The sequence below is a fragment of the Pelophylax lessonae genome (genome assembly GCF_965119305.1).
Source record: "Pelophylax lessonae genome assembly, chromosome: 1".
Classification (NCBI taxonomy): domain Eukaryota; kingdom Metazoa; phylum Chordata; class Amphibia; order Anura; family Ranidae; genus Pelophylax; species Pelophylax lessonae.
Window position 1 is genome coordinate 555,068,881 of NC_138768.1, and position 72,089 is coordinate 555,140,969.

The 72,089-nt window shown below is 45.7% G+C and overlaps 1 protein-coding gene across 1 annotated transcript; it reads left to right on the forward strand.

The window, feature by feature from the left end:
* The first annotated feature begins 14,884 nt into the window (after nucleotides 1-14,884).
* ACSBG2 (acyl-CoA synthetase bubblegum family member 2) lies at nucleotides 14,885-46,520 on the forward strand. The gene is made up of 15 exons (XM_082255791.1): nucleotides 14,885-14,892; nucleotides 16,924-17,053; nucleotides 18,714-18,781; nucleotides 20,473-20,723; nucleotides 20,825-20,913; nucleotides 28,988-29,108; nucleotides 29,435-29,515; nucleotides 32,137-32,286; nucleotides 32,388-32,564; nucleotides 32,673-32,854; nucleotides 33,919-34,152; nucleotides 35,860-36,077; nucleotides 37,730-37,869; nucleotides 38,723-38,969; nucleotides 46,287-46,520. Exons 1-15 carry the CDS (start codon nucleotides 14,886-14,888, stop codon nucleotides 46,397-46,399), a joined length of 2,208 nt encoding a protein of 735 aa, XP_082111917.1. The 5' UTR covers nucleotide 14,885; the 3' UTR covers nucleotides 46,400-46,520.
* The last annotated feature ends 25,569 nt before the right edge of the window (nucleotides 46,521-72,089 follow it).

The window sequence follows — 72,089 nt, forward strand, 5'->3', positions numbered from 1 at the left end:
TAAAACTTCTAGTTGGCACCGGTTGGGCCTTCTAGATTGGATTTTGATTTCCATTTTCCCACCCCTCATTTGTGGCACTGCTTTGGGACGTCCCGAGTTGATATTAATCAAGGACTACGTCTGTCAATGAGCGATAGAGAAAAATGGATTTTTATAAAATCTTACCGTAAAATCCTTTTCTCTTAAGCTCATTGACAGACGTAGTACCCGCCCCTCTTTTTTGAGTTGGGTTGGGTTAAATTCTCTAAACACTGCTTTGTGACATAACTGATTTGCTTTAGCAGGAAGTGAGAGGATATACCCTCTGGGACTGCCCCTAGGGTGTGGCCAGAACGTTTTCTTTCCTGTCTAGTCCTACTCCTGTAGAGGGCAGTATAATCCGAGTTGATATTAATCAAGGAGGACTACGTCTGTCAATGAGCTTAAGAGAAAAGGATTTTCTCTATCGCTCATTGACAGACGTAGTCTTCTTGATTCTCAAGAGCTGGGTTATGTTGTCTCCGCAGGAGTAGGACTAGGCAGAAAGACAAAACGTTCTGGCTCCACCTTAGGGGCAGTCCCTGAGGGTATATCCTCCTTCTCTCTGCTACAGGGAATCAGTTTTTTTCTGTCTAGTCAGGAGTAAGGACCTAAGTTCCTTGCTGGGATCTTTTGGTCCTGGCAAGACTTTTTTCTTTAAGAAAGACATTTTTTAGGTAGTTTTCTCCAGTGTTTTTTCCTGTGAGATCTTCAAGCAAAGATGCCGGACTGGGCGACACTTGTGGTCACCCCAGCCGGCCTACGAGCGCGCGCAGACCATGGCATTGCGCTTGGTCGGCCGCGACACATTCAAGTAAGTATGCGGGGCCGGGCGACGGGCTGGATGTTGAGATCCAGTGGTCACCCCGGTTTCTGCCTACGAGCGCGTGCAGACCAGAGCTCCGCGCTGGGTCGGCCGCGACGGAGTCCCAGTGGAGGGACTGACCTTGCGAGTTAAAAGTCTCGCTTAGGACGCCAGGAACCAGAGAGTCGAGGCGTCCGGAGTAGTCCACAAACCCCCACCCCGGTGGAGAGGGTATTGTGAAGAGGGTGCCTGTCGGTTCGGTATGGTGAGTAAACGTTCCCTTTTTTCCTCGTTATGAGGCAGTATGTATTATGGGCCCCTCCATATATGGTCAGTATATATCTGATACTTACAAGTCCCCCTTGTAATACATCATGTGTTTGTGGGAAGTGGACTTGGTTTAAGAGCTAACACTCTACCCAGCAGACTGTAACATTACAGCGGACATAGGAGGTATAATCCTACCTTATGTGTAGTATATCTTCTGTAGATCCATATATCGCCTCTTAGCAGAGATGCAGGTGGATGTGCTGGGAAAACTAATTCGGCGGTCCGCCGCCATTTTGCCGTAGACCAGATGCATGTATGTCCTCAGGTCACGCCGGCCACCATGTTTTTGGAGTCTTATGTCTCTTCTATGGGGGCGGCCATGTTTTGTGAGCCCAGCTACCTCGTGGAGAGCTGGGAACGCCGGAAGGCGTACACAGGAGGCGGAGCCACGTCCTTCTACCCGGGAAAAAGCAAACAGCTCCTTCCAGTCTGTGTAAGACAGACGCTGACTGCAGTTGGTGGAAACTGCACTGCATCGGTTGGTGAGCCTTGGGGGTTCCTCTCTCTCTCTCTCTGTGGGATCGAGAAGCAGGTACTCTGAGGGGCGCTATTGCGCTAGGGGGAGACACACAAAAAAAAAAAAAAAAAAAGAAAAAGTTTTTTTGTTTTGCTGGCAAAGGTGTCCTGTATTAACATGGACCCTGCCACTCATGTATCTCCTCCGGATCCCCTCGAGGGGTCTGCGGGATCCTCCAGCACCCCATTGACAATTGAATCATTGTCAGCTATTATGGAAACTTTTGTGTCCCGGGTGGAAGTGGCTTGTCAGGGACAGGGCGCAAGAAAGCGACCCCCGCCTAACCCCATGTTATCTGAAACCTTGGATTCAGACTCTGAGCCCATTTCTGCAGTTGCAGGTACTTCATCTGGGATTGGTGTCTCGGGTCCTGTCTCTTCAGACAGTGAGGAGGATGTTTCGGCATCCGCCATAGCCCGAGAGGAAGCGTTGGTAAACGCACTCATTGTATCTGTTCAAGAAACCTTAAGGTTACAGGGTATTCCATCGGAAATAACTGAAACTGAAATCCCTTTTGGGACTAAAAAACGCATCAAAGTGGCGAAGGTTTTTCCATTGCCCAAATGTTTTGGCAATCCTATCGAAGAAGAATGGCGTCTGCCAAAACGCACTTTTACTATTTCTAAACGCATTGACAGGCGTTATCCATTTGAGGAAACCCTTATTAAGAAATGGACAGAACCACCTGTGCTGGATTCACCAATTGCTAGATTGAATAAAGCCACGGTTATTCCTTTAGAAGACGCTCCGTCTTTTAAAGATCCAGTGGATCGCAAGATAGAAGCTATGTCTCGCACCATGTTTTCCTTGATTGGATCAGCTTTCAGACCTATAATAGCTATTGGTCTGGTTTCGCAGGCTGTAACTGAATGGACCAAGTGGTTACGCCGGGACTTAGAAGAGGTCCCTCAGGCGGTATCTGATTTGTTGGAACAAATGATACAGGGGTTACAGTTTGTGTGTGATGCGGCGTTAGACGCCACTCCATTATTGGCGCGAGCATCAGTCTCAGCAGTGGTTCTCAGGCGTACACTGTGGCTAAAAGGTTGGTTAGCCGACCAAGGTTCCAAAAAAGCATTGGCTAATATCCCCTTTTCAGGAGAGCGTCTATTTGGAGCCAACTTAGATGAGATCATTAAAGCTCTCACGGGTGGAAAGAGCACCTTTTTACCGCAAAATTTTAAAGGTAGAGGAACTCGTCAAAGACGAGGGCCTTCTTTTTCTGCTCACAAGAGGTTTTTTCGTCCCGCGGGTGAAAAAACTAAGTCCTCCAAAGCTCCTGCAGGAGGCGTCAGGGGTCGTTGGTCGGGCAAGCAAAAGCCCGCCCCCTCCAGACCTGAAGATAAACCATCCAAAGCCTGAAGGTGCGCCCCCACCCATAACTGGGGTGGGGGGACGTCTTTGCCGGTTCCCGGATCCATGGCTTTCCAGAATCCCGGACAAATGGGTTTGCGAAGTCATAAGGTCAGGGTACAAGATCGAGTTTCGATTTCTCCCACCGGCGCGATTTTTCCCTTCCAATATCCGACTATCCTCAGATCGTTGTAGTAAATCTGTGACTGCTCTCCGCAGATCTTCTAAACAAGGAGTGGTAGTCCATGTTCCTTGGACAGAACGGTTTCAAGGGTTTTATTCAAACCTATTTACAATACCCAGGAAAGAGGGCAAAGTGCGTCCAATTCTGGACTTAAGAGCACTCAATTCTTTTGTCAACATAAGAAGATTCAGAATGGAGTCCATTCGCACGGTAGCAGCCTTCCTGCATCCAGGGGATGTCCTAGCGTCCATAGACATCAAGGACGCCTATCTTCACATTCCCATTTTCGCAGGACATCAGCGGTTTCTACGCTTTTCCGTAGAAGAGAACCACTATCAGTTTGTGGCGTTACCTTTCGGTCTCGCCACGGCTCCGCGGGTCTTCACAAAGGTGTTGGCCCCAATGTTGGCACTTCTGCGCCAAAGAGGCATATCGATCCTTGGTTACCTAGACGATCTTCTGCTTCATGCAGAGTCTCCTCAGACCTTGCTACAAAACATAGAAATTACTGATTTCTTTACAGGAATTCGGGTGGCTGGTGAACCAGCAAAAGTCATTTCTGGTTCCCACCCAGAGGCTCGAATATCTGGGTCTAATTCTAGACACAGTCAGGACAAGAGTTTTTCTTCCGGTAGGGAAACTCCGAAAGATTCAATCAGCAGTCCAGTTGTTACTGTCCAACAGCTGGTCTTCCCTTCGGACCTGCATGAGGGTTCTGAGGTTGATGGTGGCTTCGTTCGAAGCAGTCCCATTTGCCCAGTCCCATACCCGAATTCTTCAGCAAGAGATTCTTCTCAGATGGAATCGGAATCCGGAATCCCTGGACAATCAGATCCGATTGAGCAAACAGACCAGAGAGTCTCTGGTCTGGTGGCTTCGGTCTCCGATGCTCAGCCAGGGAAAGTCATTTCTGCCAATATATTGGACGATAGTGACCACGGATGCCAGTCTATCCGGATGGGGAGGAATTCTCGGTCAGTTACCTGTCCAGGGACTTTGGTCCCCGGAAGAATCCAGGTTACCGATAAATGTATTGGAACTGAGAGCGATCAGACTTTGTCTGATTCACTGGACCGAGCAGCTCCAGGGCAGCCCGGTTCGGATCCAGTCGGACAATGCCACGGCCGTGGCTTATGTCAATCACCAGGGGGGCACCAAGAGTGTCCGAGCGGCCAAAGAAGTGGCTTGCATTCATCGCTGGGCGGAACGATTTGTTCCAGCAATCTCTGCGGTGTTCATTCCGGGGGTGGAGAATTGGCAGGCAGATTATCTCAGCCGTCAGACCCTGGATCAGGGGGAATGGTCCCTCCATCCAGACGTTTTCCACCAGTTGTGCCTACGGTGGGGCACCCCGGATGTGGATCTGTTGGCATCACGATTCAACAGGAAAGTTCAGAGATTCGTGGCTCGCTCCCGCGATCCTCTAGCAGAAACCGCAGAAGCACTGATCGCCCCGTGGGGGCAATACCAGCTAATATATGCCTTCCCTCCTCTCGCGTTACTGCCAAGACTTCTTCGCAGGATAGAGGAGGAAGGAATTCCAGTAATCCTGGTAGCTCCGGACTGGCCTCGTCGAGCTTGGTACGCCGACATGGTCAGACTGGTGGCGGACGTCCCGTGGAGACTTCCTCTCAGGGAGGACCTACTGTCTCAGGGACCGATCTTCCATCCTGCTTTACGATCGCTGGCTTTAACGGCCTGGCTATTGAGACCCAGGTGCTGAAGGACAAAGGTTTGTCAGCTTCAGTTATTCCTACTCTAGTTGAAGCAAGGAAAGCGACTTCCAGAAAGATTTATCATCGCACATGGAAGTCCTACATTGCATGGTGTGAACCTTTGGGGTTCCGTCCTCGGTCTTATTCGATTAGTCGAATATTGGCTTTTCTGCAACAAGGGGTTGAGCAGAAACTGGCCTTGAGTACTATCAAGGGTCAGGTCTCAGCATTAGCTATCTTCTTTCAGAAGCCTTTGGCTACTCATTCCTTGGTGCGGAATTTCATCCAGGGGGTGCGACATCTGGCTCCGCCAGTGCACGCACCTTTACCCCCCCTGGGATCTTAATTTAGTGTTGTCGGTTCTTCAGAAACCTCCCTTTGAAGATATTAGGGAGATTCCTCTACCTACATTGTCCCAGAAGGTGGCCTTCTTGGTGGCTATTACTTCTGCACGCAGTGTGTCAGAACTGGCCGCATTATCTTGTCGTTCCCCATATCTGGTGGTTCATAGAGATAAGGTGGTTCTTCGTCCGAATCCATCCTTCCTACCAAAAGTGGTTTCAGAATTTCATCTGAATGAAGAAATTGTATTACCTTCCCTGTGTCCTAAGCCCAGTCATCCTCGGGAGTTTGCTTTACACTCCTTGGATGTGGTCCGGGCGATCAGGGTATACTTGAAAACGACAGACTCGTTTCGCAAGACGGATTCACTTTTTGTGATCCCAGATGGACCCAAAAAGGGGTTGCCTGCATCTGCCGCGACCATTTCCAGATGGATCAGACAGACGGTAGTACAGGCTTATTCTATTAAGGGTCGGGAGCCCCCGTTCCCTGTTAAGGCGCACTCCACTCGGGCACTTAGTGCGTCATGGGCCTTTCGCCATCAGGCGTCAGTGGTCCAGGTGTGCAAGGCGGCTACCTGGTCGTCGGTGCATACCTTTACTAAACATTATAAAGTTGATGTAATGGCATCGTCTGATGCCTCGTTTGGCCGCAAGGTTTTGCAGGCCGCAATTTGAGGAGACCAGTGGTCTACCTCGAGGGTTTTTCCATTGGAAAATTTTTTCTTTAGTCTCATTCTTTGTTTATAATGAGCCTTTAAAACTTCTAGTTTGGCACCGGTTGGGCCTTCTAGATTGGATTTGATTTGTCAATCCCACCCCTCATTTGTGGCACTGCTTCTGGATGTCCCAGCTCTTGAGAATCAAGAAGACTACGTCTGTCAATGAGCGATAGAGAAAAATGGATTTTTGTAAGATCTTACCGTAAAATCCTTTTCTCTTAAGCTCATTGACAGACGTAGTACCCGCCCCTCTATCATTGAGTTGGGTTGGGTTAAATTCTCTGTACTGCTTTAAAACAGAACTGATTCCCTGTAGCAGAGAGAGGGAGGATATACCCTCAGGGACTGCCCCTAAGGTGGAGCCAGAACGTTTTGTCTTTCTGCCTAGTCCTACTCCTGCGGAGACAACATAACCCAGCTCTTGAGAATCAAGAAGACTACGTCTGTCAATGAGCTTAAGAGAAAAGGATTTTACGGTAAGATCTTACAAAAATCCATTTTTACGGTAAGATTTTACAAAAATCCATTTTTTTTTTTTTTTTTTGCATACGTATGCACATCACTCAGGACACGGCAGTAAAAACAGAGCGTCTCCTCACTCCTGTGCCTGAAGTCTTCTGTAGATATCCACGTGTTTTTATGCCTTCGTTTACAAGAAACTTCATCACCACTCACTGTTCCATGCACGCACTGATACTGTTGTCTGACATCTTGATTAACGGTCTCTGGACTGGCCCACCATGTGTGCCGCATATCAGCAATAGGATACACTTGCTATTTACTACTGCATGTAGTACCACCTGTAAGGCTGGCCTCACACTATTGAGATTCCAGTGTGGGTTCCTGTATCACGTCTCTTGCAGGTAGTTCACATTGCCCTATGCAAACAGCGGTGGGTGCCAATACAAAGTTAATGACACCCCCTCTCATATCGGATCGCAGTGCTAACTGTCAAATGGTGCAGGAATCGGATCTCATTCCTGTGAGGACCAAAAAAAGGTCCTACACACTTTTGCTCCGAATGCGATGTGAATTCAGCCAAACAATCTGTATGGCTGAATTTGCATTGCACAGACATTGCATGTGATCTGCACAGCAATGCAGTGCGACTCTCATGCAAGGTCTGACATTGCTATAGTGTGAACTAGGGCTGGGCAATATGGCTGAAAACTGTATCACGATATCAGTGTTTCATATCGGTCGATATCGATAATTATTGATATTTTTTATTACCCATTTAAAATAAGGACCCTAGGGTGAGAATGCAGGGCGGCGGGCATGGTGCAGGAGAATGCAGGGCGGCGGGCATGGTGCAGGAGAATGCAGGGTACTGGCATGGTGCAGGAGAATGCAGGGTACTGGCATGGTGCAGGAGAATGCAGGGTACTGGCATGGTGCAGGAGAATGCAGGGTACTGGCATGGTGCAGGAGAATGCAGGGCACTGACTGGCATGGTGCAGGAGAATGCAGGGCACTGACTGGCATGGTGCAGGAGAATGCAGGGTGACTGGCATGGTGCAGGAGAATGCAGGGTGACTGGCATGGTGCAGGAGAATGCAGGGTGACTGGCATGGTGCAGGAGAATGCAGGGTGACTGGCATGGTGCAGGAGAATGCAGGGCACTGGCATGGTACAAGAGGATCCGGGGTTGTGGGCATACTACAGGAGATGCAGTGCTGTGGGCATGGTACAGGTAGACCATGCCCGCAGCACTGCATCCCTTGTAGTGTGCCCGCAGCCCTGCATAATGGCAGGTAGTGAAGCTGTTTCACTTACCTGTTCCAGAGGCGCCTTCATTTTAAAAATGGCGCCGCCACGTCATTGCGCACGCGCCGCCACCGCTCGTGTAGTTTCGGCTATTCCCGGCCTCTCCCGAGCGGCGGCGCGTGCGCGGTGACATGTATGCGACGGGCGGCGCCATTTTTAAAGCTTAAACCCGTCGGAGCGGTTATCGTTCGAAGTCTTCTATTGCTATCGAGCACGGGACTATCGCGATACATATCGGTATCGTTTTATCGCCCAGCCCTAGTGTGAACTCAGCCTTAAAGTCCTGGGTTCACTTGAACGCCCCTCGTATTTTGCACTGATTGGCACATTATCTGCTTACATGATAAGCAGGTGATGGCAGCATTGTATTGTACTAGTTAGGCATGTGACGGTATCAGATTTCCATGCTGCAATTAAGGTTTTGCCACGGTATTAAAAAAAAAAAAAAAAAAAAAAAAATGCAGTGGCCTTGAAATCCATCCTGCTTTTGCACCATGCGACTTAACCTGCAGTTCCTGCACTGGCAAGCTTTCTGTGTTTTTATATAAGTGGGCCCAACATTTAAAAACAGTTTGCGTGTGCAGGAACTGCAGGTAAGTCTCGCGGTGCAAAAGCAGGATGGATTTCACGGCCACTGCATTTTTTTTTTTTTTTTAATTCTGCATGCACCGTTTTTCAGCTGAAAACGCACTTGCACAGGCATAGCAGTCCATTGATTCGAATAGGCTGCTATGCCTGTGCAAATGTGGGTCGCCAACCCGCATGCATGTGAACCAGGCCTAAAATAAGCCATCAAGCAGTGTCTGGCCTACCTGGTGATGACTGGTCCTGGCGCTCAGCTCTGATCCAATGGCCATGCCTATGCATAGAGAGATGATATTCCTGTCGCAGGCGGAGTGCATCTGATATCACTCTGCCTGTGAGCTGGACCTATACAGGAAGTAGCGACTCTGTTCTAGTAAAGGACAACTGAGCCAGGAGACTCGGGGGCAGCCCGGCAGTGTATGGAGCGAAAAATGTGGTAGTTTAAAAATGCCCACGGTAACAATACCGTGAGTATGCATTACTGCGATATATCGCGTTATCGAAAGCTGGCACATCTCTAGAACTAAGCCTAGTAGGCTCGGTTCATTATATTTTGATGAAGGCAATGTGTTTTTTTGTTCAGTGCCGTGTTTTTTTTTTTTTTTTTTTTTATGATTTGTATGCCTTTTTTTTTTTTTATCTGTACAGCTGCTTTAGAAGGGTTTCATACATTGAGTACTTTATACTTGCATAGAATTGTTTGGGCTAAAGCTTGACTTCGGATTTAGCAAATATTTCAATTCATCATGTGTATTCTTTTTCTGATTTAACCACCTCCCACCCGGCCACTGTACATATACAGCCAGGTGGGAGCTTCCTCCTGAGTGGATGTTCCGGAACGTCCTTCAGAAGGAGGGCGATCGTGCCGCTGCATGCACGCGCAGCGGCGCGATCCCATGTGTCTGTGTCCCTAGGACACAGAGCATCTCCGCTCGGCAGGAGGGCTCTCTGATTGGCCCTCCTGATCACATGACGGCTGTTTCCAATCACAGCTGTCATGTGATGTCAACAAAGCCGTTCTAACGGTGATCGGCTTTGCTTCTCCTCTGACAGAGGCTGTTAGTGAGGAGGAGAGCAGATCTCAGCTGCCAGCCAGGGATCAGTGAGTATACAGCATTTTTACTGTTTTACTCATCTGGGTAACCAGTGAGTAAAAAAGCAGAAAAAGTGCTGTATACAAACTGATCCCTGGCTGCCAGCTGAGAATTGCTCTCCTCCCCACTGACCGCCTCTGTCAGAGGAGAAGTGGATCGGATTGCTGTCCCCAGTGTCCTGCAGTAAAAACACCTGTCCCACTAAAATATTCTATCCCAGTAAACATCTTCCACATCTGTCTGATCAACTGGCGCACATCATCTGACACATCTGTCCGTGATCCTCTGCCGCACATCAGTCCTTGATCGGGTACACATTTACCACATCTGGCACACATCTGCCACATCTGTCTGCGATCATATGGTGCACATCTGGAACATTTGTCCGTGATCATCTGGCGCACATCTGCCACTTCTGTCTGTGATCATCCGGCGCACATCTGTCCATGATCATCTGACACATTTTTCAGTGATCTGTCACACATCTGGCGCACAGCTGTCTGTAATCTGGTGCACATCTGCCACATCTGTCATCCCAGTGATCAACCTCTGTCACACATCTGTCCCATGAATCATTTGCACACACCTGTCTACGTGGCTAAAAAATGATCCAGGGCCTTCAAAAATGTGATGGGTACTCAGGAAATGTGTAATTTATGCTCCTAGAACGTCTGACAATGCTCCCTGCATGTTGGATCTCTGTATGTGGCCGGGCTACGCAAATGTCTCACACATGTGGTATCACCATACTCGGGAGTAGCAGAATGCATTTTGGGGTGCCATTTTTTCTATGTACATGCTATATGTGATAAATATCTTATAAATTGACAACTTTGTGTGAAAAAAAAAAAAAAGTTTTCATTTTCTTTCAACGTTTTCCATAAACTTGTGGAAAATTACATGTTCAAAAGACTCAATATGCCCTGTAGAATATACGTTGGGGTGTTTTCTTTCCAAAATGGGGTCATTTTTTGGGTAATTCCATTGTCCTGGTGCTCCAGAGCCTTCAAAAATGTGACAGGTACTTAGGAAATTAAATGTGTAATTTATGCCTTTAGAACACCTGACGGTGCTCCCTGCATTTTGGGCCTCTGTATGTGGCCAGGCTGTGGAAAAGTCCCACACGTGGTATCGCCATACTCGGGAGAAGTAGCAGAATATATTTTGGGGTGTAATTTGTTTTATCTATAAAAAAAAAAAAGTTTATCTATGCCATTTGAAAGAAATAACTTTACAATGACAATGACAATTTTGTAGGAAAAAAAAGTTTTCATTACCCAAACTATTGTGGGCAAAAAAAATTGTAACTTCAAAAAACTCACTATGCTAAATACCTTGGACTGTCATCTTTACAAAAAGGGGTCATTTGGGGGGTATTTGTACTGTCCTGACATTTTAGGGCCTCAAGAAATGAGATAGGTAGTACATCAGGAGTGCTTAATTTTCATTGATACATAGCCTAGCTTGTAGGCTCTGTACCTTTCAGACAAACCTATTATACACTTATTGGGATTTTTCTTACCAAAGACATGTAACAGAATACATTCTGGCATAAATTTATGACAAAATTAGATTTTATTGGATTTCTTTTATAACAAAGTAGAAAATATTTTTTTTTTTTTCAAAATGTTTTATTTTTTCGCGTCTATCACAAAAAAAAAAGCCCAGCGGTGAATAAATACCAAAAAGCTCTATTTGTGCAAACAAAATGATCAAAAGTTAATTTGGGTACAGTGTAGCATGACTGAGTAATTGTCATTCAAAGTGCGAGAGTACCGAAAGCTGAAAATTGGTCCCGGGAAGGAAGGGGGTTTAAGTGCCCAGTATTGAGGTGGTTAAAAAAAAAAAGTGTATATTGGAAAGTGTTTGTGTCTTTCTGTTCAAACAGTGCAATAGCTTACATCAAACAATACAGGTCAAGGTCATCCCCATGCCCTGGTAATAGACATATCATGAACCATAAATGCACCCTCCAATATAAAGGGGACAACTTACAGCCAACAATACCCAAACGCAACCTGTTAGATGCTCCCAAGGGTGCCGTGCCTGGTGGGGGCTCCTGCCAGGGCCCCCCTTCCTGCTGGGGTCCCTCCTGGGCCCCCAGGAGCTGCGTGGCTGCCATTTTCTTGGGGCCTTCTGTGCTGCCTCGGTGGCCATTTTATTGTGGTTTTCACAAAAAGCTAGCCAAAAGCATAACCCCCCCCCCCCCCCCGCCTTCACCTGCATCTGTCATCGGATCCTGAATCTGATGCGGATGCGCGTTACACATCTGGGTCTGCATCCGCACACCCTGCATGCTCAGATAGTGAGGATGATGCCTCTTCTCCTCCAGCCATGCATGAAAAGGCCTCAGCTGATTTCCCCATTTGTGGGGGATTGCATGTTTTGGAGCTTCCTTGGATGACAACATTAAGGGCCCGGGGGGGGGGGGGGGGGAGAGATGAGCACTCTTCTTCCGCAGGCTTCCAAGGGAAAGAAGCCCCTGTTGTAGATGGGGGGGGGGGGGGTCTTTTTCTCTCAGCTCAAGGTTTTTTTTTTTTTTGTCCCTTAGGTTCTCAAGACAAGGGATCAAAGCCCTTCAGAACCTCCACTGGTTCCAGGAGGACCTTATCTGGCAAGTCACTAGTGGGCTCTTCCAGACCTTCGGACAAGGCTTCCTCTGCATGAAGGGGTGCCTTCACCCGTATTTGGGGTGGGGAATGTCTTCGAATCTGTGCACCTCCCTGGTAAAAGTCACAAGTGGGACCACAAAGTCATTCTGGTACAAGATCAAGTTTCAGTCTTCTCCTCTGGAAAGGTTCTTTACTTCCAACCCGCACTTGTCCCCAGATCGCTTACAGGGTCTCTTTGGGGTGGTGCAAAACGGTTACTTCAAGGGGTGATTGTTCAGTTCTGACTTCAGAATGTTTTCAGGGGTTTTAGTCAAGCCCGTTTACAGTTCCCAGGAAGGAAGGCAAGGTAAGTCCAATTCTGCTCCTTAAGGCGCAAACTGCTTTGTGCAGGTACAGAAGTTCAGAATGGAGTCCATTCGCATGGTAGCGATGTCCCTAGATCAGGGGAATTTTCTCGCTTATATCAACATCAAGGACGCCTGCCTACCTTCACACTTCTATCTGTTTCCTCCGCCTTGCACCTCCATCCAGAGGTGTTTCATCAATTGTCTCTGGTGGGGTATTCCTGCAGTGGACCTGTTGACCTCACATCTCAACGGGAAGGTAGAGGTTTGTGACACTGTCTCAAGATCCTCTAGCCAACACCAGAGATGCCTTAGTGGCTCTTTTGAGGCAGTGTCGTCTGATTTACACCACCTCCCCACCCCCCTTTCCCAAACATCTGCCAAGACTCCTGCGCAGGATCGAGGCAGAAAGGATTCCGGTCATTCTAGTGGCTCCAGACTGGCCTTGCCGGTCTTGGTACGCCACTTTGGAAAGGCTGCTCGCCGATGCTCCTTGGAGTCTTCCTCTCAAGGAAGATCTGCTGTCCCAAGGGCCAATCTTCCATCCTGCTTTAGTCGCTGGCTTTAACGGCTTGGCTATTGAAAGCAAGGTGCTGAAGGAGAGATTTGTCTGAATCAGTTCCTATGCTTTTAACCACTTGCCGACCGCCGCACGACTATTTACTGCGGCGGTCAGCCCCTCACAGGCAGAGCGACGAAGTACTACGTCGCTAGCCTGTAAGGGTCTAGGGAGCAAGCGCGCGCCCCCGGAGGCGCGCTCCCGCTCGGTCACGGACCGCCCCCCCCCTTGTCACAGACTCCCCCCGGTCACTCGGTGATCGTCGGTGCAGAGGGAGAAAGGCAGGCGGCTGATTTAAACAAGCCGCCTGTCATTCTCCCCTGTGTAGAAACAGTGATCATACGGTTCTACTATGTAGAACCGTTGATCACTGTTCCTACACCTCAAGCCACAGCCAATCACAGTTAGAATCACGCCCCTAGGGGACACACACCACCCATCTCTAAAAAAAGTTAACCCCTTCACTGCCAGTGTAATTTTACAGTAACCGTGCATATGTATAGCACTGATTACTGTAGAAATGTCAGTCAAGGGTCCGATCTGTCTGCCGCAATGTCGCAGTACCGCAAAAAAATCGCAGATCGCCGCCATTACGCGTTAAAAAAAATGACAAAAATCTTTCCCTTTGTTAGTAAACGCGATAACTTTTGTGCAAACCAATCAATACGCTTTTTGCAATTTTTTTTTTATTTTTTTTACCAAACATATGTAGCATAAAACAAATTGGCCGAAAATGTTAAATTTTGATTTTTACTTTTTTTTTTTTTTTTTTTTTTTTTTTTTTTGGGGGGGGGGGGGGAATTTCATATAGAAAAATGTGAAAAAATATTGTTTTTGCAAAATTGACGCTTTTTTTATTATAGCGCATGATCAAAAAGTCGCACAGGTGATCAAATACCACCAAAAGAAAGCTCTTTGTGGGAAAAAAAGGACGTCAAATTTGTTTAGGTACAGCGTCGCACGACCGCGCAATTGTCCGTTAAAGTCACGCAGTGCTGAATCGCAAAATAGGCCCTGGTCAGGAAGGGGGTAAAATCTTCCGGGGCTTAAGTGGTTAAAGGCTAGAAAATCTACCTCTAGAATGATCAAACAACGTACTTCGATGTACATTGCGTGGTGCGAGTCAAAAAATGTGAACAAGCCCCAATATGCATTTTTGAATAAAATGTTACTGTAGTTCTAATAATGAATATTGCTTCACTAAAAGGTAGTGTTCTTGTAGAACACTGACCTTCTCCCTGTCTGCTCTGTACTGTCTGAATTTTATTTGCTTTTTATATGCAATATACCTAGTGTCTTTTGTAATATTTGACTTGTCTGCTACATGTTGTCGGAGTGATAACAGGGTAAAGTCTCTGAAAACGATTGGGCAATAGTTGAGGAATGGTGCTAATGGATGACCACATCTGGTGCAATATACTAGATATGCTATCGTAAATTTATTAAGGATGGCTTTTTTTTTTCTCCTTTTTTTTTTCTACTAGCGGTGTATCAGATGTTTTTGTTTTTTAATGTCCTGTAGCATCATTAATTTATTCCACATCCTCATTCTCAATGGCTTCTCATGAAACACCTGTGTAATTCTTTGGCTTGCTGCCTTGTTTATTTTTGTCTGACCGACAGTAACCCTGCTTTTAGAGCATCATACGTTGTTCTAGTGGGAAGGGAAATGATCTTGACATCCTCTGGGAGGCTAGTGTAGTGATGTACCACCATGTGCAGAGTGGGGGCTGGTTGTCAGGCCACACCGAATAAGGAGTGGGGTTTGTGGGCTGATAGGAGACATCCAATTACAGAAAAGATGGGAGTGACGTGTCACTTTACTAGTCTTCCTGATGGGGGTTGGTTTAACAATCAGCTCTGCTAGTAGGAAGCAGGGACGCTGTGCTGGTGACTAGTTCATGCTGCAATAGGGAGAGGTGTATGTCAGACTGTGAAGATGCTATGTGAGTATAATCATCTCATGCTGCAGTTCTTTTCTACCATACAAATGTGCACATTCATTCAATGCAACCTGTAGGCTGTAGAACGTTACGTTTTAACAATCATATTATATTAAGTGACACATCATATGCATTCTGCAGAAACCCCCTTTTAATACATGGTGTACTTGTGATCTTTATTAATGCTATTCTAAAGCACATGGTTACAGTTAAGACTATAATGTTAATCTATGATGTTTGGCTGTATTTTAAAACGGAAATCTTGAGTATGATTTGTTGTAGCACGCCCTTTCTAGTATGTGTTGTGTTAATGCATACCTATGGGATTATACTGTAGCCAAGCCAACGGCTTCCATTAACACCATGTTTGTCTTCCATTTGGTAGGGTGTACTGGTTAAAGGTTGCCAGTGTTAGTATTTCTGAATGGAGGCTTTCTGGGGTCTAGGCATATGGAATAGTGAATGCCATTCTACGCCCTTGTTATCCATAAATGCAGAATGAATGGATTTCCTCATTTGTACAAGAACTGTTCCCTGCAAGCTTGCCTCTGTAGAAATATATATCCGGTGTTGTGGATGCAGGATGTGAGCAGTGTTTTCAAACCATTCTGATCTGATTGCATTTCCTTGACGTGGAAGAGCTAGTGTTTGGAACATCTGTTACTTGATATGTGTAACTATCATCATGAAGGGTTTGATAAACAAACATTTGACTTTGGATTTTTGGCTTGCCTTTTTAAAAGCATGTTGGCTCTTTTATCTAGTTTTTGCTTAAGCTGGCCATACACTATACAATCTGATTGCATTCTACTGTTGGGGGTACTAAAGGAGATTGCACAAAGGTTAGCCCAATGTAATCTTTTTATAAGCTGCCCTGAGCGATATCTGCTCAGGCCAGTGCCTAGCTTGATCACAAATGCTTTGCCAAGCCAGATGCCCCAACATCAGTATCCAAGGACAGCTGGGGCGTGCCGGCCCACCTGGCTGCCCTCTAGTGTCTTCTCCTCTTATGGGCTTTTAGGATGGATTGATCACTTGTCCACATAACACTGGAAGAAAAGGTTAAAAGACCTTAATGGTCAGATTTAATTTGTCAGGTCAGCATTACTAAATGTCAAGTGAGATTATACCATCAGACTAAACAAATATTGGTAAATTTTGTTAATCTGATCTCAAATTTTGGGTGTGGCCAACATTGGCTGCTGCTGTGACAGTTGCAAATTGATTAATGGGAGCTTCATCTGTGAGAAATGATAGGCTTGCTAATAGTGTGTGGAGGCCAGTGGCCCTACTACGGTTTGATCAGTGAACACACTGAGCTGTGTGTAATAAAGCACACCTGCAAATATGGTGCAATCTGTTGGAAAGGTCTTCAAGTGGCACTCAAGCCAAAGGTTTTGCAATTCATGGTTAGGGGTTAGAATTTGTCATTGACCTTGTGTTTTGCCGCAGTGACATGATGAAGTCTTGCCTTTGACAGTTCACTGGAACCAATATTCCTGCTACCCCTGTTATGGTTCTGCCCCCATCTTTTGGTGTCATTTGAAGGAATTGGTGCACCAGTGTGCTCCAAGGGCCGGATAAAATCAAAGGGTTGCAGTTTGGAGACCATTGCTACATGTCAATTTCCCCAGTGAAGTGACCAATGGCAGTAAAGAGACATTTGGACTAGTTTCTTTCTTTTGTTACCACTTGTGGGAAAAACTAAGTTTAAAAATGAGGTTTTCCTTAATATGTGGGGTAAGTCTGATCTGACAGTATATGAAATTTGTTTGACCACATTTCCTCACTGCATGGTTATAGAAAGTCAACTGAAGTCACATGGTAGAAAGTCTTCCTTTCACGTGTGGCAGGCAGCCTGACAACTGTCTGAATAAGGAAGCTTAAAGGCAGAACATCCCTGGTCACCAAGGCACATTTCACAGTTTCAAATCCATCCAGTTTAAGTGTCAAGCAAAAAACACTGAAGTGTCATATAATGTGTTTAGACATATCTGTGGCCTTACAGGAGCTTATTTTTGGCATTTGTTACAGTGACATTGCAGTGTGATTCCGACATGTCTTCTATGGTAATGAATGCTGCTACAGAAATCCCGAAAAATACGTGTGAGACGCCAGAGGAAGATGTACGTTTAAAAGATCTACATGTAACAGCATCACAAGGGTAAGTCTTTTCTGGGGCATAGTTGTAGAGAATGCAACCAGGCATTCTCAGGGTGTGAAGGACTGCAGTGACAGCCTCCAAATTGTCTGTACAGCAAACGTTGGACTTCTACATGTCAGCCCACTGTATCATTTGAGTTTAAGGGCCACGCCTATCTGAAATGAGAAAAAATCTAGCAGTGTGACCACTAATGTAACAGTTGCAACCAAAAAAATAAAAGGTTTTTCACAAGAAGCCACAAAACCTTGTGCTATTAATCAGCAACCTAATGTAAAAATAGGAAATTGTTTATCAACTACAGGAGAGCTGGGGCCTAGATCGATTTTAAAGAAATACAGCCAAAGCTCTTTTGGCTATACAGTAATTCTATGTATTACAGGAGTGCAGTTCGCTGCCCTCCAGTCACACGTTTTCAGCTAACAACGGGCTAAAGCTCTGCAAAGATCCTGACCATATGGTCAGAATCCACAAAAGCGTGGACCGGCAGCTGGCTCAACCTCTCAGCAAGCCGCTGAGAGGCTGAGCCATCCACTCCCATCCCTTCCACAGCCCAGAGCTCCAATGAGTGTTGGAGGGGCAGAGCGCCCGTGACTTGATGGTCACCAGCTCTCTGCAGGTTGTAGACTGTGAGCTGAGCGATCAGCTGTTAATTGCGCCATTCTTGGCCTGCTCTAGAGCCAGCAGGGGACGAATGCAGCATTGGATGAATGCTGCATCCACCTAGGTGAATTTTATTTTTATACTTTTTTAAAGTCCAAAGAAAGCCGCCAACGTTTTTAATTATGCAATGAGGCTGCACGACAAGTAAATCATTTGGCACTTTCAGTGAATAATGCAGCCTGATTGGGCCCGTTGTAAGGTGTCTGTCCACAGGAATTGGGTATCCCTGGAAACTGCTCAGTGTATAGTAACCATTGCAGTGGGTACGCTCCGACTGAAGTTGATCCTTACCCCTGAACTCGGTGGGCTTGATATTACGAAACGCCAAGTGCATAGTTTCCCCTTAGTACATCCACCCCTGTGTTTTACGCTTAACCTATAGCAGCTTAAAGTTAAGAGCCGGTTCACACTCATGCGGCTGCGGCGATCGCATGTAATGTCGGAGCGCACTGCTCCTTCATTACATGCGATCGGCTGTGCGGTGCGAGTTTAGCCATACACTTTGTATGGCTAAATTCGCACCGCACCCGCAGCAAACACTCACAGGACCCTTTTTTGGCAGCCACATCAGGATCGGATCGCACAGTGGTTCACACTTGTGCGATCCGATCCTGTGCGAACTGCAAGATCGCACTGCGATATGCGATCAAACTGGGGGTGTCGTTAAGATTACATTGACACCCCCAGCGTATCGCATATGGCAGTGTGAACTGCTGGGGGTGCGTTTGCGATGCGGGAACAGGCTGCGGATTCGCAGCCTTCCCGCATCGCATAAGTGTGAACCGGGGCTAAATAAAATCTGAACCTATGCTATTTCCACATGTTCTTGTAGAACCCAAGGTAAATTGTGGGTGCGGCTACAAATAAGGGTATAGGGTTTGTTCAATTTGGTGGAAATGAATCTTTTTTTGGTTTTAGATTGTTTTCATAATTTTTTTTGTAAAAGTTTTGGAATATTGTGTAGCTCTATTTTATTTTAATTTTGTCTGGATTTATTTAGCTGTATAGAAGAGAACCGCGTGGAACGGCTACAAATTAAACATGAATCTAATGATGCAAGTCCTGTGGGTATGTGCCCGATTTTTTTTTTTTTTCAGTTTAAGAAAAAAGAAGCTAGTGAAGTGTTATTTTAAGTGCATATGCAAAGTTTCCAGTATTGCATTTTATTTTACATTTTAGTTATACGTTACACATTTAGCATTTACTAATCTTAGATTTCTTAGGCATTGTGCTGTCCTACATGCAAGAAGTACAAAAAAGTCCCTGACCCTTTTCCAAAAATACATTGCACCGTTGAATATGGTGTGTGGCACCATGTAGTTTGGTGTGTGTGTTTTGGCAGATGATTGCTGTGCTATTTAACAATAACACCGCAGCTATTTTTTTGTGTGTACATGTTGGAGCGCATGAATGCGTTCCCGACATGCACAAGTTGTGAACCTAGCCTTGAAATGCAGATGGGTTGAATTTTGAAGGCTAAGTTCACTTTTTTTGAAAGTGATGATATTTTTTTCTTCTACCTGTAAAGGATTGTGCCATGCAGGTCTCACCCAGATCTGTCAGATTGCATCTGCTTGTCTGTATCGGCACACAGATACTCTGACAGGAAGAATGCATGAACTACTATGGTGCTCCACATTGCCATGGTAGTTAATTGAGAACTACAAGCTGACAATCGTAAAGAACAGCTGTGAGCGGAGCCCCGCATGGCTGCACTGAATTCAAAGTGTGACATCTAGTATGGGAAACTTCTCCCCGTACTGCTGTTGGTGGGGGGTGGAAATCACACAGCAGCTTCTGAATTGGGATCATGTTCCACCCTAAAAATGGGTTCACCATGTAGCCTGTTCCCAAAGGTGAACTTTAACACAATGCAAACAATTTACATATTAACGGAACTGAAGTGAAGATGTCAATTGTTTGTCACAAAGTGATTTGGACTCTTGCAGGCTGATTCACCCTGAAACCAGTAAAGTGATTGAGGCTCGGTTCACATTTGTGCGATGCGAGAACGCTGCAAATATGCAGCGTGATATCGCATCTGCACCTCTGGCAGTTCACACTGCCATATGCGATACGCAGAGGGTGTCAATTAAATGTTAACGACACCCCCAGTTTGATCGCATATCGCAGTGCGATCTGCAAGTTCGCACAGAATCGGATCGCACAAGTGTGAACCACTGTGTGATCCGATTCTGATGCGGCTCAAAAAATGCCTCATGTGCGTGTTTGGTGCGGATACAATGTATGGCTGAAATTCGCACCGCACATGAGATCGCATGTAATTTAGGAGCAGTGCGCTCGGAATTACATGCGATCACCACATCCGCACAAGTGTGAACCGGCTCTAAGAGGTTAAATTATAGGTACAGGGGTAAAACTATACTTCAGCCTGAACTTTGACACGATCATAAGTTCCTAAAGCTTCTATGGGGAAATATGTTTTAGGGTAGTTATGTTTAGGGTAGTTAAGCAGTGTTGGAGTTCATAATGAGTGTCAGGAATCTTGCAAGCTTGTTAACTTTTGTTTTGGAAAGAAGACTTGTAAAAGACAGTATTAAAGTTGTTGAATTTGGCTTCAAATAGCCATAACTACTTCCAGTACTCCTTGATAGCACTTGTTTGGGTGACCTGTTGTGCCTACGGTCAACATGTTGATTGGAAGGAAATTGTAATTTATTGAGCGCATATTTGCAATATATGAAATGAGTGGCATGTCAAGTCATGATTTTTACCAGATTAAATGCTTTGCATTCTAGATCAGTCAAACACCTCTACAGCTGACTTGAAATTCTGGACTACGCAGAGGGATGGCTGTGTGGAGCTGCGGACAGAAGAGTCTGGTATAGCCAGTCTCCCTCCAGTCACCATTCACCAGTTGTTTGAAGATTCTGTTCAGAAATATGGTGATTATGTTGCTCTTGCATCAAAACAGGGAGACCAGTGGAATAAATTAACTTACAAGCAATACTATGAACAGTGCAGGATAGCAGCCAAAGGATTTCTTAAGGTATGCTTCTATACTAGATGTAGAACACATCTGTTTTGTACAATTTTTTTTTTTTTTTTTTCTAACTTTTTTTTTTTTTTTTCCTTTTTAAATATTTGAAGTTGGGCCTTCAAAGATACCATGGAGTTGGAATCCTGGGGTTTAACTCTGCAGAGTGGTTCATTTCTGACATAGGAGCTATACTTGCTGGGTAAGTTTCAAGCATTTCATCCTCTAAAAATGGCATTGCCTTGAATTTTACTTCGACTCAGCTGTGGCCATTGATGGAATTCCTACTGTCAGCCTTATTTATGTATTGATGCTGCAGCTTTCTGGACTTGTTGCAAGGCAAATGGGACCAGGGCTTGACAGCATAGGGTCCTTACACTTCAAGCAACAATTCATTGAAAATGCCAGAATGTAATAAGTCCACCCTAACACTAAAATCCCTGCATCCCTTTAGACCTCCATGATCCATGATCTAACACTAACCTATCTAGCCCTGTAAAGAAAAAATCCGTATACATCATTTTTCTTTTTTTTTTTTTTTTTTTTTTTTTTTTTTTAAGCCAATCTGATCCGGTGGTGGCAGCTCTGCAGAGGACACAGCTGGCAATGACTGTAAAAAAAAAAAAAAAAAAATGCCTGGGAAGTGAAGTCAACCCCCCCCCCCCCCATAGACATTCTATGGGACTTCTGTTGCTGGATGTGTCCCCTGCACCTGCCTCAATAGTGAAGCCACAGCTGACAGCTCAGCGTGGTGTGTGTGTGTATACTGTTATAGAAGAAGTGTGAAGATTGGTGGTGGCGCTACCTCTGAAAAAAATAAAATAAAATAAAAAATGCCCCTTGTGAAGTGTAAGGGGAAGTGTACTGGTAGACAATAACCCACAAATGGTGCAATATCTAAAAATAATAATAAATGGATAACAAAGATATATTCAAATCAAACAATACATGCGAAGAAATTGTATATATATATATATATAAACCGATGTGGTGACAAAAGACCCACAACCGAAGATATGTGAGTGATTTCCAAATGAATGTGCCACTTGATCTGTAACAGCGTGAGTGAAAAAAATATATAAATTAAAATAAAATAAAATAAAAAAGTGGATAAGTGAAATTCCACGAGTGGCCACTAGGTGGCGCAAATAGCTTGGTACAACCTGTATGTTGATGTAGTTGATGTCATTGTGACGAAACGCGTAGGGCGGAGTCTCCGACGTCAAACGTCACTTCCGGTTGTCGGCCGTGGAACGCGGAAGCCTCCCGGCGAACACGACTATTCTGACCCTGATCTACTGTACGAGTGAGTCTACTACGCCGCTTATTTACAACTGTATGTTACTATTATTCACCATGGGGTATTTTTCCTTTCATGTGAGCACTCAGGGCACCCGCCGCTGACTACTCTGACTGCTCGTTCATCTCGAAAAGGAACATCTCCATACATCAACATACAGGTTGTACCAAGCTATTTGCGCCACCTAGTGGCCACTCGTGGAATTTCACTTATCCACTTTTTTATTTTATTTTATTTTAATTTATATATTTTTTTCACTCACGCTGTTACAGATCAAGTGGCACATTCATTTGGAAATCACTCACATATCTTCGGTTGTGGGTCTTTTGTCACCACATCGGTTTATATATATATATATATACAATTTCTTCGCATGTATTGTTTGATTTGAATATATCTTTGTTATCCATTTATTATTATTTTTAGATATTGCACCATTTGTGGGTTATTGTCTACCAGTACACTTCCCCTTACACTTCACAAGGGGCATTTTTTATTTTATTTTATTTTTTTCAGAGGTAGCGCCACCACCAATCTTCACACTTCTTCTATAACACTTGCACCTTACACCCAAGGTCTGATTGGGGCAGCTTACACCTCTATCTAATATATTTCTCTCCCAAACATCTAGTCCGTAGCGCTGGTCATTTTTCTTTATTACTATCTGTGTGTATACTGATTTCTTCTTTATAGATAGGTTAGTGTTAGATCGTGGATGTCAGTAGATGCAGGGATTTTAGTGTTGGGTGGACTTCTACCTTAACTTTTCATTATTGTGCAAATGTTAGTATGTAAACTTCTCCTATTTGCTCCTTTTTTGGTCTTTTTAATGCACAATTTGAAGCATTTGATCTGTTTGGTGCATAAAAAGTGACACACAAGTGTATTTTAGAGTTCCCCTTCGCTTCTCTCAACATATGTCCCAGGCTTAAGCCCAGTACACGTGGGCCGATTATTGGGTAATATCGGACGGTTCAATAGAAGCTGGCCGACAATGTCCCGTGTGTACGGCTACAGGTCTGACACAAGCTGGCCTAACTGGCTTCTGTTGAAGGGGCATGACCAAAAAATGTCTGTTGCTTAGCCAATGGCTGACCCCCGTCAGAACACAATAGCTCAGCAGGGAGAGTGGTGTACTAACATCAGATTGTTAGTACAGGGTCTCCTCCCGCGCTCATCAGTTATTTTTCATTCAGTCCACTGGGTTGAACGAAAGTGTACTAGGCTTTACCTCTCCTGGGTGCCCAAGGACTTCATGGCAGGTGTCTGAATGGAGAGCAATGGGAGATCAGCAAACATCCATTTGCTGATCTACACTGGGTAATTTGAATTTGAAAGCACTCTGCCCAGAATTAGAGTTGTGCTTAATCAACTTCAGCAATGCAGATGTGACATCTAATAAGACTCAGAGGGGACTCCTCCAAAAGACCCCTGATGTCTTCTTAAAATAACCTGTCACCTGCACTCTTATCCTAGAGTGCTTTTATGCCCCCTTGTGATGGCATAAAGTTGTATTCAAGGTTTAAATTAAACTCTGTCAAAGTATTTAACCCCCCCCCCCCCACCACCACGTACATGCACATACAAATGCAATGTGCCCATGGGTGCTCATGAACGTGAGACTAGCAAAGTTTTAGGGCCATCATTCACTGGTAAAATGGAACTATGTGCAACATATATTCCCCCCCCCCCCCCCCATTTTGGTTAGAGTAAGGGAAGGTTATAACCCCTGTTAGAATTTTTTTTGACAGACACAACTCCTGATCTTCAAACCGTTGGGTTATACTGCCCACCTACAGGAGTAGGACGCTAGACAGAATCTGGCTACGCATATGAGCAGTCCCGGGGGGGGGGTATATATTCCCTCTCCCTGCTATAGGTACTCGGTTAATTATTTTTTTTTCTGCCTAGTCAGTAGTAAACCTAGTACCTTGCTGGGATCTCTGGTCCTGGCAAAATATTTCTTTTTAGGCCTCATGCACACAGGGTGTTTTTACAGCTGCTTTTAGGAGCGTCAGATGTGTTTTTAAGCTGCAAAAAAAAGCCCCTCCATGTTCTATGGCCTCATGCACACATAGGCTTTTAGGAGCTGTAAGTAGTGCAGGTGTTTTCAAGCTGTAAAAAAAAAACCCAGGGCCAGTGCGTTCTGGAGCAGCAGCGTTGAGCTGTAAAAACGCCTGACTCTGCTAAAGGCTGCATACAGCGTCAGGCCACGTCAGACGTTTTTAAGCTGTAGTAGTTGGATTTGAGGGTGGAAAATAGAGGACAGAGAGGGTGCCAAACGTGGCTAAAACATGCATTAACGTCAGTACAAAGCTCTTCTAAAAACGGGTTTTTACAGCTGCTTTTTCCTGGCGTCGGGACTGGCTTTGCAGCTCGTTTTTGCAAAAGCACTGCCTTCATTTTTTTTTTTTTTTTTTCCTGAGAGATCTACAATCCACTCCCGGACTGGGGGACGGCCTGGATCCAGTGGTCACCCCAGTCTGGCCAGCCAGCGAGCGCGCGGGCAGACCTCACCGCCGCACTAGGTCGGCCACGACATAGCCCCACTGGTCGGGGGCTTGCCTGCGAGTTAAATGACTCGCGAGGTCGCATACGACCAGGTCTTGACCCAAGTCGCAGCGTTCCTCCTGGCTGACAGCCCCCCATTTCGATGGAGAGGGGTTCTGTCTGGAGCTGTGCCCACCCGGTTCCTGGTATGGTGAGTAGCGGTCCCCCCCCCCCTCTCCCCTGGAGGATTTTTGGGGTGGATGTTGGCCCCTCCTTGGGATGGTCAGACCCCTGGGTTCCCCTCCTTCCCGTCAGGCACCCCCTTTTCATCTGTACCCAATTCTACCCCCTCCACTTATGCTGGGGCTGTTCGGATGGTCTGGTCCACCTCCTGGCGAGGGGACAGAGCGCTGGGGGGGGGGGGGTTGCGCTGCCGGCAAACAGACAATTGGCTGTGCGGGGGGGGGGGGGGTTGTACCTGGTGGGGGCTCCTGCCCCCCCTTCCTGCCTGGGTCTGTCCTTGAAGCCTAGGGATCCCTCCTGGGTCCCTGGAAGCCTTGTGGGGCTTCCATTTTGTTGTAGCCAGTTTTTCTATGCACCGTGGCCATGGTTTTGTAGTCCGTTTACCATTGATAATAGTGGCAGCTATGACAGTGGAGCCCTGTGCCCCCTTGGTGCTGACTCCTGGGTCCTTTTAATTATCGCTGCACGTGCAATGCAGTTTATCCTGGTGGCTGCAGGTGCCGGTTTCTGCTGGGTGGTGAGTCTAGTGGGGTTATCTCCCTCTCTGCTGAGAATCGCTTGGTGCTTTTTGCCTGGCGACTGAGTGGTGCTGCCAGCGCGGTGGAGATTGTCCCTTGCAGAGTGTTACACCTTTTTTGTGGAGTCCCCCTGGTGACTGGAGTCTTAGGAGCATATCTCCCCACCTGATCCCCTCTCTGAGGCTACAGGGCCCCTAGGGTCCCAACCATTCATCAATGTACGGACGGCGGTCCTGTAGTCCTTTGTGTCCCAGGTGGAGGTGGTTTTTGGGCAACAGGCTAGCAAAAAGCGCCCCCTGCCTCATCTGTCCCATCGGATCCTGAATCTGATTCGGCCTCCGCAGGGGACCCTGCTGGGTCTGCAACCACGTGCCTAGAATCCTCTGATAGTGAGGATGATTACTCCACATCTGTAACCGCGCACGGAAAGGCGCTGGTGGATGCACTGATTGCATCTGTGTGTGGCATCCCTGCATCATATATTAGGATGTTTACCTTTGCATTCTGATATGCCTTCGCTTTGCCCTGGGAGAGGAGCATTCTCAGTATGTTGCGTTACCCTTTGGTCTCGCCTCTGCTCTTCGGGTGTTCACAAAAATTTTAGCACCAGTGCTAGATTTAACCCCAAAGTGGATCGCAGTACTGGGCTACTTGGATGACTTCCTTCTGCGAGCGTAGTCTCCTACTGCTCTAGTGGAAAACCTGGAGATCGCCATACGAACTCTGCGGGAGTTTGGCTGGTTTCTGAATTTTCAGAAGTCTGCGCTGGTTCCGTCCACAAAGCTGGACTATCTGGGTCTGACTCTGGACTTGGCCTTAGCCAGAGTGCTCCTTTCTCTAGACAAACTCCAGAAATTGCATGCTGCAGTTTGTCTTCTGCTGTGCAGCAGATGGTCATCCCTCCCAACTTGCATGCGGGTGCTGGTCTGATGGTGTCTACCTTCGAGGTTTCAGTTTGCAGTTTGCACAGTTCCATAGAAGGGCCCTGCAAAGGGAGATTCTGGCCAAATGAGACAAGACTCCGCAGTCTTTGAACGATCAGATCTGGCTGAGTCCAGGAACAAAGGAGTCCCTGATATGGTGGCTTCGTTCTCTAGTCAAAAGGATGAAGGGGTGATATGTGCGCTGTCACTTGGGTATCCAAATGAGAGGGATTCCAGATAAACTAATGGTGTGTTACAGATGGTAAAATTCTTATATAAATATGAGCTTAGGATCCAATCCTACACCATCAGCAGCCAACTCCTAGTATTATCACCAATTACCAATAAAGATATTAAACAAGAGATGAATCGGCGCTAATGGAAAATATCTCAAAAAGCTCTTAATGAGCTGACCATATGTCATAAAACCTGAGTAAAAGCGTATGAAAAGGATAAGAACAATCACATTAAAATATCAAAGGTGGGCCTGGGGCTAGTACATCTAGGAGTTCCCCACACCAATTCAAGTAAAATATATAGAACTAGCCGGACTATTGTATCAAGTGATCCGAATCGTAAAACCAAATGTGTCTGTCTTCAATCCAAAAGTTTAAAACCAGGAAATCTTAAACGGCCAAATTAAAGCATCATGCGATTCAAATCGCAGGATCATGTGTTTTCAATAAATACTAATCCAATGGTCTTTTAATGCATCAAAGAAAAAAATCAAGAAATGGTGAATGAATGTAAATCGGTAGTGACTAAAGTGAATCGAACAATAATTATAAAATCAACTAGTGATTCATATATAAGGTGCAAATAAGTGCTGAAAAACCATGATGAAGAACTTCACCTGATCACTTACAGTATTTTAATTATTGCACAAGGACTATCAATAATTGCACAAGGACTATATATATTTATCTATTTTACTCATCTATTTATTGATATATTCACTTATAGAGTTGTTTATTCATATTTTACCTCTTTGAGAAGATTCAAGTAATTTTTCTTCATGGTTTTTCAGCACTTATTTGCTGAAGCGCTTATTTTTCAGCACTTATTTGACACTGCTTGTAACCAAACTGAGTACCTATAGCAGAGAGAGGGAGTATACCCCCCAGGGACTCCCCATAGGCGTAGCCAGATTTTTTGCTTAGTGTCGTCCTGTAGGGGACAGTATAACCCAATGGTTATGAAGACCGGGAGCTGTGGCTGTCAAACTTCAGAGAAATTGGATTTTACGGTAACTCAAAAATCCAGTTTGGCTGTGGGATAAATGGAGAAATCCCCAAAATGGGACAGATGGCAAAACAAAGTGAGAGGAAGTTCCTACAAATTGAGGGAATCCCTTGCCACCCCCTTCTATTACTTTTGTGGTAATAACCCTAATACTGGTCCCCCGGCAGCCTTAACCCATAATGTACTAGTATGCACTGCACTACATTATGACAGACTTGCAGACAAACGCAGCCCTCCACTGCTCTCCCTTGTCCCCAGAAGCTTCCATCTTCGCCCAGTCTTTCTTCCAGGTTTGCTATCTTTGGCTGCTTGATTGGTGCTGCCAGTGCGATGTTAACATTGCAGCGGTACACAGAGCGGGGCGTTAATGTGGTCTAAGCTGCACATGTGCGGCTCAGATCACATTACTCGCTGACAGGCAGGGGGGAGATTTATGACCAGAGACTTTTAGTGTCTTTTCTGTTATAAAACCCTGCCTGTCAGTGATTTTTTTTTTTTTTTTTTTTTTCAAAAACTGACTTTATTACCACTTTACCGTTATCATTGCGTGAAAGATAAACAGAAAAATTAGAGGTGGTAAATCTCCCTAATAGGGACACAGACCACAATAAAAACCTGTGTTCTAATCCCTTCCCACTCTGTCCAGAGCTAAGTGAACAATTTTTTGTCTTTAGTGTATTTTTCACTGAAAAGTTTGACAAACTGTAGCGCAAATAGTGTGGCGTGTATGTACTCTTCCCGCCCCCCCCCCCTTTTTTTTTTTTTAGCCTATGTGGCTGAACTTCCTCGGCCATTGGTGCTCAACCTGTGGCTCATCATGCCTAGCCTATGCCTTTGGGAGCTGTGCTTCTAATTGTCAGCCTTGCAATGCCTCATGGAATTTGCAGTTCTGCAACAGCTGGAGGGTCACAGGTTGCGCACCCATGTATCGAAGCGATAAAGCAGTCGTGAGAAACTTAAGCTGGCCATAGAGTGATTTTTTTTCTTTCCTGCAAGCACGGGTTGCGGGAAAGCACATCGCTCGATTTCCCCCTACCAGGAAAACAGTGAATATTGCTAGTGGCTATATCTGCTGGCAACAATCGCAACCGCAAGCAAAATCTGTCAGGCTGGTTGTACCCAAGTTGATCAATCAGCCTGCCCATACATAGTTTGAATCTCGGCTGGTCCCTGCTGAACCGGCCAAGATTGGAACAGTCTATGGCCAGCTTTAAAATTTAAATCTGATTTCTCAGCATATTGATAAAATGTCAGTGGTCGTTGCCTTGCTTTCTGTATCGGTTTGGGATATTTCTCCTATTGTAATCTAACGTTACTGCAGTACTGATATATTGGCCCTTGCTTCTGGCTTTCAAAAGCCTTTCATTGCCTTGTTGACATGAGGGCACAGTTTATCTGGATGGATGATTAGTATAAGTGGATATGAAGGAATACACAATCGTAAAATTCATTTCATCTTGTAAAGTAGCGCATTCCTTTTCTGAAAGCAAATCTGTGAATACGGTGTGTGGCTGAATTGATTGTTTTCCTACCATCTACATTATTTTATTTCTTTATCAGAGGGTTTGCTGTGGGTATCTACACAACAAATTCTGCGGAGGCTTGTCATTATGTGGCAGAGAACTGTGAGGCCAACATTCTGGTGGTGGAAAATCATAAACAACTGCAAAAAATTCTTCAAGTAAGTAACCATGAGTAGGTGCAATATGCTTGGCTGCATTTTAACAAAGTTTAGTTTAATGGTCGGTTTTAAAGATTTGTGTGCTTTACATCTAGATAACTCGGACAGCTTCCACAGCTGGTAAGAGTAATTTTTAGTCTGTATTGACCTACAAAATAGCCTAGTTGTCTCTGTAGGATTGCCATTCCTTAGACCCAATTAACCTAACACTGTAACTAGACTAATGTTAAAACCTGTTAGTTCAAGCTCCTATGCAATGGATTTTCTTTCTTAATTTCTCCTAAAAAGTAATATAATTTAACATTTTGATGCATTATCTGTTCCAGGTTCAGGATCAGCTTCCCCATTTAAAGGCAATTGTGCAATACAAGGATGAACTAAAAGAGAAGAGGCCCAACCTATATACGGTTTGTTTAGAAATTTTACTGTCAGTATATGGGAATTTGGTTCTCTTTGCAATAAAAAAGGAACCGGATTTTGCTTTTATAGTATTACTGGTAGTATGTAGCAGTGTATGTAAAAGCAGTGGTTTTGTAAGTAGCTCTTTCTAGAGCGATTTTTCACTGTTGGGTCCCTGCTATTCATCTGATTCAGACTGTGGCGCTACTTTGTCATATATAGAACTGGTCAAATCCCCTTAAGAGATCTAGCGGCTGCTTTGATCTCTTGCTTTTATGGATCATGTGAAGTAAATGGCTTATAGTGAAATTAAGCTGCAACAGTTTGCTGGAATATTAGTCTCCTCTCATAGGAACAAACCCTTATAGAAAACTTTCAGCACCTATCTAAGGGGGAGCGGCAGTAAATTACATTTTAGCTATGCTTTAATACATTGTGTGCACTTTGCCAGTAAGTGAATTGAGGGTGGGGTGACCCCCCCCCCCCCCCCCACAGTTTAACATTGCAGATGGGTAGGTCGGTCAAATCATAAAATTCAGTCTGCTCATTGAATGATGAATGAACCTTACCCCATTAGTTTTTCTGCAAGCCTGCTGGGGTGCTATAAGCCTTTCCAAGGTCCTGCCGCTTTACATGTTAGAATTACACTATTGAAGCCTGTCAGACACTGTGGGGTTGGTTTACTAACAGTGGAAAGGGGAGTGCAAAATCTGGTGCATCTGTACAAAGTAGCCAATCCGTTTCAAACGTCAGCTTGTTCAGTTAAGCTTTGACGAAAAAAAAAAAAATCTGGAAGCTTATTTCTATGCAAAGCTTCACCATATTTTGCACACCAGTTTTAGTAAATCAGCCCATGTACAGTGGGTACGGAATGTATTCAGACCCCCTTAAATTTTTCACTCTTTGTTATATTGCAGCCATTTGCTAAAATCATTTAAGTTCATTCTTCTTCCTCATGAATGTACACACAGCTCCCCATACTGACAGAAAAACACAGAATTGTTGACATTGTTGCAGATTTATTAAAAAAGAAAAACTGAAATATCACATGGTCCTAAGTATTCAGACCCTTTGCTGTGGCACTCATATATTTAACTCGGGTGCTTTCCATTTCTTCTGATCATCCTTGAGATGGTTCTACACCTTCATTTGAGTCCAGCTGTGTTTGATTATACTGATTGGACTTGATTAGGAAAGCCACACACCTGTCTATATAAGACCTTCCAGATCACAATGCATGTCAGAGCAAATGAGAATCATGAGGTCAAAGGAACTGCCTGGAGAGCTCAGAGACAGAATTGTGGCAAGGCACAGATCTGGCCAAGGTTACAAAAAGATTTCTGCTGCACTTAAGGTTCCTAAGAGCACAGTGGCCTCCATAATCCTCAAATGGAAGACGTTTGGGACGACCAGAACTCTTCCTAGAGCTGGCCGTCCGGTCAAACTGAGCTATCGGGGGAGAAGAGCCTTGGTGAGAGAGGTAAAGAAGAACCCAAAGATCACTGTGGCTGAGCTCCAGAGATGCAGTCAGGAGATGGGAGAAAGTTGTAGAAAGTCAACCATCACTGCAGCCCTCCACCAGTCGGGGCTTTATGGCAGAGTGGCCCGACGGAAGCCTCTCCTCAGTGTAAGACACATGAAAGCCCGCATGGAGTTTGCTAAAAAACACCTGAAGGACTCCAAGATGGTGAGAAATAAGATTCTCTGGTCTGTTGAGACCAAAATTGAACTTTTTGGCCTTAATTCTAAGCGGTATGTGTGGAGAAAAACAGGCACTGCTCATCACCTGTCCAATACAGTCCCAACAGTGAAGCATGGTGGCGGCAGCATCATGCTGTGGGGGTGTTTTTCAGCTGCAGGGACAGGACGACTGGTTGCAATCGAGGGAAAGATGAATGCGGCCAAGTACAGGGATATCCTGGACAAAAACCTTCTCCAGAGTGCTCTGGACCTCAGACTGGGCCGAAGGTTTACCTTCCAACAAGACAATGACCCTAAGCACACAGCTAAAATAACGAAGGAGTGGCTTCACAACAACTCCGTGACTGTTCTTGAATGGCCCAGCCAGAGCCCTGACTTAAACCCAATTGAGCATCTCTGGAGAGACCTAAAAATGGCTGTCCACCAACGTTTACCATCCAACCTGACAGAACTGGAGAGGATCTGCAAGGAGGAATGGCAGAGGATCCCCAAATCCAGGTGTGAAAGACTTGTTGCATCTTTCCCAAAAAGACTCCTGGCTGTATTAGATCAAAAGGGGGCTTCTACCAAATACTGAGCAAAGGGTCTGAATACTTAGGACCATGTGATATTTCAGTTTTTCTTTTTTAATAAATCTGCAACAATGTCAACAATTCTGTGTTTTTCTGTCAGTATGGGGTGCTATGTGTACATTCATGAGGAAGAAGAATGAACTTAAATGATTTTAGCAAATGGCTGCAATATAACAAAGAGTGAAAAATTTAAGGGGGTCTGAATACTTTCCGTACCCACTGTATGTCTAAACTGTCTGCAGCAAAATCTGCCCTCCCAATAAGATTTTAATGGTCGCCACGTGACTGGTTTCTCTGTTTTTAAAATTATTATTAATCCATGTTAATGCATGTCCACTAATCTATGCTTTCTGTAGTGGGCTGAATTCATGGAGCTTGGAAAAGATGTCCCAGATGCTGAACTGGACCAGATTATCTCATCACAAAAGCCAAATCAATGCTGTACCTTGATCTACACCTCTGGAACCACAGGACAGCCAAAGGGGGTTATGCTAAGCCATGATAATGTGAGTCGCTATCAGGAGAGGTTTTTAAAGTTTGAAGTTAACAAGCACAAGTAAAATATGTTTTAGGCTTAGCATCTGACTTCTCAACACTGTTTTTTCAGATTACCTGGACGGCAACAGCGGCTGGAAAGACTGTACGTCTCAGGGAGGCCACTGACCAACAAGAAATGGTTGTTAGCTATTTGCCACTTAGCCATATTGCAGCACAGATGATTGACATCTGGTTAACTATGAAGCATGGTGGAGCCACGTATTTTGCACAGCCAGATGCTTTAAAGGTGACTGTTCTGTTTGTTTTTTTTTTTATAAACCTTTTAGGTCAGAAGGAATTTGTATCTGGAGATCTTGTTTTGCTTACATCTTTTATCTCTTCCTCCTTTTGCCAGGGATCACTGGCAAACACTTTGAGAGAAGTAAGACCAACAGCCTTCATGGGTGTTCCTCGAGTATGGGAAAAAATGCAAGAGAAAATGAAGGCTGTTGGGGCCAAGTCTTCAACTATCAAGCGCAAGGTAGCCACTTGGGCAAAAGGTGTGGGACTAGAAACTAACCTAAAGAGAATGAGTGGGTAAGGAAATTGCTTTACTAAATGGTAGCTTTTTTTTTTTTTTTTTTCCCTTGTGTACTTTAAAGTTCACCTTACAGTAAAAGGCAAGGATTGCTTATTATGCCTGGGCTCTTCACCTTTACAAACTACTGCCTATGTGCTAGTTTAAAATATACCTGTGTTTTCTATCTGCATTGCCTCCATCCTCATTGCAGAGCGTGATGTCACTGGAAATGCAAAGCAGGTGAATGTTCAAGAAGACGCTCTAGTCCTTTGCTAGTGTCCTCTTGCAAAGTTGCATATGCTCTGAATCCCCCAGGGTCCAACTGGAATGAGATTGAGATGTCATCCTTGCCTAGGCACCACAGTCTGAAGGGGGGGGGGGGCACACATTTACAGGTCCATTTTTACACCTGCTTTATGGGTGAGGGCGCCCAAACAGTGTAAATGGGGCTCACATTTCCTTTTTTTTTTTTTTCATATCGCAATGTGGTCAATACTACAAACTTACTTTAAAGAAGAAACCTGTTGACATGTAGATTCCATAGGTGGCCTCCTACCCATTTAAATGCAGTGGGTAGTAGTGGTGGGGAGTAGGGACTATTGCCTTACCAATAGAAATCCAGCACTAAAAAAAAGCCACTTTGCGCAAGTCTTTTGCATGATGGGTAGATGGACATTTTGTGCTTGTTTTTGGTGCATACATGCTTGTTTTCAGCAAGCTGCTTTGGAACCAAAACACGCACCAATAGCAATGTGCCCCTCCCCAGCAAAGCTCTGCTGTTGCCTGTTGTGCGCGTGTCTGTGTCGTCTGTGCGCGTGTCTGTGTCGTCTGTGCGCGTGTCTGTGTCGTCTGTGCGCGTGTCTGTGTCGTCTGTGCGCGTGTCTGTGTCGTCTGTGCGCGTGTCTGTGTCGTCTGTGCGCGTGTCTGTGTCGTCTGTGCGCGTGTCTGTGTCGTCTGTGCGCGTGTCTGTGTCGTCTGTGCGCGTGTCTGTGTCGTCTGTGCGCGTGTGTTTTTTATATGTAGTAGGAAAAATGTTATGCATTATTACAGAACCTAATAAGTCCACTATTTGTCACCATAGTGCATCTCCACAACCAATGAAGTATCATGTGGCGAAAAAATTGGTATTTAAGAAAGTGCGCAAAGCTCTAGGACTGGATCGCTGTTCAAAATGTTACACAGGAGCGGCCCCAATCACTAAAGACACCTTGGAGTTTTTCCTCAGCCTCAATATTCCAGTATATGAACTATATGGAATGAGTGAGAGTTCAGGTCCACATACAATCTCTTTGCCTGATGCCTTCAGAATCATGAGGTATGGCATAAAATCTGTTTACGCATTTTCAGTTTTTCAAACAGTGCCCGCTTTAAAATGTCTATCTGCATGTGAATAATTTTGTTAGAAATTTGTGTATCTAAAAATGTACCCTGTGAAGGACTGCACTGAACTAACTTTGCCTTTTACACTGCGAAGACCACTGAATTCCCTAACTTATCGTTATCCAAAATCTAGAAGCCATGTCAAGAGTCAATAAATCTCTGCAGTGGGGTCAGGTCTGTGATTTTGTAGCATTGGATAATCTAATTGATTCATGCGATCCTCCGATAATTAAAATGTATATTGATGGACAACTTCTACTGTGCATGTCCATTCAGTAATGGCCATGTAAATGACTATACTCACTGCCATTTCTGGTGGGACTTTTTTCCCTGGTTTTTACTCTTGTTGCAATAAGTGAATTTTCACTTCCCTGTTAGTAGGTGAGACCGAGTGTCTGTGCTGCTTCTTGGTAATGTCCACTCAATAACTGTTCATTGTTATCTGAGAAGGCAATGGGGAAGTTTTGTGGCAAAGAAGTTTTACACTGCCATGTCCAGGCCACACCCAAAGTTTTGGAGTGGACTATAGTAAACTGTATTAATTTTTTTTTTTTTCGCAATATATGTAGAAAAGATTAGATTGTGTATATATATTTTTTGTTTTTTGTGTGTGTATTATACATACATACATATATTCTAATATCTCCAGAGATGAAGTCTTATTTGCCCATTGCATGCACATGTGGAGCTTCCAGATTTGCAGTTGAGAACAATTATTTGGGCTTTAAAGCTCCTTCAATGAGCCTGAGTGAGCTGACAGTGTTGTATACCTTTTTTATTTTGTTATATTTTCTCCACCATTTCTCTGTGGTGACACGGTCTGCTTTATTAAAGTGCTCTAAATCCATGCCTTGCTTTAACTGTATGCATAGCTGCTGTTAAGTTTCCTCTTTTTTCTCCATTTGGTGCTTAATTTATTGTATGAATACCCTTCATCATAAAAGCGGTTTTCTCTGTACACTTGCTGTATTCATCTCCACTCAAGAACCCTTTCCATAGTTGGCTACCATTAAGGGGTACCGTACATTTTTATAGTTTTTTTCTTATCAGTTGTCTTTAATATAACTAATCTGTTACAAACTTGAATTTAAAGTGGTTGTAAAGGCACAAGATTTTTACCTTCATGCATTGTATTTATGAAGGTAAACCAGTGCAGCCCTCCAATACTTACCTGAGCCCCCTCTCAATCCAGCGATGTCCACAAGAGCCTTGCCTCTCCGGGGACTCACACTCCTGATTGGCCAAATGGCTGTGATTGGCAAAAGCCATTCAGGAGATGCAGGGGACATAGCCAAGATGCAGCTCTGTATTAGTAGACAGCCACAGCTCAGGAGCTTGCCTGCTTGGGTGCCCCCACAGCAAGCCTCTTGCTGTGGGGGGCACCCACCAGGAGCGTTGGCATGGAACCAGAGAAGAGGATCCAGGATGCTCTGTGCAAAACCATTACGTAGAGCAAGTAAGTATAACCTGTTTACTTTTGCCTCTATTAAATGTAGAATATATAGTTTCTAGTACATATGGTGTACTTTTTTTGGTATGTGCTGGGGTGTTAACATTTTTGGAGGAATTTCACTAAGGAGTTGTTAACCTGTTGCCACATTTGGTCCTCTTTCTCATTTCTGATTTATTTTTTGTCTTCTAGCTGTGGGAAAGTAATATCTGGCTGTAGAACAAAAATCTACCAACCAGATACTGATGGCAGTGGAGAAATCCTGTTCTGGGGACGCCATGTCTTTATGGGATATCTCAATATGGAAGATAAGACAAAAGAGTCCCTGGATGAAGAGGGCTGGCTACATTCAGGAGATCTTGGGAAGCATGATGATAAAGGATTCATGTTTATCACTGGGAGGATTAAAGGTGATTTAAGCTTCTTGTACGAGTTCCTTTACAAAAGCTAGATTCAAATTCGGAAATTATGAATGCATATCTTCCGTGGGTGTAGCTGTTTTCTGGCTGTTAAATTTGACTTTATAGATTAAATTGCATGCTCTTCTATTATACATGGCATTTACTCTGGTAATATATAGCAGTGTTTCTCAACTCCGGTCCTCGGGGCACACCAACAGGCCAGATTTTAAGTATTACCTTGGGGAGATGCAAACTAGAACACTGCACTCACTGAGCAGCAAATGAGATCACCTGTGATGTATTTCAGTGTTCTTGCAAACCTGGCCTGTTAGTGTGCCTTGAGGACCGGAGTTGAGAAACACTGATATATAGACATACAGGCTTAATGCAGGACTTGACCTAAAAGTTACTCCCCCCCCCCCCCCCCCCCCTTGGGGGTAACTGATTTTGACAAGTACCCGCTCCCCCATTTCAGGTCAGATTGCGAGTCCAGACCCCCCTTCTTCCCCCGCAGCCTTCTGGGACATATCACTAGTCCCAGAAGACCGCGGGATCAATTAGAAGGTGCAATTGGAAGCTGGCTGAAGATGCTAGTGCCTGTACCCAAAGCCAATAAAGAATTTGCTTGGGTGAAGACATCGCTGGATCCAAGGGCAGGCAAGTGTCCAGCAGCTACAGTATTTGGGGGGAGGGGGGGGGGAGGGAGAGACTGAAGATTCTCTTTAGGTCCAAAGGATTAGGGGTCTTGAGCTTAAGAAATCCATTTCTCCTACTCACATTACTGTTAGATGAGGTCAAGTTTTTTTATGCTGTTTTGCCTGTTCTCATTGCTTTACTGAATAAAAAGGATATGCATGGGAGCTAGTAAATGGTTTTTGTTCATGCTATAAGGTGATGGCCTATAATAAAGGGATAGTCTTAAATACTTTGTCCCAGGATTTGTGTCAGGCAAGCTTTTGTTGCAATAAAATGGTGAGTGAGGTGGGAGTTGGCTTTAGGTTTTCAACAATAAGCAGTTGACCCACAGTAAAACCTAACATTTACATTTGCATGTAGATTAGATAATTCTCCTAATCCTACCGGATTTAGCTTTTCCTGCAACTAAAGAGATTAGCTGAGGAAATGGCAGTAATGCTGCAAATTTAAAGCTGAACTCTAGCTTTTGAAACCTTTTACATTGTTTTGACCAAGATGGCCCAAACAAACTGTCCCTCACTAACATGTGAGGCTGCTGGATGTGCGGTTTATAAACTGTATGTAGATGCGGCTGCATTCAACAACATTCTGGGTTTGAGCCGAGACTTCTGTCTCATACCCGGAACACAATAGTTTCTGATTGGCGCTCAGCGATTTTAGAGAAAGATGTATTCTAGGAATGAATACAAAACTTGAGTGCCAATTTTAGATGCAGTGTTCCAGGTTCAACCCGAGATTTCCTGTCTCATACCTGGAACCGTGTTGTAGCTCCTCGGCAACATTTTTATATGGCACTACAACAGCCTCGCATGTTGGTGAGGGACATAGTTTGGGCTAGCTTGGCCCAAATGAACAATGTAAAGTGTATCAAAAGCTGGAGTTAATCTTTAATTATGTAAGAGAACAGTTCGTAATGTCTATTTTAAAGTGCCTTGATAAAACATGTTAATTTGATCTGTCCACAGAGCTGATAATCACTGCAGGTGGGGAAAATATCCCTCCTGTTCCCATTGAAGATGCAATAAAGGAACATGTACCAATGATAAGTAATGCCATGGTTATTGGAGACAAAAGAAAATTTCTGGCAATGCTGCTTACGCTGAAGGTAAGGGTTCCAAAATTGAAGTGTAAAGGTTTTTTGTCACGTTCTTTTATTTTAACCTTTTACATTTAGCTTGGCATTTTTTTTATTTTTTTATTTAACCCTTGCAATATGCAAGTAAATATTAAAATATGCAACCTTGACACTGTTTTCAGAGGGTGCCGGGCTTTCAAAGAGCCCAGAATTGTATGCATGCTGTTGACAGCCTGTTTAGACGAGGGACCTAAATTTAGTTAATACTTGGGCTGTCTGGCCTTCAGGAGTACCCCCCCTCCCCTTCCCCCCCCCCCCCCCCCTCTATAGGTTTACAAGACAATTTGAGGCCAGATGTCAGGCTGTTCTGATGCTTGCTTACCTCTACTGGCTGCTTTTAATTTCCCATTGGCCATTGAAACATCCCAGTATAGTGATGGGCCAATAGGAAAGTGTGGAGGTGTAAGCTTGTGACCAGCATCAACTCCAATGTTTCCTAAAAGAGAGGAAATGTAGCCGTTTCGCTGGGCCTGTTAGCTGCAAGTGAGAAGTATGAAGCTTTTTTTTTTTTTTTTTTTTTTTTTTTTTTATTGCAGAAATAAAATTAAATGTTCATTTTGGAAATTGTACAACCAGTAAAGTAGCAGTATTACCAGTGACATACAGGCTTGCATGGTAGTATTCCACTGTAAGCCCAGGCCATTTTATAATTTAACTCCATGGAGTTTGTGTAATTGACAGCCTTGGCTCGCAGTAAGTGGGCTTTAGTTTAAAAAAAAAAAAAAAAAAATTGACTGAATTGTTTTTTTTTTTCGATATCACATAAGATATATAGCTATAGATGGATATAGATATAATTATATAAATTTCTTTTATTTTTTAGTGCAATATGGACCAAGATTCTGGAGAGCCAGAAGATGATCTGACTACAGAGGCAATTGAGTTCTGCCAGAAAATTGGAAGTAAATCCACTAAGGTGTCTGACATTGTTGGGCATAAAGACAAGTTGGTGTATGCTGCAATCCAAGAAGGTGTTAATGCTGTAAATGAGAAATCCACTTCGAATGCACAGAAGGTTCAGAAGTGGCTCATTCTGGACAAGGACTTTTCTATTGGAGGAGGAGAGCTTGGTAAGGGAGAATGCACTTCGTAAAATATTGAGACTAAATTATCTGGTCTTTAAAAGATGTTTGCTGCATGCCCCCAAAACTAATGGGTTAAAATGTTTGTAAAGAGACCCATTGGGCTTAAAGTGACAAAGCTTTGTGTAGTGTGTTGTGTATTTTAATTAAAAAAAAAACGTATACTTGTCTGCGCTGTGCAGTGCTTTTGCGCAGAGCAGCCCCAATCTGCTTCTTCTGGGGGTCTCTTGCCAGCGCTCCAGGCTCCGCCTCTTCGGCAAGTGCCCCTTTAGAAATCTTTCAATGGGGCGCCCGTGCATGCTCACTTCTGAACTGCCCTGTCTGCATCTATTGACAGAGCAAACGGCTCTGCTCCTACCTAATGCTTTAGAACCACTTTAAGACCTGTACTGAGTATAGAAGCTGCCATAGCGAACAATCCTTTTTTGCAAATACTAGATACCTGGCAATAATTCTGATCAAATGTCTTCAGTAAGAGTCGATGACCTGGAACAAGAACTGTATGTCGATCAGGAGTTTTCGTTTTTGACCTGAAACAAATGTGCAGCAAGGAACTCTTAGGCCCCCTCTTCACACGGACGCTCAGGCTAGATCTCAGTTTTTTAGATGGATTCAGACTGAACCACGATGTCTCTGTGGGCAGATGTAAATGGATGACCCATCTGTTTACATCCACTTACATTGTTCTTTCAGTTCCGTTTTGGCCGGTTTTTTAAACTGAGCACGACACTTTTTTTTTTCCATCTAGATGGATCTAAACAAGTGAAAAATGATGCGGTTCCCTTTGTCAGTTTTTAGGCAAGAAAACCTTTTTTGTTTGTCACCTCTGATTTGGTTTCTGCAACGGCTAGTAAAAAAACGAATGTAGACTGATGTGAACTGAAGATGGATGAGCAAACTAATGTAATACGAATTCACATGAACCCTTTTGCTTAGTAAAAAATGTGACTAAACTGATGATCCCCTGTGTAAAAGGACCCTAAACTGCTTCCCCAACTAGGACATCCTCGGGTTAGGGTGGTTATACTGGGAGGATACCTGCAGTTAAAGGCAGCATCTGGTATCAAAATTTGCAGCCACCTGTTGCCGCCTTAAGCTGTACAGCCACTTGGTCACTTCTGCGGGTGATGAAAGGTGCCGTCCTTACTGGGCTCTTGTCCGAATGAGGAACCTGGGAGCGCTGTGGCTGCAGTACAGAGGGGAGGAACAGACTATGTTCATCCCTCTGTGACCCAGGAAACGAGACGTTTTTGGCTCTGTTTACCTAGCTGTTGGCAGCCAATCAGACTGATCTGTGTCTGGCTGCATTGAAGGCCAGAGGAGATATTTGGGGTCTGATAGACCGACCCTAGCTCTCTTTATAAAGAGGACCTGTCATGGCCCATGCTGTCACAAGGAATGTTCATCCCTTGTGACAGCAATAAAGTTGATACAAAATAATTAGTGTCCTATCTCTATCGTTCATTGACGGACGCAGTCTCTGATGCATATCAGTAGGGTTATACTGCCCCCTACAGGAGTAGGCCACTCGATAGAAAAAAGTTCTGGCTACGCCTATTTGCAGTCTCAGAGGGTACACCCTCTTTCTGCATAGGATGTCAGTTTTAATCTGTGTCTAGTCAGGAGTAAGGACCTAGTTCCCTGCTGGTATCTCTGGTCTAGGCCCGACTCTTAGCGTTCCTATTTGGCCAACAGCCCCCTCACTTCGGCGGAGAGGGGTTCTGTCAGAAGATGGCACCCGCCTGCTTCGGTATGGAGAGTAAATGTCCCCCCCCCCCCCCGGCGGATTTTGGGGTGGATGTGGGCCGTCTGGGACGGTTGGAGCCTCACAATCCTGGGTTCCCCTCTGTCCTGTCACGCACCCCCCTCCCCTCACTGCTGGGGGCTATTAGGCCTACTCCTGGGGGCTCGGACCACGTGGCAGGCTGCATGAGGGGGAGGCCAGTTACTTTAGGGCCCAACTTCCAATCGATCCTGTCCTGTAGTCTGGGGGGTCCTCAGTTGCTCTGCAGGACGCCATTTTCTTGTAGCCTCATGTGCTGAAATCTGCGGCCATCTTGGTACACCCAGCACAATCATTTTGCAGTGGCTTTTTCTAATAAGAATCGGGATGGGAGTTCTGGAGGCGTATAGGGTGGGCGGAGCCCCTACCTATACCCTGGGCTGCTCTTCATATCCTCCCCTTCTTGGACACGTGCTTTGCAGCCCTTCTGGGCCTCCTGGTGCATCTTTGGTACAATGAGTCTGGGGGTCTCTCTCTCTCTGCTGGGGGTCTTCAGTGCGCTTTGCCTGACCTCCAGGGGGGCAGTGGGACACTTTTTTTTTTTTTTTAACTTTGGCTGATGGGTTCCCATCTGACCCCCCCTCAAGGACCCGCAGGGCCTTCCGGACCCCAGCTGTCTACAGATGCCATTTCGGTGCTCCTGGAATAGTTTGTGTCCCTGGGTGGAGGTGGCCTTTAAAGGGCGAGGTGCTAAACGACCTTCGCCTACCCCTGCCTCCATCTGATGTCTGAGTCTGACTGAGCCACTGCAGACGCGGGTCTCCCAGCCCGTGTCCACCACCTCGCGCCCGGTCTCCTCTGACAGGATGACATTTCTACCTCCACTGCCGCGCAAGATAAGGCGCTGGTGGATGCACTGTTTGTATCTGTGCATGAGACCCTGAAATTGGGGGACGCAGGTGCGACTGGGGCGCAGGTTACGTTTTGGCTCTCACAAGCCATCCAGAGCGGCAAAGGTTTTTTCCCACATATTTTGACATGCTCCAAAAAGAATTGGACCGTCCAAAGCATTCCCCTGGGGTGACGAAGCAAGTTGCTAGAAGCTACCCTTTTGCGGAGTCCCTGATAAAGAAGTGGACCTTTCAGTCTCAAGACTGAGAGAGGCTACCATTATCCCAGTGGAGGATTCCCTGTCCTGTGTTTTTTTTTTTTTTTTTTTCTCCCCCTCGTCCCTCAGGGTCATTTGATGAAGGCAAAGCCCTTCAAGACTCCCTTGGGCGGTTCCAAGCGAATCTGGTCTGGGTTCTCCAGACCTGCGGACAAGACCTCCTCGGCCTGAAGGTGCGCCCTCACACATCTGGGGTGGGGGGGACATCTCTGCTGGTTCCCGGACCTGTGGCTTTCCCAGATACCAGACAAATGGGTTCAAGAGGTCATACGGTCTGGTTACAAGATAGTTTTGATCTGTCCCTCCGGTAAGGTTTTTCCTTTCCAATGTGCGACTGTCCCCGGATCGCTTGCTGGCGTTCTCTGGGGCAGTTCAGTACCTGGTTCAACGGGGGGTAATGGTTCTGGTTCCGTGTGCGTAACGTTTCCAGGGCTTTTATTCAAACCGGTTTGTTTCCCAGGATGGAAGGCAAGGTGCGTCCAATCCTGGCATGTTATCTGCTCAGGGAGTCTGATCGGTAACCTGGATTCCTCCAGGGACCAATGTTCTTAAGCTGAGAGCGTTCCTACTTTGCCTAGTCCATTGGACTGAGTACCTGCAGGGTTTACCAGTGCGCATTCAATCGGACAATGCCGCTGCCGTGGTTTATGTCAATTTCCAAGGGGCCACCAGAAGTGGCAGGCATCCTTTGTTGGGCAAAACACATTGTTCCAGCTCTCTCCGCTGTTCATATTCCAGGAGTGGAAAATTGGCAGGTGGGATTACCTCAGTCAACAGGCCTTGGATGCAGGGGAATGGTCCCTCCATCCTGAGGTGTTCCAGCAGTTGTGCATTTGTTGAGGCACTCCAGATGTAGATCTGTTGGCATCTCGGGTCAACCGCAAAGTACAGAGGTTTGTGGCACGCTCCGAGGACCTTCTGGCAGAAGCCGCAGACAGGCTGGTGGCCCCATGGGGTCAGTATCGGCTGATGTATGCCTTTCCTCCTCTCGGGTTGCTGCCAAAATTTTTTGGCAGGATCGAGGCGGAAGGGAATTCCGGTCATTGTGGCTCCGGACTGGCCTTGCCAAGCTTGGTACGCCGACGTGGTCAAGCTAGTCGCAGACGCTCCTTGGAGACTTCCTCTCAGGGAGGATTTACGTTGTCAAGGGCCAATCTTCCATCCTGCTTTACGGTCGCTGGCTTTGACAGCTTGGCTGTTGAAAGCCAGGTGCTGAAGGACAGGGGATTGTCTGCTTCAGTGATTCCCACTCTGCTTAAAGCGAGGAAAAAACGACTTCTAGGAAGATTCTGTGGAATTCGTATATTGGGTGGATTGAGTCTCTTGGACTCCCCCCTTGCTCTTACTCGGCTCACATTTTGGCTTTCCTTTTAATGGGGAGTTAATCAAAAGTTGGCCTTGAGTACTATCAAGGGTCAAGTTTCGGGCCTTAGCAATTTTTTTCTAAAGGCTGTTGTCCACCCATTCCCTAGTGCGTAACTTCATCCAGGGGGTGAGACACTTGGTACCTCCGGTGCGACCTCCGTTGCCACCTTTTGGACCTTATTTTGGTGCTGTTGGTTTTTCAGAAACCTCCTTTTAAAAGTATTGGTGGCTATTACTTCTGCGCGCAGGGTGTCGGAAATGGCGGCGTCCTGTCCTCCCTATATGGTGGTGCACAGGGATAAAGTGATACTTCGTCCGGATCCGTCCTTCGGTGGTTTCCAGTTTTCACTTAAATGAGGACATTTTTACCTTTTTTGTGTCCTACTCCTAAGCCAAAACATCCTAAGAAATTTGCACTGCATACTTTGGATGTGGTTTGGGAAATCAGGGTGTACTTGGCAACTACTGAGTCTTTTCGAAGTCAGATTCACTCTTTGTACTCACAGGTGGTCCAAAAAAAGGGCGGCTTGCATCTGTTGTGACTATTTCCAGATGGATCAGACAGTTGTGCAGGTTTAATCAATTAAGGGTCAGGTTCCACCTTTCCCTGTTGAGGCGCATTCTACTTGGGCGCCTAGTGCTTCCTGGGCTTTTCGCCATCTGTGGTTCAGTTTGCAAGGCGGCTACCTGGTCGTCTGTTCACACCTTTACCAAATTTTATAAGGGGGGATGTGCTGGCGTTTGCTGATGCCCCTTTTGGCTGCAAAGTTTTGCAGGCTGCTGTTTAGGGGGCTTTTTGGCCTTCCTTGAGGGTGTTTACTGTTTGTTTCAGGTTGGCCTCATCTTGTTTTTGAGTCCTATGTTGCCTGGTTGGCCATGTTTAGCCTTTAAGACTTGTTTTCTGCTGTTCCCACCCCTCATTTCATGGCACTGCTTTGGGACGCCCCTACTGATATGCATTAGAGACGGTGTCCATTAATGAACGATAAACTGGATTTTTGACTTCGTAAAATACTTTTTTCAAGTTCATTGACGGGACGCAGTACCTGCCCCTCTATTTTGAGTTGGGTTGGTGTTCCTTTTCTGACATTGCTTTGATACAAAACAGACATCCTATGCAGGAAGAGAGGGTGTACCCTCTGGGACTGCCCATAGGCATAGCCAGAACTTTTCTGTCTAGTGTCCTACTCCTGTAGGGGGCAGTATAACCCTACTGATAAGTTTGACGGATGCAGTCTCTGATGTATATCAGTAGGGTTATACTGCCCCTTACAGGAGTAGGACACTAGACAGAAAAGTTATGGCTATGCCTATGGGCAGTCCCAGAGAGTACATGCATAGGATGTCTGTTTTGTATCAAAGCAGTGTCGGAGAAGGAACACCAACCCAACTCAAAATAGAGGGGCGGGTACTGCGTCCGTCAAACGATGGAAAAGGATTTTACGGTAAGTCAAAAATCCAGTTCTTTTATTCATTTGACGGACGAAGTCTCTGATGCATAAGAGAAGGACTTTACAGTAAGTCAAAAATTAATTTTTTTTAGATTACTTTTAATTTTAAAGCGCCGTCGCACAATTGCGAATGCATATGCAAATCCCGCACCTGCCACACTTGTGAGGCATCATTGTGAACATCGTAGCTAGAGCAATTCTAGTGCCAGACCACCTGTGTAAACACCTTTTACAGGTTACCAGTTTAGTTAGTGTCACCTATGGAGAATTTTAAGTAGTAGTCAGGGCACTATTCCAGGGGCGTACACAATTTTAAAGCATGACATGTTATGTATCCATTTGCTTGGCATACCGTTTTTTTTTTTTTTTTTTACATTTTACCAACAATTGGATATTGTGTATGTGTGCTCTAAAATTAATTTTCCAAAAATATTGTTTAACCACTTCAATACCGGGCACTTTCCCCCCCTTCCCGCCCAGGCCAATTTTCAGCTTTAAGTTTCACTTTTCAGCTTTTAGCACTGTTGCATTTTGAATGACAATTGCGTGGTCATACAACACTGTACCTAAACCAAATTTGTCATATTTTTTTTCCCCCCACAAATAGAGCTTTCTTTTGGTGGTATTTGATCACCGCAAGGTTTTTCTTTTTTGCTACACAAAAAAACGAAAAGTTTGAAAGTTTTTTTTTTTTTTTTTTTTGTTTTTTTTTTTTGTTTTTTTTTTTTTGTTCATGTTATAAAATTTAGTAAATACGTTTTTTTCCTGCACTGATGAGGCCGCACTGACGGGGCGGCACTGGTGGGTGGCACTGATAGATGGCAATGATGGTGGGCGGCACTGGTGGGTGGCAGTGATGGATGGCACTGATGGGGAGGGCACTGGCAGGCGGCACTGATCGGGAGGGCACTGGCGTGCTCCCTGAGCCCTGATTGCCATCTCTGGTGGCCATGGTGGGCATCCCTGGGGGTCATGGGTGGGCATCCCTGGTGGCTCTAGTGGCACCCCCCCCCCCCCCAATGGTCTGCACTGGTAATCGATGCTCTGATTACCAGCACAACAAATGCTCTCGTGCCCACCGGGGGCGTGTCAGGATAATACAACCACCTTCCCGCTATATATATATATGTATGTATGTATGTATGTATGTATGTGTGTGTGTTCAAATTTTTTTTTTTTTTTTTTTTTTGCTAGAAGTGTCAGAATTGGTAATATTGAAGCTAGAGATGGCCAAGGTTTTGGAAGGTCAGCAGTTATGTCTCGCATGGTTCTCAGTACAAGCTTCCTTTTATCTGTTTGTTAATCTTTTCTAAGCACTGGATAGTATGAATTTTAACCAAGCTGGCATGTATGTAAATAAAATAACATTGAGCTGAGGCTAGCCACGACATTTGTAGCTCCTATGAAAGTGCTCCTTTTTTTTTTCCCCTGTCCATTTTGTACAGGTTTACATTGATCACTAGTTGTAAATGCTTTTAGTGTAAAAATAAAATCTATATGCAACTCTTTTGAAGCAATTTAATGTACAGATGTGACAAGGATGCATTTTTAAATTATGGTTAAAATTGTAATTTTTTTTTTTTCCCCCCCTCTACAAGGTCCTACAATGAAACTGAAGAGGCCAGTGGTGTCCAAAATGTACAAAGAGCAAATTGACAGCTTTTACCTGGATGCTGTAACCCCTTCTGACAACTCCATTCCAACCAAGTAGAAAAGTTTTTTCAGTCAGTCTTGTAAAGAGTTAGTGGAAGGCTCTTGGCAGAAGTGCATGAAGAAAACATGGTGTGAATATTTTTTCTGTAATTTAAATATAGATAATGGGGACATTTTTTTCCATCCAGTATCATCTCACCTTGTCTGTGTGTTCTGGCTAATTTGTCTCATCAGTGGGAGAGAAGATAATATGTTGGTGGAAGGGCAGAATTGGTTCTATTTATAAGTGCCTCCTGACTTAAGAGGGTAAAAAGCTCACTGGGCCCAAAATGCCTCTCTGCTTGAACAGGTTGCTGTTTACTGGCTGTCTGCATTGTATTTCTCAGTCTATTTGCAGCATTTGGCATGCGTGTAAATAAACATGCGTATGAAGGGAATATAAGCCAAATTCTGAACTGGGTGCAATCAGACTAGCTTTAGATTCTGATCCCATGCACCAAAAAGATGTAAAGTGTAAATGTGAGAATATGAATGTTTTGATAACCTAAATGATGTATAAACTATAAGTAATTTATTTTGTAAACTTTATTTTTTTTTTTTTTGTAATTTTTTTTTTTTTTGGGAGAAAAGCAGAAACTGAGTGACTGTTTACGTTCGCTGTTCATGCCCTCTTTCTACTGGCATTTGACTTCAGTAAATGCAAACTGTGCTGTATAAGTGCTAATTTGGGAGTTCTAAGTGGTTTAGGTCTTCTAACTGAGCTGGTTTGTTAATCCCTGTATGTTCCCACATTGTGTTTTTTTTTTTTTTTTTTTTTTTTTGGCGGTAAGGATGTAATACCTGGCATGCCGGGCAATAAAAATGTTTTCTTAGGCCGATTAGGAATTTCTGACTGTCCAAAGGTTCTCTTTTGGAGATAATATAACACTGTAACAACAGTTCCCTGTGTTTAAAAGCCTGTGCCCATAGCCAAGCATAGTCCTTGTACAGTCCATTTAAATCCCCCCCCCCCCCCCAAAAAAAAAAAAATTCAGAGCTTAATGCATAGTAAAGATACCCTGACAAAGTTGAAAAAAGGGCAGTGTACAAGACCTTAATGCACAGCACAAATCTGACTAGCTGCTCCATGTCCCTAGACAGCTTACAGGGAAAAGCTTAATTGTACTGAGACTTTCAGACTGGGCAGGTTCTCTGCACCAGAGCAAAACTTTTTTGCTATGACTTGATGTGCAAATGTCTTGATGGCTTTGAAAAAGAAATTTGTAACCAGCATTAAGAAGCCCTTCATAATGGTCACTGTTTGGGAGTTCCCCAGGCTGAAAATTCTTTGCCATACATGCTCGGTTTTTATCAAGTCTGCTGCAGTCTTAGTAGTACCATAATTGACGTAATCTTGTGCACAAAAAGTGCTGCTACACAAATCTGTTGGCACGGTTCAATTTTTTTTTTTTTTTTTAAACTCGACATTTAAAAAATCAAGATTTTGGCTTAAGACTGCTCTGCTATGCACTACCAAAATAAGGGGCATAGCAGACTATTTTCATGTCTGAGCATTAAAGCTGCATTTTTTCGGTTTAGAGGGTCATATCATTCCAATAGGAATTTTAATTTATTGTTACTGCACTAGTTGGCACTCTGTTCTATAACCAATATAGAATGGTGTGCAAATGCTGATCTATCGTGTACCTCCCTGCTGAATAAATATCCAATAAACTGAACGTTTTTGTCATAATCCCTTGTGAGATTTTTGCTTACACTTGGACACTGATGTGGGTCTCCTTGATTTTATTATGGCTGGGTTTTAGTCTGCTCTACTTGCTTGCGCACACAGGCCATTTTGATTAAAACCAGTGCATTGCTATTTCCATAGATAATCCTAAAACTTTAAATGCACGGGAACCACGTATAAAAAATACGAAAATAAAAACTCTGAAAATTGCACATTTCAATTTTGTCTTATGGTCTGCACTAGAAAAATTCACTGCTGCAATTGCATTTTTACATTTTAAGTACAGTTGTGCTCAGTTTGCGTACCCTGGCAGAAATTTGCGAATTTTTGCCATTGATATTAAAAATGTGACTGATCATACCAAACCTGTATTACACAATTTGGATCCTTTTTACACCATAATAAAAAAATAGCCCAAATTGCCCTGATCAAGTGTTTACATACCACGGAATGTTTGACCTTGGCACAGACACAAGTTGACATGTTAAAATGGCAATTAAGGGGGACTGTCCAACGTCCATGGTTTTTAAATTGTAATTAGTGTCAGTGAATCCAGATGAGCACTAATGCCCCGTACACACGTACCCATTGTCGGCCGTAAATATTCGCCAGTCAGTACAGATTTTGGCCGACATACAGCAGATTAGCAAGACTGGGCATGCTCAGAAAAGAAATAAGACAAGGAAAGTTAACCATCACATGACATCACTTCTGCAGTCGGCTGTTGTTGGCCGACAAAATTCGTGTGCAGTCTTTTGCAGTTTTCAACAGACACGACAGCCCTGGACAAAAGACGGCCGAACGTTCGGCTGACGATCGGTACGTGTGTACGAGGCTTCACTCACTGAAATATACACAGAGCAGGTTAGTTACTGAGCCATGGGGAGCAGAAAACTGTCAAGACCTGCATAACAAGGTAATTTTTAAAAAGATGAAAGGATATAAAGCGATATCCAGAGCCTTAAATATGCCAGTCACTACTGTTCAATCACTTAAGATGTGAAAAATGTAAGGATCTCTGTATGTTAAGCCCGAGGTCAGGTAGACTAAGTTTGCAGCCACAACTGCCAGAAGAATTGTTCAGGATACAAGGAAAAACCCACAGGTATCCTTAAGAGAAATACAGGCTGCTCTGGAAAAGGAGAAATACAGGCTGCTCTGGAAAAGGACAATGTCGTTGTTTCAAGGAGCAGAGTGTGACGATGCTTGAACAAAAATGATCTGCATGGTCACGTTGCCAGAAAGCCTTTACTGCGTCAATGTCAAAAAGCCTGGTGATTTGTGTCAAGGTGTTGGGCATATTGTAACCAGGCTTTTTTGTAGAATTGGTATAGTAAAGGCTTCTTTCTGGCAACTAGACCATGCAGAGCATTTTTGTTCAAATGTGGTTGTTTCAAGGAGCACAATGCGATGATAGTAGAAATATAGGCTGTACTGGAAAGACACTATCGTCGTATTGTGCTCCTTGAAATAACCACATTTGAACAAAAATGATCTGCATGGTCTAGTTGCCAGAAAGAAGCCTTCACTACACCAATTCTACAAAAAAGCCTGGTTACAATATGCCTGACAACACCTTGATGCAACTCACCAGGCTTTTTGACATTGACGCAGGAAAGGCTTCTTTCTGACAACACGACCATGCAGATCATTTTTGTTCAAATGTGGTTGTTTCAAGGAGCACAATACGACAATGGTGTCTTTTTTTTCCAGAACAGCCTGTAGGTCTCCTGAGGTGTCCCATGTAAGAAAATGACTAGTGGTTTTATACATTACCTTGTTACGGTTTGGGTTTAACTCCCCCCCCCCCCCCCCCCCCCCCGGATGATATAGATATTTGACATTCTTGTACCCAGGCGGTATATAAAGCTCCTAGTAAAATAGCCTGTCTTGAGGTCAAGTGGAAATCTACAGATGTGAATGTCAGCCTTTTGGCTCTGTGGAAGGAAGGAAACAATGCTTTTAATCTCTGTAAAATTCTTTATCTTGTTTGAAATGTGAGGATGTTAAAAAGAAAGTATTGTGACAAAAAAAAAATCTTAAATAGGCAGCCTAGTTAAGGGGATAATTTCACAGCCTCCAAATACTAAAGCTAATAATTTCACAGCCTCCAAATACTAAAGCCCAACACTATTGGCCTGTGTGCTAGTTGTGTGACTGTTGCTTTAAACTAATGGCTCCAGTTAGAGGCACTACACTGCATCTTGGCACCACAAATCAAAAGCGCTAATTTGATTTTTAATCGCATAAAAGCTCCACTTTTGCATGACAGCAATATTTCTTTGTAAATCTTGATGGACTAGTGCAGGATTGCATAGCTCCTATAAATTCACATGTGCATTTATCCTTTCCAGTGTATGTTCAAGAGGCCAACCCCAAAGACTAGGTGATGAGGGAAGTACCTGGGAGAGGATGATAGACGCGGGTTTGAGTTCTGATTGAAGTACAATCGGTATAACTTTATAAACTAGACAAAACCAGAGCAATTCCCAGCTCAACTCACCAACCAGTCTGCTTACCAACCGAATTAACCTGTCAAACAGTATGCGTTAAAAACGGGTTTAGTTAGCACACGTGTAAGCTGCAAGGCCACTTCACAGTACCCCGTATTACTTGCAGTCCTAACTTTGAGTCTCCACAGTGGAAGCACATGCATTCTAACTGAGGATTGGGCTACCTCCAGGCACACCTGTCCCCTAAGGTACAATGGACACCTAGCACAATGGTTCTCTATTTCTATTTCTCTATTATATATTATATATCTAATATATTCTCTATTTCTCTGATTCTCTATTTGTTCTTCCTGAGGGACCTTGGAAGGGATCGGCTGCCTCCGTGGCGACCTTTTCTAAGTGGATCAGACGATTGTTCAGGCCTATGCCATTAAGGGTAGGATTTCTCCTTTTCAGGTAAAAAGGCCGTTGTACTCGAGCCGTAAGTGCCTCTTGAGCTTTTCGCCATCAGGCTTCCGTGGCTCAGGTGGGCAAGATGGCGACTTGGTCGTTCTTGCACACTTTCACAAAGTTTTAGCAAACTTGATGTTTTTGGCATCTTCGGATGCTTCTTTTGGCCACACAGTTTTTAGTGTGGTGGTTGTTTTCAAGGGACATTATTTTTACTGTCCCTCCTTCTTGGTTGGTTTTTGTTCTGGGTTTGTGTCCAGTTTTTCCTGTGGGCTCAGGTTGTTACTGGCTTGGCTGTTTGTGTTACCTTCTGAGTTGGTTGTGGTGTTTTCCCACCCCTCATACCGGCACTGCTTTGGGACGTCCCATTAGTGAAGGCTAATACCATCGAGCGGCGACTGTCAGAGGACGTAAGAGACAAACTGAATTTTTGAAAAATCTTACCGTAAAATTCCTTTTGAAAAATCTTACTGTAAAATTCCTTTCTCTGAGTCCTCTGACAGTCGCCGCCCACTCATACAATCTTCACCAATGGGTATTGACTTCCTCTCTGCAGGAGTAGCTAGGCATAAGACTTGTTAAAACAAAGCATTTAACATACACACCCATGGGGGCTGTCCCACTGGTCAATACCCCCCCCCTGCAGTAAGCCATCCCAACTCAGTTTGGTAGCACAGCAGTAAGTGTACTAGAAAACCCCAAAAGAGGGGTGGAGGTGGTGACTGTCGGAGGACTCGGAGAAAGGGAATTTTACGGTAAGATTTTTACAAAAATTCAGTTTTCTCTTATGTGACAGTTGCTGCCCACTCATACAGTCTTCACCAATGGGATGTCCCAAAGCAGTGTAGACATGAGGGGTGGGAAACGCAACCGTCAGAAAGGCAACGCAGTACCCACATCAGAGAAAGGAACCTTACACGCACAGTACGAGAACCTTCTGGGCAACAGAAAATGGGCTCAACAGGAGCAACGCAACAACCCAGGGGATAAACACCCCAACAGCCAGGGACCCCCAAAAAACCAGGGTCCCCTATGGCACTGCCGCACAGAACTTTGCGGCCAAAGGAGGCATCAGCTGATGCCAGAACATCCATCTTATAGAATTTGGAAAAGGTGTGCACTGATGACCAAGTCACAGCCTTGCACACCTGGGCCACCAAAGCCTGATGCTGGTAGGCCCAGGACGTACTCATTGATCTGGTAGAGTGCGCCTTAACGGGAAAGGGTGGAACCCGTTCCTTCAAGGCATAGGCCTGAACAATTTTCTGTCTGATCCATTTGGCAATGGTCGCTGCAGACACAGCCATGCCCTTCTGAGGACCCTCAGGAAGGACAAAGTGAGAATCTGATTTTCGAAAGAATTCAGTGGATGACAGGTAAATTCTGATCGTCCTGATAACATCCAAGGAATGCAATGCAACCTCCTTAGGGATGCTTAGGCTTTGCACAGAGCAAGGCAAAACAAGGTCTTCATTAAGGTGAAAATCAGACACCACCTTTAGGGAGAAAAGATGGGTTAGGTCGCAAGACCACCTTATCCTTTATGAACCACCAGGTAAGGAGAGCGGCAAGACAACGCCGCCAACTCCGACACCCTGCGAGCCAAAGTGATCTCCACTAAAAAGGCAACCTTCTTAGACAGCAGAGGCAACGATATCTCCCGGATGTTTTCAAAGGGAGAATGCTGTAACACGGACAGAACCGAGTTCAAGTCCCACGGAAGTAAAGGCGCCCTCTGGGGAGGGGTCAAGTGACACACACGCTTTAAATGAAGGTGCAAATTAAAGAATGAGACGCCACAGGGCGTTGAAAAGAACAGCCAGAGCAGACAGATACCTGGCCCTTAATTGTGCCCAACGCAAGGTGCTGGTCCACACCAGAATGTAGGAAAGCTAACACTCCGCCACCGAGTATGACCGAGGAGAAAAACCCCTGGACTCACACCAGGCAAAATAAGCTTTCCATGTACGGTAATAAATCTTACCAGAAGAGGCTTTTCTAGCCTTGATCAAAGTAGAAATAACCTCTGAGGAGAGACCCCTGCCTCTCAACAGCCATGCCGTTAAAGCCAGCGACTGTAAAGCAGGATGGAAGATCGGTCTCTGAGACAGAAGATCGTCCCGCAGTGGGAGCCGCCAAGGAGACTTGACGGCTAGGTGAACGATGTCCGTGTACCAGGACCGACGCCACCAGAATCACCAACGTCGGTTCCAAAGCCAATCTGCGAAGGAACCTGGATAACAACTGAATCCGATACATCAGAGGATACTGATGCCAAGGTGCCACCAGCGCATCTGAGGCGTCCGTCTGTACTGACTGGTGAACAATCGGCCGTTCTGGTGACGGCCAACAAATATTTTAAAGTCTGCAAGACAGATTCTGTTCAGCTGAAAATGCGCTGTTGGAAGAAGCATACTAACAAGCCTACAATCGGTCTATGGGGCTTAACGGTTGGAAGGATTTCCCGTCTGACACGGCCGGGGACTGAAGCCACCACAGAAGATCCATTCTGGTCTGGCGACTCAACGAGACACTCAGATCCAAGGACTGAGGTAGTCTGTCCCACCTGACCAGCATCTCCGCTTGGAGAGACCGCGTGTGAAACTGAGCAAATGGTATCGCCTCGAAGGCTGACACCATCAACCCCAGGGACCGCATACAGGTCCTGAGTGAGGAGACTTCGTTGTCCCTGAGGGACCTGATCTCGTTCTGTAAGGTCCGGAGCTTGTCCTCCGGCAGAAACACCTTCGCTTGAGCAGAGTCCAGAACCATTCCCAAATAGGGAAGACGAACTGAAGGAGACAAAGTCGACTTCTGAACGTTGATGGTCCAACCGAACTCCTGGAGCCGTCTGTACCGTAGTCGACAGATCGCTCAACAGGCTCTGACTGGCACTCGATCTTAATAGGAGATCATTCAGATATCCCAAGACTGCAATGCCCTATGCCTGCAACAGGCCCCAACACTTTGGTAAAGACCCTTGGAGCCGAAGTGAGACCGAAAGGTAACGCTACGAACTGATAGTGGTCCTCCGCTATGGCAAATCGTAGGTACCTCCTGATGACCCTCGAAAATGGGGATGTGCAGGTACGCATCCTTCAGGTCGATGGAGGCCAGGAATTCCCCTGGACTCAGTGAGGCCACCTGAACGAAGAGATTCCATGCGGAACTTTTGAACACGCACTAAGCGGTTCAGAGCTTTCAAGTCCAGGATCGGACGCACCTTGCCCTCCTTTCTGGGCACAGTGAACAGATTTGAGTGAAACCCCCGAAACCTGTCCCGATGAGGCACCAGGACAATCACCCCCTGGGCAAAAAGGTCCTGCACCGCTTGATGCAGGTCCTGTAACCACCACGGTGTCAAAAGAAGATTTGAGGCAAAGAATCTGTCCACTGGCCGCAAAAGGAATTAGATCTTGTATCCTGATCAAATGATTTCCTGAACCCACCTGTCCGGAATTCGGAGCAGCCAAGGTTGGAGGAAACCGCGCAAACGTCCCCCCCACCCCTGAAATGGGTGAGGGCGTTCCTTCAGGCAGAGGTGGATTGGGCTGCCGCCCCGGTGTGGCCAGTCTTCTGCTTGCCCGCCCATGGCTTTCTCTGGCCACCTTGGCCCTTGAAAGGTTTGCCCTTGTTTTGTGCCTTGAAGGCACAAAAGGACCCTTGATTGGGTTTAAAGGCGGGATCTCGCTTACCGTGGAAAGACTTGTTCCTCGGATTCTGTGGCAGCAGAGTGCTCTTGCCCCAAGGTGACTCCTTTCACCAAAGTATCTAAGGCCTCGCCAAAAAGGCAAGACCCTGCATAAGGAAAATCATAAGATTTTACAAAAATTCCGTTTTCTCTTACGTCCTCCGACAGTCGCCACCCACTCATACAGTCAGTCTTCACTTATGAGGACGTCCCAAAGCAATGTAGACATGAGGGGTGGGCAAAGCAACCGCCAGAAAAGCAACGCAGTACCCACATCAGAGAAAGGAACCTTAAATGCACAGAAAGGTAACCTGGGTAACAACAAAGGGCTCAACATGAGCAACAACCCAGGAAAACAAATAACCAAGGGGATAAACAACCCCAACAGCCAGGGAACCACCCAAACCAGGGTACCCTATGGCACTGCCGCACAGAGAACTTTGCGGCCAAAGGAGGCATCAGCTGATGCCAGAACATCAATTTTGTAGAATTTCGAAAAGGTGTGCACTGACGACCAAGTCGCAGCCTTGCACACCTGGGCCACCGAGGCCTGATGCCGGAAGGCCCAGGACGCATTCGCCGATCTGGTAGAGTGAGCCTTGACAGGGAAGGGAGGAACCCGTTTCCGCAATGAATAGGCCTGTACAATGGTCTGTCTGATCCATTTGGCAATGGTTGCTGCAGACGCAGCCATACCCTTCCAAGGTCCCTCAGGAAGGACAAAGAGAGAATCCGATTTCCGAAAGGATTCAGTCGACAACAGGTAGACCCTGATCGCCCGGACAACATCCAAAGAGTGCAAGGCAACCTCTTTTGGATGCTTAGGGTTCGCACAAAGCGAAGGTTAAACAATGTCCTCATTCAGGTGGAATTCCGAAACCACCTTTGGCAAAAAGGACGGATTAGGTCGCAAGACCACCTTATCCCTATGAACCCCCAGGTAAGGGGAACGGCAAGACAACGCCGCCAACTCTGACACTCTGCGAGCAGAAGTGATTGCTACCAGAAAAGCAACCTTTTTAGACAGCAGAGGTAACAAGATTTCCCTGATGTTTTCAAACGGGGAACGTTGTAACACAGACAGAACCAAGTTCAAGTCCCATGGAGGTAAGGGCTCCCTTCTGGGAGGGGCCAAGTGATGCACACCTTGAATAAAGGTGCAAATCAAGGAATGAGACGCCACAGGTCGCTGAAAAAGAACAGCCAGTGCAGATACCTGGCCCTTAATCGTGGCTAACGCAAGGCGCTGTTCCACACCAGTCTGGAGGAAAGCAAACACCCTCGCCACCGAGTAGGAACGAGGAGAGAAACCCCTGGACTCACACCAGGCAAAATAAGCTTTCCATGTACGGTAATAAATCTTACTAGAAGAGGCTTTTCTAGCCTTGATCAAAGTAGGAATGACCTCTGAGGAGAGACCCCTGTCTCTCAGGACCTGGCTTTCAACAGCGACTGTAAAGCAGGATGGAAGATCGGTCCCTGAGACAGCAGATCGCATTGGCAGTCGCCACGGAGGCTCTACGGCCAGGTGAACGATGTCCGCGTACCAGGACCTGCGAGGCCAGTACGGCACCACCATAATCACCAATGTTGGTTCCGAGGCCAACCTGCCAAGGAACCTGGGCAACAGCTGAATCGGAGGAAAGGCATATATCAGATGATACTGATGCCAAGGCACCACCAGCGTGTCTGAGGCGTCTGCCAGAGGATCGCGCGTTCTTGCCACGAACCTTTCCACCTTGTTGTTTAGCCGAGACGCGAACAGATCCACATCCGGGGATCCCCACTTCGCACACCGCATTTGAAATACCTCCGGGTGCAAGGACCATTCCCCCTGGTCCAGGGTCTGGTGGCTCAGATAATCTGCCTGCCAATTCTCCACACCCGGAATGTGAACTGCCGAGATCACCGGGACATGAGTCTCGGCCCAAGACAAAATGCTGGTCACTTCCTGGGCCGCCTGGGCACTCCTGGTGCCCCCTTGGTGGTTGATGTATGCCACCGCAGTGGCATTGTCCGTCTGCACCCGTACAGGGCGGCCCTGAAGACAATCCGACCAATGAATCAAGCACAGCCTGATCGCTTAGCTCTAAAATGTTTATCGGGAGGGAAGATTCCTCCTCCGACCAAGTGCCCTGGGCCGACAGGTTGCCCAGAACGCCACCCCAGCCCAACAGGCTGGCATCCGTGGTTATCACCGGCCACAGAATTGGCTCGAAAAGATTTTCCGTCCGACACCGCCAGGGACTGAAGCCACCACAAGAGGTCCATTCTGGGCTGGCGACTCAGACACTCTCAGGTCCAAGGACTGAGGCACCTGGCCAGGATCTCCGCTTGAAGAGATCGCGTGTGAAACTGTGCAAACGGTATCGCCTAGAAGGCCGACACCATCAACCCCAGGAACCGCATACAGGTCCTGAGTGACGAGGATTCAATGTCCCTGAGGGACCGGACCTCGTTCTGTAGGGTCCAGAGCTTGTCCTCCGGCAAGAACACCTTTGCTTGAGCAGAGTCCAGAACCATTCCCAGATACTGGAGGGGAACCGAAGGCGACAAGATCGACTTCTGAATGTTGATGGTCCACCCGAACTCCTGGAGCGTCTGGACCGTAGTGGACAGATCGCGCAACAAGCTCTGACTGGCACTCGATCTTAACAGGAGATCGTCCAGATAACCCAAGACCGCAATGCCCTGTGCCCGCAACAGGCCCAGAACAGGCTCCAACACTTGTTAAAGACCCTTGGAGCCGAAGCGAGACCGAAAGGTAACGCCACAAACTGGTAATGATCCTCCATGATGACGAATCGTAGATACCTCTGATGACCCTCGAAAATGGGGATGTGCAGATATGCATCCTTTAGATCTATAGAGGCCAGGAACTCCCCGGATTCAGGTAGGCCACCACCAAGCGGAGTGATTCCATGCGGAATTTTTGAACGCGCACGAAGCGGTTCAGCGCTTTCAAGTCCAGAATCGGACGCACTTCGCCCTCCTTTCTGGGCACAGTGAACAGATTTGACTAAAAACCCCGAAACCTGTCCCGATGAGGCACCGGGATGATCACCCCTTGGGCGAGGAGATCCTGCACCGCCTGATGCAGGTCCTGCAACCGCCCTGGGGTCAAATGAAGATTTGAGGGAAAGAATCTGTTCACCAGCCGTGAAAGAAATTCGATCTTGTACCCTGACCGAATGATTTCCTGAACCCACCTGTCCGTGATTCGGAGCAGCCAAGGTTGGAGGAAACCGCGCAAACGTCCCCCCCACCCCTGTAACGGGTGAGGGTGCCTCATCAGGCAGAGGCGGACTAACCTGCTGCACCGGCCTGGCCGGATTTTTGTTGGCCAAACCAGGGCTTTTTCTGGCCACCTTTGGCCCTTGAAGGGTTTGCCCTTCTTCTGCGCCTTGAAAGCACGAAAGGACCCTTGAGTAGGTTTAAAGGATGGGCCCCGCTTACCGCTGAAAAACTTGCCCTTAGGATTCTGGGGCAGCAGAATGCTCTTACCCCTTGTGACTCCTTTAACCAATTCGTCCAAGGATTCCCCAAAAAGGCGAGACCCCACATAGGGGATGTCAGCCACCGTCTTCCTGGATTTTTGGTCAGCCGGCCAGCATTTTAACCAGATTAAGCGACGGTTAACCACAGCGACACTGGACAGGCGTATCGCCAAAGGGACCTCATTCAGAGCCGCATCGCACAAATACATGACCCCACGATGAATCTGCTCCACCATTTCCACTGTAGTGGGAGGGGCAGAGTCGGCCACGAGGGTGCGTTTGAGCACCTTGGTCCAATCCGCCACAGCCTGAGCCACCATCACAGAGGCAAAAATAGGCTTGAGCATGGAACCCCCCACCATGTAGGAATGGCGGACAAGAGACTCCAGTCTCCTATCAATAGGATCCCCAAACACCAGGGAGTCCGCAGTGGGTAGCAGGGTAGCCTTGTTCAACCTGGCCACCGTGTGATCCACTTGAGGAGGCACACACCAGCGCGCAGCCGTAGTAGCTGCAAAAGGGTAGAGAAGTTGAAACTTCTTAGGCATCACAAAGGTGCGTTTTAAATTACGCCATAGCTCATTCACCTTATGGTGAAACTCTGCGGGGCAAGGGAAAACCTGCGCCGTTTTGCGGGTCCTGTGTGTACCAAAAGAAGACACAACGCCCAGAGGGGTGGGCTCATCCTCCAAATGTAGGGTTTCCTTTACTGCTAGGATCAATTCATCCATAGCTGCGTGTTCCTCTGGTGACCCAGGGGGGGAATCATTCACCCCTGCAACCTCCGCCTCCCCCTCAGACTCTTGCGGGTCCTGAGAAGAGCGAGACCCTGAAAGGGCCACACTACCTATAGTAACCATGGCACATTCAGAATCAGAAGAAAAGGAAATCCTAGGCCTTTTCTTAGCAGCACGTTCAGACATCAGCACATCCATTTTTGACTTCAAAGTTGCCACAACAGCAGCCAAATTAGTGACGGCGGGGGATTCCGAGGACCCTGAATCCCCCACCAAAAGCTGGCGGGAATTTGCTGTCCTGGGATTCCATAACAGAAAGAAAAGTTTTTTTCTTTTTTTTTTTTTTGAAACTGGCCCTTTAAGTGCGCTGCAGACCCCCCCCCCCCCCCAAGCACACCGCTATAAGACTGTGACACACAGAGCCCCTCGCAGGGACAAAACTGACCAGGAAGATTGCACAAGGCAGGACAGGAAAAAGAACAGCAGGACAGAACCCCACAAAGTGTTACCAGCTCCTTCCGTCGCTCCTGTGAGAAAGGAGGAAGTGATGTCACCGCTGGAGGCTGAACTAGGCTGCAGGCCAAGGGAAAATGGATGCCTATGGAAACTAATGGGAGGCTTCGGCAAGATGGCCGCCGACGTGCTCGGAACGATCGTTTGCCACACACAAGATGGCGCCGCAAAGGTGCGAAAATAACTACATAGCATGCTGTATGAGCACCCACAGTGAAGCCAGACATGCTGCCCACACTTAAAATGGCGGACCGGCGGTTTTTAACCCCCGCAGCGGTCGCCACACGTGTCTGCATCCCCAAGCACCCTAAAGTGACCTTAGGAGAGGGACCCCCAAAACCCCACACAGCGCTGCTGTGAGAGAATAAAAACCCCCGCAGGGACCGGGACCAGGGAGCCCAAAATACACAGACACAGGGGACACCACAGACACACATGGACTGCCGACCCCACACAGAATGTACTTACCTGTACCCGATGGCGTGGGGTGCCTCATATCAAGCAGGAAACCGCCCACCCTCAAATGGCAGGGGAGTGCCGCCAGCCAAAAATGAAGGACACTAGTAGTGCACGGACGAACCTATGCTGTGTCCAGTGAGGTAGCCACCTCACATGGCTGCATCCCTGAGGACAGGGATGGGTCGTTTGTGAGGCCAGGGTGAACACATAGCCTGCGAAACGCTAAAGGGCGGGCAGGGATTCCATCTGACCTTCTGTCCTGGAGAACCAGGACGGTCAGTCCGATTCCCGGCTCCGCAGACGCCGTCTTCATCCGAAGATCCAACTAACTAGAGCTGATAAAATAAACAACTAGCAATGTAAAGAAAAAATGACAGCTTTTGAAAATAAATCGTAAAAGAAAAAGAAGAAAGGCTGAGACTGTAGCCTCAGCACAGGGAAGCCTATCCACTCCTGAAGCTTGCTAGGCAGAAGACAAACTGAATTGGGATGGCTATTGCAGGGGGGTATTGGAATAGAAGGACAGCCACCATGGGTGTGACTTTGTAGATTAATTGTTTTACAAGTCTTATGCCTAGAAACTCCTGTGGAGATGAAGTCCATACCCCATAAATGAAGACTATGAGTGGGCGGCGACTGTCGGAGGACGTAAGAGAAATAGAATTTTTTTTTGTATGAACTTAACGTAAAATTATTTTCTCTGAGTCCTCTGACAGTCGCTGCCCCCGCCCCTCTGGTGAGTCCTCTGACAGTCGCTGCCCCCGCCCCTCTGGGTTTTTTTTTTTGGATCTGGGGGTTGTTGCCTTCCGGTATTGCTTGCTACAAACTGAGGTAATATCAGATTGGGTTCAGGATAATGGCTGAGGGATGGCCCCCTAGTGGCGTGCCGAGGTATAAAAGTTTTTTCGTATTAACCGTTTACCGACCGCCGCAAGCATATATATATATACTGCGGCGGTCAGCCCCGTGCAGGCAAGTGACGTACCGGTATGTCACTCGTCTGTGAGCCAATAGGGGGCGGGCGAGCGCGCGCGCCCCCAGACACCTCCACGCGAGTGACCTGCGGACCCGGCGTCCGCCGGTCACTCACGGCGATCGTCAGTTACAGAGGGAGAAAGGCAGGCGGCTAATGTAAACAAAGCCGCCTGTCATTCTCCCTTGTGTAACAGCAGAGATCATACGGTCCTGCTATGTAGGATCGTAGATCTCTGCTGTTACATGAAAAGCCACATCCCTGCAATTAGAAACACGCCCCTAGGGACACACTTAACCCCTCCTTCTCCAATAAAGTTAACCCCTTCCCTGCCAGTGTCATTTTTACAGTAACAGTGCATATGTATAGCACTGATTACTGTAGTAATGTCACTGGTACCCCCAAAAGTGTCAAAAATGTCAGTCAAGGGTCCGATCTGTCCGCCGCAATGTCGCAGTCCCGCAAAAAAAAAAAAAAAATCGCAGATCGCCGCCATTACTCATTATAAAAAAAACAAAAATCTTTCCCGTAGTTGGTAAACACAATAACTTTTGCGCAAACAAATCAAAATACGCTTATTGCGATTTTTTTTACCAAACATATGTAGCAGAAAACAAATTGGCTAAAAATTTTAAAAAGTTTTGATTTTTACATTTTTTGGGGGAATTTCATATAAAAAAAATGTGAAAAATATTGTTATTTTTTCAAAATTTACGCTCTTTTTTTGTTTATAGCACATGATCAAAAAATCGCACAGGTGATCAAATACCACCAAAAGAAATCTCTGTGGGAAAAAAAGGATGTCAAATTAGTTTAGGCAAAGCGTTGCACGACCGCGCAATTGTTCGTTAAAGTCACACAGTGCCAAATCGCAAAATAGGCCCTGGTCAGGAAAGGTGGTAAAATCTTCTGGGGCTTAAGTGGTTAACCTGATAATCAATTACCTGCCTAGCCCTGCTCCTGCAGAGGGCGCCATTACCCATTAGTGAAGGCTAATACCATTGGGTGGCGACTGTCGGAGGACTCGGAGAAAATAATTTTACGGTAAGTTTTACAAAAATTCAATTTTTTTTTTTTTTTTTTTAGATCCTTGTGCTACTGTATTGAGAAGATTACAAGGGAGGAAGAGAACCCATTTGCTCCAGCAAAAAGGGGCTAAATGTCCTGGGAAATCCTCTACTCGAGAAAAAAAAAAAAAGGAATTTTTTTCTTAACACAAGTCGTCTTCCAGGACAGCCCATGAGACCTAGGGCTCCTACTACCAGGACAGGAAATACGTTAACTCCACCAGATAAAAGGCGGTTCGCCAGTCCTCACCCTTCAGTATTATTGTTTTCTCCGGACAGGGAGTAACATGTTTCCTGGAACCTGGGCTCATGGACTGTCCTTTGGAGGGATTTTTTACTTGCCTTCTCTGGCCCAGAGTGATACCCCTACTTGCAGGTTAGTGGTGGCTGTTGACTCTCCAGTTCTCAGTGACTGGGGAGGGCCAGGACTGCTGATGGTGTCCGGAAAGCAGGAGGGAGCTTCTTCCATTTTGGGGGTCTTGCCAGCTGCAGACACTGCGGCCAGACCGAGTGCAGAGTCCGCCTGTGGATTCAGCTCCACATGTAGCGTAGAAGGGGTAGAGCTCCTGCGTTCCAGCTGGCCTCAGGAAGTGACGGGGTCACTCCTGGTGGCGGTGACATTCTCAGCGGGCGCCTGAGACGCTGGTTCCGGTCTCTAAAATCGCAAACAGGCAATGGCCGGGCGGCTGATGCAGGAGATGGCTGGGAGGCTGGTATGTGAACACCCAGCAGAGGCTGCAGGACAGGGACACTAACAGAGCGGAATGGATTTATCTGCAGTGGGTGCAGGCTCTGGCATCAGCACATCTTCGGTAAGCCTGGGGACTCTTCCCTCTTGCGTATCCTGGGGGGGGGGGGGGGGGGGTGTTTCTCTACCATGGGTCTTGGTAAAAGGGCACTCTTCCTCTCTCCTGCACTGGGATGTGGTTGAAGACTTTGGTGCGGTGGCTAATGCTCAGACTAAATCTCTTACAGACCAGGGCTCTGAACAAAGTTCCGGTGCAATCACCCAAAAGGAAGTGTGCAGTTTGTGGGGCAAAACTGAGCTCCTCCATGGAGTAAAGTGGTCTGCCGCTCATGCATAAGCAGTTTAGTGAAAGATGATCCAGCTGTATCCTCACAAAAGATGCTTACTTTGGTTAGAGATTATCCTCTACCTTTTTTAGTTATTTTAGGATGAACTAACCTCTACCTTTTTTAGTTCTATTAGGAATCTTGACAAAATGCAGACCCCCTTCTGAGTCAGGGGTCAGCTAGGGCTATGGCTGGAGTTCCTCCGCAGGGTGCAGGTGTGGATTCAGGAGCAGAGTCTGCATCTCCCCAATCCTCACAAGAAGGATCAGGGGAAGTGCCTAAGGATAGGGAATCCGTCAGGGGCTCTAGATACAAATTGAACCTTTTCCTGTTCAATTTCAAGTGTAACATACAGCTTTTAATAAATCATCCACATGCTCTGATAGTTATCAAAACATGATCTGGTGTATGAAGGAATGCATAAGAAAGGCCAGGGTTTTTCCTGTGCACAGTTCCCTTCTAGATACAATTCGATTAGAATGGGAAAATCCTGAAAGGAAACCATTTTTCTCCAGCAACCTGAAAAGATTTCCTTTCGATGACATGGCACAGCCGTGGAACAAGTATCCCAAGTTGGATGCCCCTCTCCCAAAGATTTCCAAAAAGATGGATCTAGCTTTTGATATGGGTACGCTTAAGACCCCATGGATAAGAGGGGATATCTTGTTGCGCAGGACCTGGGAGGCATCTACTATTAGTCTCAAACCGGCCTTATCGTCTACTTGTATAGCTAGACACCTGGAGTTGTGGCTTTCACAAATACAGACTCACTTGGCTGCCGGCCATGTTTTAAGCCATATTACGCTTATGTTGTCTTCCGCTGACAGGCGACCATCTCTTTGGTCCCGGGTTACAAGAAGCTCTGGAACGTACTGCCGATTAAAAAAAAAAAAAAAAAGCTGGTTTCCAGAAAAGAGGAAGTTCCCAACGCCTCAAACTTTTTTATTTTAAAGGGAACGGGGGTAGACAGCAGGATCCGCAAGAAAAGGAGGCCAGGCCCAAGAAGCATTTGACTGGCCACAAAGGCAGAGGAAATGGGTGGGGGGGTCTTGTTTAACTCTCCTCAACAACCCACCAAGCTGCAATGACTCAATCTCCCCCCCCCCCTCCCCCAACCACCACTCTGCGGAATAAGGGCCTTCCTCCCACAGTGGAAAGAGATCACCTCAATCCCTTTTATTCTAGGTCTGGTGGCCAAGGGGCACAGACTGGAGTTTGATGCCCGGCCTCTGGTGAGATTGTTAATCGCCATTCTGCCCAGGGATCAACTGAAGGCTACTGCCCTAGGTTTCCAGTTAGGAGACTTAGTGGATCAGATTGTTTTGGTCCCGGTTCCAGAGGCAGAGCAGTGCAGGGGGTTTTACTTCCACATCTTTGTAATATAGAAACCCTGAGGGAGTTATCGCTTAATACTAAATCTACATGCTCCAAATTACTCGATCATATACAAATGCTTTCGCATGGAATCAGTGTATTCCATAAGCAATTTGCTTTATCCGGGGTGCTTCATGGCAACGCGGGACTTAAAAGATCTTTACTTCCACATCCCTATTCACCCAGCATACCAAAAGTTTATTGGATCTCCAGTCCTAGCCTTACTGCTAGTCAGACATTTCCAGTTCCAAGTATTGCCCTTTGGGTTGTCATCAGCCCCACGCATCTTTACAAAAGTCCTGGGGCATTGGCCCAGTTAACCACTTGCCGACCGCCGCACGACTATTTACTGCGGTGGTCAGCCCCTCACAGGCAAAGCGATGTAGTACTACGTCGCTAGCCTGTAAGGGTTTTGGGAGCGAGTGCGCGCTGCTGGAGCACTCGCGATCTTCCGATACACCGGAAGCAAGGCAGGCGGCTAATGTAAATAAAGCCGCCTGTCATTCTTCCCTGTGTAAGAATGGTGATCAAACGGTTCTACTATGTAAGACCGTTGATCACTGTTCTTACATATGTAGCCACAGCCAATCACAGTTAGAAACACGCCCCTAGGGACATACTTAACCCCTTCACTGCCAGTGTCATTTTTACAGTAACAGTGCATATGTATAGCAAAAGTGTCAAAAATGTCAGTCAAGGGTCCGATCTGTCCGCCGCAATGTCGCAGTCCCACAAAAAAAAAAAAACGCAGATCGCCGCCATTACGCATTAAAAAAAAAAGACAAAAATATTTCCCTTTGTTAGTAAACGCAATAACTTTTGCGCAAACCAATCAAAATGCGATTTTTTTACCAAACATATGGTAAAAAAAAAATTGGCCTAAAATGTTAAAAAATTTTCATTTTTACATTTTTTTTGGGAATTTCATATAAAAAAATGTGAAAAATATTGTTATTTTTGCATATTTGTCGCTCTTTTTTTGTTTATAGCGCATGATCAAAAAATCGCACAGGTGATCAAACACCACCAAAAGAAAGCTCTGTTTGTGGGAAAAAAAGGACGTCAAATTAATTTAGGTACAGCGTCGCACGACCGCGCAATTGTCCGTTAAAGTCACGCAGTGCCGAATGGCAAAATACCCCCCTGGTCAGGAAGGGGGTAAAATCTTCAGAGGCTTAAGTGGTTAAGACAAAAATCAATTCTGATCATCCCATACCTGGATGACCTAGTACTGGCAGATTAGTCTCAAAAGCTAGAGAAGGATCTCCGGATAGTTCAGGAGTTCCTAAGGGCGCTAGGCTGGTTGAGAAGGTTTTAGAGAATATTTATCTTTGTTGACCAAAGAGTGACATACCTCGGACAAGATTTCCTCACTATAAATCAAAAGATTTTTCTTCCGAGGGTAAAGGTTTCAAAAATAGCTTGGATGATGGCATCCTTGCAGACCTACCAGTGGATCTCGCGCAGATGTTTCAAGAGCTGTAGGCCTTATGATCTGCTGTTTTCCGACTGTGCCTTGGGCGTGGTTTCGACCAATGTCCTCTTCAACTATTCCTGCTAGGAATCTGGGACGGGTCTCCAAGTTCCTTGGAATTGAAGATAAAAATTCCCTCAAGTAGAGAACCCTGTGGTGGTGGAGGTCGCCATTTCACCTCACGAGGGTTGGAATGGGTCATTCCGATATTAGGAAAAAAAAAAACGGATGCAAGCTCTTTTGGATGGGGAGCCCATCTTCAAGACCAAATGGCACAGGGAGAATGGTCCCCGCTGGAAACAGGAGCGTCATCAAATCAATGAGAGCTCCTGGCAGTGCAGAGAGCCTTTGACGTCTGCCTGAAAAACCTCTTGAGGATGCCATCTGCAGATCCGCTCTGACAACATGGACTTCTTGTACCCCCTTGTTTGATGAGGTATACTACAGTTGCAAATGTTGCAGTTCATGGCCCAAAAGGTTTTATCTTAGGCCGAGGCAAACAAATACCAAAACAAAGATTTTTTTTTTTTTTCCCTGAATCCAAGGGATTAGTCTCTGGGGATGAACGCTTTTGTGAATCCCTGGCTGTTCAACCTGTTAGGAGAGAAGGCATATCAGATTAATCCTGGGAGTCCTCTGGAAATTTCTCTTGGAAGACACCAACTTGATTCTGATAGCCCCTCTTGGCACAAAAGGCCATGGTTTTCACTTTCAAAAAATTTTTATTTTGTTGTAATAATAACAAGAACAAAGGAAATACAGCAAACACAGTATGCGTGAACTGGGTTACAGGGTAAATGCACAAGAAAGAAGAATAGCAAAAATGTGCAGACTGCTTGGATTGTGCTAACAGTACAATATCTAAACAGAACATTTCCAAGAGTTTATGATACCGGATAATGAACAGAGAAAACGATTCCAAGAAACAGATAGGTGAAAGAAACGTCCAGTATACATGTAATCCGGCCTAGACTATGAGTCAAAAACCCCAAGAAGACTGCAATATCCTTTCCATGACCCTCTCTTCCCCGACAGAAAAAATGGTTGTTGGGCGCTTCTGACCAGGCAAGAAAGAAAGGAGTCCACCACTGTAGAAGGGGCGCAGGGGATGCTCCAAATTCTTGTTTCGGGACTGTCCCAAATGGCTGGATACGAGGCAGCACTGACAGGAAAAACTCCGAAGAATCCGCTGGCAGAAGTGAAGAAAAAGACAGGCGCCACTGTAGTTAGCCAGAAAAGTTTATTGTACAATATACATAATAACTTACACATAGGTAAGCTCCAGTCCGTATGGCAGCGTCTCCAGCGCACGATCCGGCCGTCCACTATTGACGTATGAAAATAATCCCTTCTTTTATTTATTCTTCCAACCACTGGTCAATAGTGGACGGCCGGATCGTGCGCTGGAGACGCTGCCATACGGTTGGAAGAATAAATAAAAGAAGGGATTATTTTCATACGTCAATAGTGGACGGCCGGATCGTGCGCTGGAGACGCTGCCATACGGACTGGAGCTTACCTATGTGTAAGTTATTATGTATATTGTGCAATAAACTTTTCTGGCTAACTACAGTGGCGCCTGTCTTTTTCTTCACTCTCTTCCCCGACAGGTTTAGAAGAGGGGGGAGGATGTCATGTGCCCTAACTTAGGGAAATAACTTGTGGATAATATACAACTCCGTTCATAGTAATAAGAAGGAGTAGGGAGAGAAAGAGAGAGGTAAAGAGCAGGGGAGGAGAAGAAGAAGAGGGGGGGGGGAAGAGAGTTCAGCCGTGAACCGGAGAGGCACGCCCAGAGATTGTAATTTAAGGCAGGCCCGGAACTAGTGAAATTCCCGAGTAGGCAGCCCAAGGTTCCCAAACTATTTCAAATTTAGTAACCGTATCCGTTAGGGTGGCTACCATCTTCTCTTGTGACATGATCCACGTAATTTTATTTCTGATTTTCCTGATAGATACCGTGCGTTGTTTCCATGCTGCCGCAATAGTCATTTTGGTCCCCAGAAAAATAAAGAATATCAGTTGTTGTGTATATTTGGGCGTTTTAGGTATTTTAGCGTTTAACAAGGCAATGGCCGCCTGTCTGGGGATTCTGAATCCAATGACTTTAGAGATCATGTGGAATACTCTATTCCATGTGCCTCTCAGTTGCGGACAGTCCCACCACACGTGGAGCATATTACCATGACTAGATCCATCAGACATAAGAGATAATTATATCAATGATATGCCACCCCTTTGTGCCTCCGAGTTTCCGCACCACGTCTCATACTCCGTAAATGCCATAGGGGGCACCATCCCTACAGAAACCGATTGTAGAAAATGAAAAATTTGGCGAAACCTGAAGGTTTCCGACTTGGGCATCTTTAGCTTGTCAATGCAATGTTTCAGTGAGTACGGGCCCCTAGGCGTGAAAAATTGCCCTATACGGTATAGGCCCTTATCTAGCCACCAACGAAATGCCGAGATGTTCATACCCGGTGGGAATTTCGGATTGTTGAATATATGGGAGAGCGGTTGAATGGGGGAGATCAGGGCCGGCAGAGTTTTCAAGGTATCCCAAAGTGTAAGAGACGCCAAGAGCGTAGGGGCTAGGATAGGTGGTCTTACTTTAGAGGGGATCCACAGAAGGAAATCCAAAGTATACGTGGGTACCGCCCGTCTCTCCATTTGAACCCAGTCCGGTTTTTCAAACCGTGAGTACACTATTGAAAGTTGCGCTAGCCTCGCAGCCTGATAATAAGCCCAGAAATTCGGGACACCCAGTCCCCCTTGTTTCCGCGGCTGAAATAGTATCTTGCGGTGCAGCCTGTGGCCCGATTTTCCCCAGATAAATTTTATTACTGTATTTTGGAATTTTTTCAGTTGATCCCTGAGTACTGGGATAGGCAATGCTCTAAAAAGATATAATAGTCTCGGAAGCACGTTCATCTTGATCGAGTTGATTCTGCCCAGCCAAGAAAGATTATGGGAAGACCAGTCTGCCAGTTCCCTCCCCAAGGATTGATAGATTGCTGTGTAGTTCAGTTTATGGAGATGTTCTATTCTGGACGATAAGTTTATGCCTAAATATTTAATATGAGACTCACTCCACTGGAACTTGAAAGAAGATTGGAGAGAAAGGACTTCCCGAGAGTTGACCGAGACATTAAGAATGGAGGATTTGTCATAATTTACCTGTAGTCCCGAAACTTCCGCAAATTTGTCTAGTACTGAACAAATGTTTGGTAGGGTGGTTGTAGGGGATGAGACAAATAAAAGAAGATCATCCGCAAACAGAGCACATTTGTGTTCAGAAGGCCCGCAAAAGACTCCTTTGATGTTGGGATCCGCACGGATAGCCAAAGTTTCTATGGTGATTGCAAAAATCAGAGGTGAAAGAGGGCATCCTTGCCTTGTGCCTTTTGAGATTGGAAAAGGGTCTGAATAGAACCCCTGATACCTAACTTTAGCTGTGGGTGTGGAATATAGTGAGCGCATGATACCCATAAATTTACCACCAAATCCCCATCTGGTTAGGAGCGTGAAAAGGTATGACCATTCTACAGAATCAAACGCTTTCTGCAAGTCAACCGAAAGCAACAGTCCCTCCTGGCGCCTCGAACCATCCCACCCTGATTGGAGTACCGGGATAACATCCACTGCCCTTCTAATTTGGTCTGGACCCTGCCTACCTGGCATAAAGCCCACCTGGTCTTTATGAATATATGTAGTTATAAAAGAGGATAATCTATTAGCTAGGATTTTAGTTAGTATTTTCAAATCGTTATTTATCAGGGATATGGGTCTATAATTGCTAACCTCTCCAGGGTCTTTGTCGGGCTTGGGGATAACGGAGATGAAGGCCGAGTTACTGTCTCTGTCTAGTGGGTTGCCCGAGCGTACTTCGTTAAAATATCTGACTAAGTGGGGGGTTAACGATGGTTGGAAAGTTTTATAATATAGGTTAGGGAAGCCATCCGGGCCAGGTGCTGAATTCAATTTAAGCGACTTAATAACCTCTGTGACCTCAGACTCTGTAAAGGGCGCATCAAGCTCAGCTCTATGGTCAGAGGATAGAGTAGGAATATCGAGATCCGAGAGAAAATGGTCCAGTTCCGAATCAGCCCCTGCCTTATCTGAAGAATACAGGTGTCTGAAATAGTCTGCAAAAGGTCGGTAGAATGCGGTTGGGGTTTTGAGACTTTTGACCCCCTGGAAGAGAGAACTTGGGGATATGGGTCGCATGAACTTGAGGTTTCAGTTTAGATGCCAACATGGACCCTATTTTATCTCTGTGGTGATAAAACTTGGCTCCCTGCCATCTCAGATACTTTTCCGCCGAGCTGGTGAGGGCAAGGTTAAGTGCAGCCCTGGCCTCATCCAACGTGCGTATGGGAACAGAGGAGGGTTTAGCCTTATGTTTAGTGAGCAGGGCAGAATAGTCATGTTCCAATTTATCAATATGTGCCCGTCTTTCCCGTTTAAGTTTTGAAGACAATCAGGTCAAGGTGCCCCTAATGGTGGATTTATGAGCCGCCCACAACATCTCCGAGGACGTGTCCCCGGTATCGTTGAGAAGAAAATATTCGGAGATAGCCTTTTCAATTTTGGATACCCTGCAGGGCTCGCTAAGCATAGATTCGTTAAGTCTCCAGAGGAAAGTGGCATTAGCGGGATGAGGTCGGGAGATTGTTGTCACAACCATGGAGTGATCCGACCATACCGCGTCTGTAATAGACGCGGAATGGACATACGGCAGTAAGGTAGTAGCACATGAGAATGTGGTCGATGCGTAAGTAAGTCTGGAGTGGGTGGGAGAAGTGGGTATAATCTTTGGTTGTGGGATTGAATTCCCTCCAGCAATCTATCAATCCAGTTTGTTGAAGCAACTTGGCAATTTTCAAGCTGGACTTAGTGGGTCTTATTGACTGGGCTCCCGGGGGTCTGGACTTATCCAGGCTGAAATCGAAGGCTGTGTTGGAATCCCCCCCAAAAATTATATGGCCCTCCAAATGGGGAAGTTTTTTAAACATATTTTGGAAAAATTTTAATTGATTGTAGTTAGGGGCGTAATATGATACAAAGGAGTATAATTGGCCATCAATCGTGCCCTTGATTAGCAAAAATCTACCTCCCTCGTCTGCTAATTCCAGAGTACAAGTGAATCTACAAGACTTGGCGAATAGAACCGCAACTCCGCAAGTTTTGGTGTCTAGGTGTCACTAGCTAAATAAAAGGTGGGGAACTTGGCATGTAGGAATCTGGGTTTATATGATTTCGGGAAATGAGTTTCTTGAAGTAGCAAAACGTCCATTTTCCTATGGTACATTTCCTGAAATGCTTTCCTACATTTCACGGGAGAGTTGAGACCCTGAGCATTATGCGTAGCTATGCGGAGACGTGGAGCGGAGACCTTAGAAGAGGACATTTTGTCCGAAAGAGAGAAGCCCATGGAACGATAAACCACTTACCCCATTAGTAGTGTGCATATCATAGATAATGCTGAGGCCTGATGAGATGGTACCTGGCATATTGCGAGAGGCGGCAGAACCACTCCAGAGCACGGCTGCAAGGAAATGAAGAAAGAGAAAGATTAGAGAAGAGAAAAGGCGCAGATCAGCGTCCAAAAAGGACATTCGGTAGCGGATTGCGATCTGCATCAATCCGAACCGGTAGGTAGTCAATGTCCCGTCCCCCTGATGTGGGAAACGGGACCTGTCACACCGGGAAGACCAGAATATAGAGTTCCCTCGTGACAGGTGGAGGCGTCATCCGACCACTCCGACAGGGTCCCGCCCATCTGAAACGTAACAAAAAAGCATCAAAGTGTGCATAAAAAGGTGAACCAAGTTATTTAAAAAGAAAAAAAACCCCAGGCATAGAGATCGCCATAACTTTTAACCAATAAGAGTTGCGGTTGATTGTAGGCATGCCACATGAGGACATGGTGAGATAAGCTACATATCAAGAGGGAACATACGTTGTGGGAGAAGCTCCTGACCCCACTTTGGGAGAAAACAAAAAAAAAAACTATTAAATTCACATCAAGTCAGGTGTGATCAGATGTCAAATGGACCACAAAAAGAAATGTCCATAGAGAACCACGTTCTCAAGGTTGAGGAATGTGAAAAAAAAAAAAATGACCAGAGATTTCACGGAGGATTACAGTCCTTGGATCGCTTGAATTTAGCTTTGTTCCACACGGGCGTCAGAGGACTCGTTGGGATCGGGCGTTTAGAGGATCCTGGGTTGGTAGACGGATGCTGTTGTTCCGG

What these genes read in the sequence shown, in the direction of transcription:
- ACSBG2 (XM_082255791.1), top strand. An exon ending in ATAGGAGCTATACTTGCTGG is followed by an intron (nt 20,914 to 28,987) that starts GTAAGTTTCAAG and finishes TTTCTTTATCAG; the next exon opens with AGGGTTTGCTGTGGGTATCT. An exon ending in CACAGCCAGATGCTTTAAAG is followed by an intron (nt 32,565 to 32,672) that starts GTGACTGTTCTG and finishes TCCTTTTGCCAG; the next exon opens with GGATCACTGGCAAACACTTT.